We start from the raw sequence: 72,089 nt of genomic DNA, 5'->3' as shown, positions 1-72,089 counted from the left end.
TTTGAGACAGAGAGAGAGCATGAGCAGGGGGAGGAGGAGAGGGAAAAGTAGACTTCCCACAGAACAGGGAACCTGATGTAGGGATCAATCCCAGGACCCCAGGATCATGACCTGAGCCTAAGGCAGATGCTTAACCAAATGAGCCACCTAGATGCTCCAGAAAAAGAATTTCTAAAGCTTTTGTGTGCTTGCTAATGTAGATCAAATCTCATGTGATTTCTACACAAAAATACTGAGTGCTAGGGATCCTTGGGTGGCTCAGTGGTTTGGTGCCTGCCTTCGGCCCAGGACATGATCTTGGAGTCCGGGGATTGAGTCCCGCGTCAGGCTCTCTGCATGGAGCCTGCTTTTTCCTCTGCCTGTGTCTCTGCCTCTCTCTGTGTCTCATGAATAAATAAATTAAATACTTTTTAAAAAATACTGAGTGCTTACATATTCTAACAAAATGTAGAAAAGCCATGTATTATCTCACCTGTCACTGTGGAGACACATTACTTGACCTGGATATAGAATACTGTATATTGTTTCAAAGTATTAATCTCCTTTTGAGGAGAAAATTCATATAGTGTGCAGTGTTGCTTTGTCACTAAATAATGGTCAATATTGGGCATCTGACTAATACCATTTGGTGCTAATTTGTTGAGGATTTGAGTTAACATATTTTTGAAGAAACCATCTTTCATTTCCTTAAACAACCTATATCTTTATGTCAGTTTGTTGAAAGCATCCTCCCTGTCTCTCCAGAACTTTTTTAAGAGATAATTACAATCTGATTAAGAAGGCTTTAACTTAACCCATTGCACTTAAAATTCTAAATCTATATGTGGAGACTACCCAGCTCAACCTTGACACCTCTTGTCAATAAACTACTCTGTAAGAGTAGGTTGGATAACTTTGAAGATGCAGGAATTACCAAGAACTGGTGGAATTGAGTCCTAATTTAGTGGGAAGTGCCTGCTTTTATGATAGAAGATTATACGCTATTAGAAGTGATTACAAATTTGTTTAATATTTTATTTATTTGAGAGAGAGAGAGCACAAACAGAGGGAGCAGCAGAGAGAGAGGGAGAAGCAGGCTCCCTGCTGAGCAAGGAGCCCAATGAGGGGCTCAATCCCAGGACCTTGGGATCATGACCCACGCTGAAAGCAGACACTTAACTGACTGAGCCACCCAGGCTCCCTGAAGATGACAAATTCTCTCCTCATGTGTTATTAATGTTTATTGTGATGGGCAAATGGTCACAGGCTAATTCAAAGACTGAAAGGTCTGGCTGTGATTTGCTTAAGTGCAAGAGAGTCTACAGTATTGGTGGATGTGAATGCCCCCCAAATGCCCTGATGGACAAACACCAAAACCTGGGATCTAGAAAAGCACACTAAGTATTTCCCAGGTCATCAGGATCCTGTGCTGGGAAATATAAGTACTCAGGTGTTTGTCTATTTGCTTATTTAAGCTGAGATCAGTGCTGGTATAATTTGCTATTCTGGATACCAACTTGGTATATAAAGTGAGTTTATCTTCTTTTTCTATCAATTTATTTTATTTTTTCATCACGATAAGTCTACTTTGTAATTCCTATCCCCCGTTTCCCTCATCCCCCAGCCCACCTCCCTGCTGGTAACAATCAGTTTGTTCTTTATAGTTAAAAGTCTGTTTTTCTGGTTTGTCTCTTTTTTTCTTCATTCGTTTCTTAAATTCCAAATATGAATGAAATTATATGGTATTTGTCTTTCTCTGACTTTTTCTGCTAAACATTATCCTCTCTACCTCCATTCATGTCTAGATAACCTCGGAAGTCCTTTCTGGCTTTAATGTTCTTGAGCAATGCTAGCATGATTGTGCCTGTTAGTCATTTTTAATATTTCCTTCCTGTATGCCAGCCTTCAAAATTAGTCAATTATATTTGTATCAATGGAAAGGGAAGACTGCTGAAATTGTATATATAATAATATTGACAGTACATTTGATACTCTTCCATATTAGTCTTCTCAGATCAAAAATTAAGACAGATCAAACAAAAGAATTATATAGTTTAAAGGCCAAAAAAAAAAAAAAACAACAACCCATGAACGACCAATAGATAAATGCTATAAACCACCAGCAAATATCCTCCTTGGGAATGAAAAGGAATGAACTGAAATGCAATAATCAGATGCCATATTCTTTCTATGAATATATATATTGTTCATTACTTCAAGGGTATATTGAGAACTTCACATTCCTGAATAGCTAGTAAGAGTATAAATGTAAGGGTCCTTTATTGAATGTAATTTGGCAGTATGTATCTCAACTCTTAAAATGTTCCTACATTTTCAATAATCCATTTTCACTTTCATAACAGTTCATTTTTAGCAGTCTAGTCTAAGAAAGTAACCATAGATGTTAGCAAATATTTATAAAGAAAAATTTTCATCAATGCATGTGTAGTCAAATATTTAAATTATCCTAAATATTCAGTAATAAATTAACATTACCAAATATAACAATATATGATGAAATATTATGTAGACAGTTAATATTTTTATTAGACTTTTTAAAGACATGGAGAAATACCTATACTATTAAGTAAGCTTGATATAAATATATATTGATAGAAATTTTTAATCAAACTTTATTTATTGACTAATTAAACAAATATGTCCTTGTTGTATTTTCTTTCTTTTGTATTTTGTTTTTTAATTTTAGTAATTGAGGTATAATTGACATGTAGCATCATATTACTTTCAGGTGGTGTACACATAATGACCTGATATTGAAATTTATTGCAAAATGACCACCTTGATAAGTCTATTTAATATTTCAGCCCATAATAGGTACAATATTTTTTTTCTTGTGATGAGAACTTTCAAGATTTACTCTCAGCAACCTTCGCATATGCAATACAGAATTAACTATAGTCATCATACTTTACTTTGCCATGATTTGTTTCTTTTATAACTGAAAGTGTGTACCTTTTGACTTTCTTTACCCATGTCACCCACCCCGCACCCCCCACCCTGTGACAACCATTAATTTGTTCTCTGTATCTATGAATCTATTTTTTTCTTTTTTAATTCCATATGTAAGTGAGATCATACAATATTGTCTTCGTCTGACTTATTCTACTTAGCATAATGCTTTTGAGGTCCATCCAATTAAAAATCAATTAAAAACTGTAGGCTTTAAATTAGAGTTTAAATATTCAATAAGATTTTGCATAGTTATCACAGTCTAATTAATGAAAGGAAGAAACATGCTCTTTTTGATCAATATTTTTTTATTTTTATTTTTTTTAAAGATTTTATTTATTTATTCATGAGAGACATAGCGAGAGAGAGAGAGAGAGAGAGAGAGAGGCAGAGACGCAGGCAGAAGGAGAAGCAGGCTCCGTGCAGGGAGCCTGATGTGGGACTCTCCAGGATCATGCCCTGGGCTAAAGGCGGCACTAAACCGCTGAGCCACCCAGGCTGCCCTGATCAATATTTTTAAAAATATTTTTTAAATACTCACTTCCTAAGTCACTGTAGGCAATCTAGATAGTGGATAGGTGGTTTTTATTTTATTCCCATTAATCTTTGGAGTTGAATGTCATTGCCCTCCAACATACTTTGTATGTATTCTTAGACTCTCAGTTATAAACTATCTCATCAGGATACACAAATTAAATATTCCCACCATCCATTTCCAAATTCCCTGTCAAATATACCTCTTACATGTTCATTTGGGTTTCTGTTTCATGCTATATAAATCTTACAAATAATGACCATGATGAGTTGTAGCAGTTTCCTTGACCATGCCAGACACATATCATGTAGAGCCCTATATCCCAGTTTACCCAGTTCACATCTGTTACACAGTATAATTTTAGTAGTACTACTTTTCCTCCAAAAGCTATCCACATTTGGATAAGTTATATGATCACCCAAAAAGGAAGAGGATGATAAGTTATATGATCACCCACAGAGGAAGGGAATGGTAAGTTAAATGACCACCCATAAGAGAAGGGGACTATTTTAGTAAAGGGATAATCAGTAACAATAATTAAAGACTTATGAGAAGAGATACGGGAGTACGAAAAACATGCTCAGTAATATCATGTGAGCAGCTATGAATTAGCCTTCATGTAGCCTTCATGAAGCCTTCATGTTTTGTTATTGACTTAGTGTCAGAACTGAAATTTCTCAGTGCTTTATGATCATTTACTCATTCTATTTTTGCCACTGATTAAAATAACTTTTGAATTTTGATTTTCTCATCTGTAAACTAAGCCTGATATTTACTATACTGATTGCCAAAAATGGATTGTATCATTTAATAAAACTGTGAATCTTAAGTTCACTGCAAAAAGAAATATGCAACATTATTTTACAAAGATCTGCCTTTTTTTGTTACATCTATTTTGGTTACTTCTATTTTTTTAATTGATGTGTCTCATTTATTCATAGTTTCACAAGGTATCATAACTTATTCCATATCTTCATAAGAAGCCTGGTTTCCACCTACGCAAGGGGTTAAGTTTTTTTTTAAATTTCCCATGAAATTATTCATTTTATTTTAAAATATAATCGTTTAGATTTCAATGGTTAATGCTAATTGAAGAAGGTGCAGATGCTCTTTCCCCAAGCTATGCATTCAGTAAGTGGGATAATAATACAGCATTGCAAATGACCAGTTAAAATCAACAGGTGCACTCACGCCAGGATCTAGCTCCCCCAAATGTGGTGGAGGAGGACAGTGAGTAGGTAGACACAGACATGATTCTTACTCATCTCAAATATGTCATTTTTAAAATGTAGTAAAAATAATTATTCTGGAGACAAGTATTAAACATGAAGAGATGTTGAGAGGATTATAGTATACATTCTTTTTAGTTGTTTTTTTGTTAGAGATTTTTAAATTTTTTATTTATTCATGAGAGACACAGAGAGAGAGAGAGAGAGAGAGAGAGGCAGAGACACAGGCAGAGGGAGAAGAGGCTCCCTGCGGGGAGTCTGATATGGGACTCAATCCCAGGACCCTGGGATCACGACCTGAGTCAAGGGCAGACGCTCAACCACTAAGCCACCCAGGCACCCCATTTTAGTTGTTTTTTCTTAACTTATTTTTTCAACAAATTCCAGCTCTTCTCCACACCTAGATTTATATATTTGGATAAAGTGAGATTTGGATTTTTTGTGTCAGGTTAGTATTTGAAAGTGGTAATGTAATTAGGATATTGCCCTGGTGGCCTTGAAGAACTCAAGAAAGCAGTCCAACTGCTTAATACATTTCCTCCAACCCCCCTCTGCAGCTCTTCTATGTCTATAGTTCTGTGCCCTAAAATGTCTTTCCTTGGTTCAAGTACTACTCATTCCTTACGGCTAGATTTCAGTCTCAAGCTCTCCATATATAATTTTCATAATGACTAAACTTGAACAGTATTTTCTATTTTCAATCTCCTTTAAATAAGTCTTAGAATTTAGGGTAAAATACTTTCTGGAATGTTCATTTACATTTTCTCTTTTCTTTCTCCATTTTTTCTTTCCATCTCTTCACATGCTTCCATGACTTTGAGAGCAAGGCTTTTTCTGGATTATGTTTCCAAAAGTGTAGATGGTGAACCTTCAAACTCTCCAGGCTGAGAGAAAACAGAGTAGTGTTGATACTGAGAGAAAATAAAGAGGGAGACTTGCAGACAACTCCCTGGCATAACCCAAGGACCTCAGGATGGACACCAGTGCTTGAGGAGTTTCAATCTTTACCCAGTGCTCTGAGCCAAAGATCTCTGTGCCTCAAACATGTCAGAAATGTAACAATGAAGGCTTGAGGTGACCTTACCAATAATCCAGATGTGGTATACATTCACCCCTATTTGTTTCTATTATCTCGAGACTTTTTCTTTCTTGCCTGACTTATCTCTTGCCTGCTTTCTTCCTTTCTTCCATTTTTCTTTCATTCACCCTTTCCTTCCTTCCTTCCATGTGTAGCTCAGCTACACATATATAAAAAAAAAAACCTTTACTTATGCAGCATTTCTATTTGTGACAGAAATTTTTCTAGATTATATGACTGCCATATTTCCAGAATTCAAAGTATTAAAATTAGTATGTTTATGGTGATTTTGATATAAAGACCTTTTTAAATATGTATATATAGCCTAATCTGCATGTCTTTTCCTAAAGGAATCCTTTTATTTTTCCTTTAAAAGTCAATTTACATCATGAGTTAGATAATCACCTATAAATTCTACTTGTAAGACTACATTTTTTTCTAACAGATGCTTTAATCCATGTGTACTTATTAAGCAAAGCTCTTATTCCAATGTTTTTCAAAAGTAAGCCAAGTGTCATGGGACCACTTATTAAATAACACTTTCTTCTCCTACGGATTCTTAAAAACATCTTCACCAAAAGTGGAATTCTTACACCAATATTTGTATAAATGATTTTGAAATTATTAGAATTTGACAAATCGTAAATATGAAATATTAAAAACTACTTTGTTAGAAAACAATTCCACTGTAATATTCTTAGGTTCAAGTTGTCTTCTCTGTCTTATGTTTCAAAGTGTTACAAGTGACCTTTTACAGGTGCTCAGCATTGATTTGAATATGCTGATGAAATCACTTGGCTTGCCAGATGTTTGATAGAAAAATGAAACCTTAAACTACCAACTGAGTTTGAACAGATGATGTTTTTCTGCCTAATACACCAATATTCATTAAACAGAAGTATGTGTCCAAAGTTCAGGTATGAATAAAAATGAAATGGCTTTTCTGGGTGCTTACATGTTAAGCTCCATTAGGTCATTATTTCTCAATACCATTATGATTCGTACTTTGCTCTTCAATATAAAAGAAGCAATTAAAATATTACAAGGCCCCCATGAACTCCAAAGAACTTTTGTTCTCATTACTAATCATTTGTAAACTGGAATTCTGAGGTTAGCTTTACAAACTTGCGTAATTAACTAATTCTAGGAACTTGTTCTACTCCTATTTTCATCCCTATTTCCCTAAATTTTCTCTCCAGGTTGTAAGTATCTAGTACAAGCAGAGGAAATACTAAGAATAATAATTTAAAAAGGGAAAATTCCTTGTAATATTTTACATTGTGCTTACTATCTCTATCATAATGAATTGAATTATATGATGGTATAGTTTCCTTTTCTGTCACATGTGAAACATGACCAGCATTCTCTGCTATATATCTTCCATGCACCTGTTCCTACCTACCATTAAATGGGACTCTCAATGGTCTTTAAACACATGTTAAATGATTAATCCTCTTCAATCCTTCTATCTCCCTTCCCCTTGACCACTTCTAAGTTATCCTCTTCTCTTTTCCGCTCACCAATTCCAATCTATTTGATCTCTAAAACAAGTAAGAAACATCTCCATTTTACTGGGTATTAACTAGTCAATACATGTATTATTAAAGGGAAATGTATTTGGAAAAGTGATTGTCATTTTTTTAATATTTTGTGAATGTCAATATTTTAATTATTCATCATTTATGACTTCTGAATCACTGATTCGATTTTTCATTAGAAATATAATTATATTCAATTTAATATATAATGTATTTTTAAGTGATCTTATTTCATAGTATGAAGTAATTAGGTGATTCTGGTCAGATTCAATTTTATATTTCATTAGATGACATCATATTTCATTATATTTCATTAGTTTCCTTTAATAAAGGAAACTTTATTAAAACTCGCTTTTTCATTTTCACTTATCCATGGTATCTTAAAAATATCAATGCCATTGGTTTTATGACACTTATTGGTTTTATTTATTTTATATGTTCACTTTTATCATAAACATTTGCCATTCAGCCATTGTTTTACTCAGATTATCATCTTTTATAATTCAGACTTTAGGTTTTCCAGTTTTTATGTTTTTGTTTTGTTTTTTGGGGGGTTTTCTAGTTTTAAAAACTGTTTTTGAAACACTTTGTTTACACCCTACATGTTCTCTGAGAACCACAGGAACAGCAGCTTTATCCTCAGGGATAGTTTCTTTCTTCAGTGTACAACAGAGTGGTTTTCATTTGCAGAATCAATCTAGTGCAAGGCAGGTATGTCAGTGAAAGAAATTCTAATTTTATTTACCCTTTATTGAATTTTTCATTTTTTCTTAAACTTCTAGGTTCTGTCAAGAGTAATGTAATTATGGGGATCCCTGGGTGGCGCAGCGGTTTAGCGCCTGCCTTTGGCCCAGGGCGCGATCCTGGAGTCCCGGGATCGAGTCCCGCTCGGGCTCCCGGCATGGAGCCTGCTTCTCCCTCCTCCTGTGTCTCTGCCTCTCTCTCTCTCTCTCTCTCTCTCTCTCTCTCTATGTCTATCATAATAAATGAGTAAATCTTAAAAAAAACAAAGAGTAATGTAATTATGTTTTTTTTTATTTTGGAGACTTAAGACGCAGACACTTGATTTATCACAAATAAATACACACACACACATACACACAAACACATATGTACATACACAGATACATTACAGCATACCTATATGGTTAATTATTATTATCCAGGGCATGAGGAAGCATTCTCCTCAAATTGTCTTAATCTGTTCTCTCCATTTTTCCCTGCAGAGACAAACACATTCTACTTGTTTATTAAAGAACTAAACTTGAATTTTCCTCCACTTGTTCAATTACTATATTAAAAGAATTCTAGTACTTGGAGAGATTACTATTTTCAAAGTAAAGTGCAAATATTTGGATATTTCTGTGACAGTCACACTACAATAAGTATTTTCAAGTAAAGATATATTAATAACAAGTTTATGTTTAATGAATCACATATCTAACCTGTCAGGAAAATATAGGACAGCGATTAGCATAAAATCACTTGGAGATCATTAGAATTATATTCATTTAAATAACATGTTTTAATAACATACTTCAAAGCACTTAAGACAAATAAGTCACAAGTAGATGGTCAGTAAACATCAAATGTACCTGAATTCATATTAGAAGGAAATGTCTTTTTATTAAAAATATAAAGAGCGTTCTTTTCTAATAATTGAGCAATAAATAGTACTTTGTGCCTATGTGTCAAGAACAGTCCTCAGCGTTATTTTTAAATAATGTCTCCCCAACACTGGAAGTTTTCAATGCATTTAGTTATGCTGCCACTTAGTTCTCCAACATCCATCAAGCCATTCATTTTTTTCCCCATTTGAATTACTGGGAAACATTTAGCCATATCTAATTCAGAGTAGTATAGATTTATGAAAATTTAAGTTATTAGAATATTTGTTCCTCAAATGATCACATAGAAATTTACAAAGACTTCATCTGTTCATGACATTCCTGCAATGTAAGTAGGAAATATAAAAGTAGCATAAATTACATAAATTATACTTTTAAACATGGCAGTAAAAAAAGGGATAAGTGAAAGAGGATACAAATGGTATAGATAACATTTTACAATAGGTAGTGTTAAAGAGAACATAGTATGACTGTCTTCTGAAAGCCTTCTATTTCTTCATTGTGATCTGTAGTAACTCTTGCTTACCTTCACTTTAATGAATTTTTTAATGGAATATTGTGAATTACACAGAAATGACTGAATTTTTTGGTTGACATATTTTGCCCCCCCTCAAAAAGAACAAAACACTGAGGCAATCTCAAATAATCAAACATAGCCTTTGATCTCTATCAGAGGAAATGAAATACCTTTCTTTCTTCCACCTCGCACCCCTGTTTACCTTGTCTCCCTTCTACAACCCGTACATTAGATTATCTTGTATCATGAACTAAGCCATAGCCAGATGATTATAATTAAATAACCTCATTGCAGTAACTAAGGAAAGCATTCTACTTCTTTCATCTTCAGAGATGCCTAAATGAAAAAAGGAGGCAGACTCCCTCAGCACAATATCAATTAATTTGCTGTGCTCTGTATTTATTTCTTGTTACACCATATGATATGCTTGTGTCACTCAGTAAGGCTACTAAGGAGCTAATCATTTTTTTCCATTATGAGTTTAAGGAATAAAAAAATAACTTGTAATTCAGGTTCAAATAGGAAACATCTCATGTGAAAGATTTATACACTTCAAAATGTACCTCCATGCATCCTGTGTTAATGCTGTCTATTGAACTCAGCAAAGAGGTTTCCCGACTAAATTAATTCAAGTGTGGCAATGCATTGTTTAGACAAGACTTAGTCTATTTAAGTGAGTGAGACAAATGATAAATCTACCCATGCACTGTAGTACAATGGGGATATGGCCCGTGTGAGTGAGCAGCACTCCTAAGTCAATATCTCACCTTGACATTTATTTTCCATAAGTAATGAGTTTACCCTTTAGACAGCATTAAGAGAGCATTCATTTTCAGGAAGGTTGCAAGCCATTGACATTATCTCTTCCTTGGGCAATAAAGAAACTTGATTTCTGGATATGAAAGGATTTAAGTAAGAATGAACTGAATAATGCATACATTCATTGCTGTTTTCATAATCAATAAAGAGCCAAACATGGTATGCATAACTGATGTGCACTTTAAATAATGTCTATTTCCAATGTGACAGAGTTCCTTTTCAAGCCATATGGCTGTATAATTTATTCCTTAAAAAACTATTTTGAGTAAAATTTATCATCTTTTCAAAAGTTATGAGTTGTGGGAATACTGTATTTTATTGCCACTTAGACTATCTGAATAAATTAATTGAGATTCATTTTCATATCCTGATGGGAATCCCTCATCTTAATTCCTTTTCTTTCTCCTCTCTCTGTGTATACATATATATATACATATATATATACACATATATATAATTATTGATAGAAATATATTTATAGAAACATGTTTATATATAAAAATATATATTTAAAATATCCACAAATTTGGGGCACTGAGTGACTCGGGTCATGATCTCAGGGTCCTGGGACTGAGCCCTGCATCAGGCTCCCTGATCAGAGAGGAGTCTGATTCTCCCTCTGATCCTCCCCCCTCGCTTGTGATTTCTCTCTTAAAGAAATAAATAAATAGATAAATAAATAAATAATAAAATCTTTAAAATGAAATAAAATACTACAAATTTAAATTAGTTTGAAGTTCTTTGAATTGCAAGTTGGTGAAGAGAGAATTATTAACATCGATCAAACTCATTACTGGATAGGGTTAAATTATTCAGCAGTGTTAGATCTTTGCCCTACAAGAGGTAATGCCTATATTATTCATGTAATATACCTGCCTACTCATAGAGGTTTACATAGCAATCCGGACACTGAAAAGAAAGAGTGCTACATCTTGTAAGGAGGTATTTTTTCCCTATGTTTTCTCTCTGAAGCCACATGACAAAAAATCTTCATACGGAGGTAAATAGAGATATGGAATGGATTTAGATAAATCTCAATATCAACATCTCTTTTTCTTATACAATAAAGGGCAGTATTATGTAGCTTGCTCAGGCTTCAAACGGCTTGAATTCCTACCCCCGCTACACTATTTACTGTATGACTTTTGGTAAAGTTATAGTCTCTTTATGATACAGTTTCTCAGTCTGTACAATGGCACCTTCCTGTTTGGAGTCATGTGAGGATTAAATGAAATACCCAAAAAATAGTCTTTATAAGCATAAAAATTATTATAAAAAGTCACTTATTAATAATTGCTAATATTTATTGAGAGTTTATGGCATGGCTGGCATTTTTCTAAGTGAAACAAGCAATGTCTTCATTTTATAGATAAGATACACTGAGACATTAAAAGGTGAAGGTAATTGTCAATCATTACTTAGCTGCTAAAGTGTAAAGCTTGAGTTCAAGACCAAACAGTTTGGCTCCAGAATCTACCTACATGCTGAATCATTATTCTGTACTTTTCAACTCAAGTAAAAATATTTAAAAATTAGCAAACAAAGATGTGAAAAAAAAGAAAAATAAAGCTTTCTATTATCTGGAGATAAATAGATTTGAATATTATTTCTTAATAGCATGTTTTCTAGATTTGTATATTTTTCTTAAAACACATTCTATCAAACAGTATATCTAAAAAAAAATCCTTGGCTTAAGTGAAGGGGAGGTCCAATGAATGAACGAGACTAACAAATATCCTGGCCTGGCCTTCCGCTATGTTTTCCTCTATTACTTTAATCTGATTAGATTTTTCTTTTTTTTGATAGTTTTTAAATTATGCTACAATATTCATTAGTATCTAAGCAGTTATAAAGAAACTCTAGAAACATAATGAACATGGCAGCTTAAAACATCAAAAGGAATTTTTAAGGTTCGAAAATAACAAAACACCAAACGAACAAAAATTTCTGGATAAGGGGCACCTGGGTGGCTCAGTCAGTTAAGCGTCTCCCTTTGGTTCAGGTCATGATACTGGGGTCCTGGGATCAAGCCTTGCCTCTAGCCCCTGCTTAGCAGGGAGTCGGCTTCTTCTCCCTCTGTCCCTACCCCCAGCTCACGCTCTCTCTCATTCACTTTCTATCTCGAATAAATAAATAAGTAATAATCTTGAAAATAAAAAATTTTTCAAAACCAAAAATTTCTGGACAAGAGAAAGAGTAAAAACTTAAAATTATTAAGAAATGCACAAAAGAAAAGATCAATGTATTTAGCTCATACCTAAAATATTATGTATGTCAGTGTCCAATATAAATTTAAAAGACAAACAAGAAATTAGGAAAATTTTAATCATAAAATGAAAACACTAAAAGTTATTATTCTTAATATATTTTGAAATACAAACTGATAATAAAACAAAAAGATATTAAATAGGGGGGTGAAATATACTGTTTGCTAATTCACAAAATGATAAATACAAATAGGTCCTATAGGTATAAAAATAGCATATTAGGAATAAAATGCAAATTATATTAATAAGATGGCATTGTCTTAACAGACTAATGTTTAGCCTAAGTATTTACTCTTTATTACTGACATTGAGAATACAAGAAAATTGTCAGTTTCGCTCTACTGGTGCTTTTGTAAAATTGTAGAATAGCATCAGTCATATTTTAAGAATGTCTTTACAGATGACAATCTATCTCTCATTGTCTACAAATGTCTGACTGCTTCCGGTGCAAATCAATCCAGTCAAAAGTGTGTGCACCAGGAACAATAGCTGGTGAGATACATCAAGAGCCATGGCCAATTAAAATATTTCTCTCATAAATATAGACTGAGTAGCAGCAAGATAATCTTTTTGCCTGGCTAAAAGCTTAAGGCATGATCTGAAGATAGATGGAGAATCCGCCAGGCTGCTTTGCAGAGATAGACCCAAAATAGTGACAACACCAAATGTTGACAAGGATGTGGAGCAACAGAAACTCTCATTCATTTCTAGTGGGAATATGAAATGGTATAGCCACATTGGAAAACTGGTAGTTTCCTTTTTTGTTTTTAAAGATTTTATTTATTTATTCATGAGAGACACACACACACAGAGAGAGAGAGAGAGAGGCAGAGACATAGGCAGAGGGAGAAGGAGGCTCTCTATGGGGAACTTGATGTGGGACTCAATCCCAGAATCCAGGGATCACACCCTGAACCAAAGGCAGATGCTCAATTGCTGAGCCACCTAGGGATCCCAGAAAACTGGTAGTTTCTTACAAAACTAACCATACACCTATCATGCAATCTTATAGTCACAGGCCTTGGTATTTACCCAAAGGGATTGAAAACTTACATCTACACAAAAATCTGCACACAAATGTTTTTAGCATCCTTATTCATAATTGACAAGACTTGGAAGCAATAAGATGTCCTTCAGTAAGTGCATGGGTAAGTCAGATATGGTGCGTCCAGATAATGGACTATTATTCAGCACTGAAAAGAAATGAGCTATCAAGTCATGACACACCTGGAGGACTCTTAAATGCCTATTATCAAAGTGAAAGATGCCAATCTGAAAAGGCTACATATGATGAAGTTCAAACTATATGACACTCTAGAAAAGGCAAAACTATGTAGACAATGAAAAGGTAAGTGGTACCAGAAGCTCAGGTCATGATCCTAGGGTCCAGGGATCGAGTGCTCAATGGGAAGGCTGCTTGAGGATTTCTCTCCCTCTCCCTCTGTTCCTTTCCCCATTTTTGTGCTCTCTTGCTCTCTCTCAAATAAATAAATAAATCTAAAAAAGGGGGGTGCAGGTAGTACCAGGTGTTAGAATGGAGGTTATGAATAGGCGGAGCACAGAAGATTTGTAGGGCAGTGAAACTTTTCTGTACTTTTCTGTTATTACAATGGTGGAGTCAAGTCGTGATACATTTGTCAAAACCCATTGAATATATAAGACTGAACCGTAATATAAACTGACTTCAGCTGATAATTCTGTGTCAGGGTAGACTCATCAATTGTAACAAATGCAGCACTCTGGTGGGTGATTTTGATAGCGGGGAGGACCATGCATGGGGCAGGGGGTTTATGGGAACGCTCAGGACTCTCTGTCCAGTTTTGCCATGAACATAAAACTACTCTCAAAACAAAAGTTTTTTTAAAAAACAATTTGGGAATTTTTTTAGGTAAGTCAATCGGAGTAGGACAATCATTATACGGTTTCACTCATTTGGGGAATATAAGAAATAGTGAAAGGGATTATAGGGGAAAGGAGGGGAAATGAGTGGGAAAAATTAGAGAGGGAGACAAGCCATGAGAGACTTCTAACTCTGGGAAATGAACAAAGGGATAATGGAAGGGGAGGTGGACAGGGGGATGGGGTGACTGGGTGACGGGCACTAAGGGGGGCACTTGGCAGGATGAGCCCTGGGTGTCATACTATATGTTGGCAAATCGAACTCCAATAAAAAAAATATATGTATAAAAAAATAAAAAAATAAAAGTCTTATAAGACAAATTCAGTAATCCCACTTCTAAGAATCTATCCTACAGGAGGATATTTAGATTATATTGTAAAATACAGATTATATTGTGAAAAATGCATTGTGTAAAAATTTTAGAGAAAAACATTCATTGCATTGTTATTTATAAAAATAAAAAGCAAAAGGTGATATAAACACCCAACAATAGGGATCCCTGGGTGGCGCAGCACTTTGGTGCCTGCCTCTGGCCCAGGGCGTGATCCTGGAGACCCGGGATCGAGTCCCACGTCGGGCTCTTGGTGCATGGAGCCTGCTTCTCCCTCTGCCTGTGTCTCTGCCTCTCTCTCTCTCTCTCTCTCTCTCTGTGTGACTATCATAAATAAATAAAAATTAAAAAAAAAACACCCAACAATAAAGAAATGGTCAAATTGTAATAGATCCATACAACTCAATATTATGCAAAATCACAATTGTTTACAAAACTGATTTTAAAACCTGATGAATTAACAGTTGATAGTACTAAGTGAGAAGGCTGTAGTGGAAATGTCTATTTTCTGGCTTCATGCAATTTTAACTGGGGCATTCTGGTTTGCATCTCACAGCCCAAACAGTTAAAAATTTAAAAACTTTTATTAAAGAAATGATGTCAAAGATTCAACTGTAGTATTTTAGATAGTATGACAAACTGCTGGGAAAGCTTTTTGTTTTATTCAGGGAGATTTTACAGTGCCCCTCATTATCTACCACTGTGTTGATATACTTTATCAGCATATTCCAAGGACTCTATCATTTAGCTTATTTTTAGAAATATTCAATCCCCAATATGTTTATTTTTATTTAATTTTCTTAATAAATTCTCTTTATAAAGACATTAAAGCCCCCCCTTTTTTTTTGCTTACGTAGCCTGAAAATTTCATAAATTCTGTCAGAATAAAATAAATACTTTTGATTACCTGTAACCTTCTTCTCTCATTTAGAGAAAATTAATAGAGTTTAAAAGATACAGGATTTAGGGGACGCCTGGGTGGCTCAGCAGTTGTCTGCCTTTGGCTCAGGGCAAGACCCCGGGGTCCTGGGATGGAGTCCCACTTCCGGCTCCCTGCAAGAAGCCTGCTTCTCCCTCTGCCTGTGTCTCTGCCTCTCTTTCTCTGTGTCTCTTATGAATAAATAAAGAAAATGAAATCTTTAAAAAAAACATACAGAATTCAGAATGAAAAAATATGTCACTCTCACAATGAATATTTTTCAAGCAGTATCTAATGATTTGGGTAACCTTACATCTTCCTACAAAATATCAACTGGTTATTAGCAAAACACTTGAGTTGCAAGTTTTTTAAAAAAGTATTCTTATCAATATAAACATTAGGTTTAGCACAAAAAAACGAACTTCAAATTATCTTGAAACATTTCATAATACAAAATTTCAAAAAATCTAATGAAGCATGGCCTTGTTTATGTCAATAATCTCTATGCCTCTTGGTTTACTTCTGTCTGCTATATTATCCCTAGCATACATTCTGAAAATAGTATTGCATTCCCTCATTTATTTGTAGAAATCATGATCTTTGAACTTCATGCTAATATATTTATCTTTGAATGAACTGTTTGTGGTATATATGTGTGTGTGTGTGTGTGTGTGTGTGTGTGTATACATGTATTTTTTCATGCTTACATAATGTCAGGATTTTCACGTGGAAGGTTTACAAACCCCAGTGCTACTGTGGTTACTGCAGGCTCTGGAGCAGAATGGTTAAGGTCAGGGGCTCTGGAACAAGCATAGTGAGGATGGGATGGTAAATAACACACAGATGTGAGATTTGCATGACATGAACTGTAGAAAGTGCCTAGAACAGTGTCCAATAAGGGCTTCTTACTAAGCCCATAGTTAGAATGAATTAAGTGTTCATGCTTAATGAGTAAGTTGAAATCAAGGGAAAGAGACTGTCATTCATGTCTGTCTTCTCTACACAGTACTACAATTTTATTCAATATTTTTCTATTTTCTATTTAGAACATACAAATTAGTTTACATAATTTTTCAAAATTGCATTGTTGAGTCTGAATCAATAGGTGGCAATATAGTCATTGTCGTATTTAGTCTTCTATGCTCTTTCAATTTAAACTTACAGTTTTTAAAAAGTTTTTGTAGTGTTTCTGTTATTTTACAGATTTAATAAGAAGTTATCAAAAAGAATCTCCTATATAAAAATCTGTTATTGTATTAGTAACAAAAAGACACCTAGCACTTTTCAATTCATTTTGCGATTATTTCTTGGTGGGACATTTATTTCTAAAGTTCCTGACTCTTTTCTAAAGTTCTCAAAGTCTCGGATTTCTCCCTCTCCCTCCACCTGCACCCCAGAACCAGGTTCCCTCTTGGGCATGGATTATGTTTGGGCGAGAAGGAAGGCAGTTCGGATTGATAAAGCAATACCCCTGGGAAAAGACGATTAACATGTATAAAGGGATTTCCCGCAGTATAAGCGCCAGCACGCGCTCCGGGCGGCGGGCCCTCCCGAGGTGTCTGCGCAGGTAGCGCTGGACCGGCCCTTTGCAGCGGGGAGAGTCTCCCTGACCGCGCAGCAGCAGTGCTCAGCTCTCTCGTGGGAATGAGCTGCCAACCCTTCACTTCGGCCGACACCTTCCTACCCCTCAATTCTGAGGCTTCTGCGGCCCTGCCTCTGATCATGCACCCCAGCGCGGCCGAGTGCCTCCCAGGCTCCAACCACGCCACCAACGTGGTGTCCACAGGTACGGGGCCACACCTGTCTGCGCGGTCAGGGGCCTACAGATTGCAGAGCTGATGCCTGGGATCTGGCTACTGTAGGATCCCTTTGCGTCTTTTATTTTCTCCTTCATTTTAATTCGTTTTAAGTTAAACAGTAAGGATATTGAAAAAGCCAGGCAACCTAAGAAATTTTTGAAGAGTATTATTAAGCGTGGACATTTTAATTGTTGATTTTATTATAAAATCACTCTTTTCTACAAGGGTAAACCGTGAGTCTGAGTGTTTTTGATCCCAAAACCATCTTTATGTAAACATTTAGGTAGGGATAAGGAACAAAACTAAAGAAATGGACTTAGCAATTTAGTGTTTAAAAGGTGTTACTTCTTTATCTTCTTTAAAGATTTATTTGTATTACCACGCCCCAAAATAGCCATATACCTCATAGTAAACACAACTGAATGATTCCCAATATCAGCAACAAGGATTTCAAAGAATAATATAATTAAATGATTTTAACAGACATTTTTAGCATAATTCAAAAATCAAAAATCAAAGCTAGAAGCAGTATGTAGCATTTAGAACCCACAAACTGGGTTAAAATATCTTAAAACTGAGTTCTGAAGAGAGTACAATCTCTCTAGCCAAGTTTTAATATTTTCTTATGTGACTTTCTAACATATAAGTTAAGCTTGAAAATTTGATTATGTTGTCTTAGATGCAATCAAATAGGTATGTGTTGCTAATGCATCCATTACAGGGTAACAAAGTTTTTTAAAGTAGCTTTATGAATAGACAAAGCCATGAGTTGAGTAAATTTCTTTCATATGTAAGTTTGGGATTAATCTGCAGCTGAATCTTTAAAATCTAGAGTGTATATCTGGATTTTGGTGAAATTATTAATATAGAGGTTTTGTTTTGTTTTGTTTTGTTTTTCATCTATTAAGGATTCTCATAATTTAAATAAAAAGACAATAGTGGAAGTTTCCCAAACATATTTTTTTTTCCAAACATATTTTTTAGAAAATATAATATAGTATTTTAACCAAAAATATGTTATAAATAAACTTAAACAATGATCACATAACTAACTATATATTTAAATAACAGATTTCTCTATTCTGAATATGTATTTAAATAATAGGCATTTAAATACATGATAATAGCATTGCTTTTATAAATTTTCCATCAAATGATACTATACTAGGTAAGAAACTATAATCATTGTTTATAATGAGAAGAATAACATTTGGGTTTATTTGTTTAATTTTAGATTGCATAGTAAGATTTTTACGTGTAATCATTATAATATAAAATATCATTATAATGTAAAATGACTTCAGTTCTTTCTACATGTTAATTATAAAATGGAAATTGTGCAGATATTCTAAAATATTGAAGATTTATCAATAGTAAGAGAAAATATTTTGCTTCTGAAGTGACCACATGTCTTTAATTACTGGATCGTATCTCAATATTTTCAAAGGATTCTAATTCTATATTTTATAATATCTTAAATGAGAAAGTAAAATACATAGAGAAACAGTCCTTTTATTGTCAACACCTAAACTCTTATTCAACTTGGTGATTCATGTTTAAAGCCTGATAAAAATTTAGTGATGTAAATTTACTTTCATTATTATGAAATTAATTCCACAAGGCAAGTAACTATTTGTGAATGGTTATATTTATATATGAGGTACAACCTTTATAGATTTCAAGTCGCTCAGCAATCATTTATTTTTAACCAGCTTTATTATTGGAATTGTTGAACTGATTGTTTGCATGCAGAAAACCTATCACTTCTTGGTTTCAGCATCAACATTAACGCATCATACATTGTCACAGGTTTTCCATAAACCTCTGAATTTAGTGGGATTTTTACGATTGTATCCATTTATAGGCTAGTTGCTTGGCCATTTTCTCTTTGATGGAAGAAGTTTGTTAGAATAAGCAGAAGTAAAGACTGTTCAAGAGTTGATTTCTGTATTCATTCTTCCAGAGAAAGACCACATATAATATCATATTACAAAAGAATTTAAATTGATTATTCCTCTAGTCAGTTTATTGTAACGTCTATATGGGATGGAACCTACGAGAATTTTGCAACTCCCAAGTGGCCAACAGCCAAACTGGTCAGTTACCCCTTCACAGAGCACAGCATAGTTAATGAATCCTATCATCCACACTGATGATTTAGGATCTGATTACTTGAGACAAACTTTGATTTCTGCTTTTAACCTACATACATCAGAGAATTTCCCCCAAATGAAAACAAATTACTGCCATATAACTTTAAGAATCACATAAATGTGTATTTTTGCTATGAAATGAATGTGTCTTGAATCCTCATACATTTTCTTATCAGTCCCGTCTATTTTGTCTTTGATCCAAACTCCTAAATGTTTGCATGCATATTTCTTGGTGACAATGGGAAACACAGCAACAGGACTTCATTATTCTGTTCCTTCCTGTCATTATGGAAACCAGCCATCTACCTATGGAGTTATGGCAGGTAAGAAAAATTGTCTGCATATATGAGATTGAGTATGGGGACACTTAGAACCTATTTCTTGGATCTGAGGGAATCTTGATCAGAGCATATCATGAAATTCTCCTCTCCTAACCTTAGAAATCATTGGTAAATCCCTGTGTTCCCTGATACGGAGTGCCTTCAGAGACCATATGGTTAAAACTTGATTGTCCCTGTTCTATATAACCCTGAACTTCTGTGCTTAACTCTTTTGTTTGCTTTGTATGATTTTTACTTCTAATTGACCACTACCAAACTGCTGATTGTCTCTTGATGTTACTGGTGGGCTCAATCCAGTAATATTACAGTAGTGACTAACCTCATTTGGTAATTTAAATTTAAACATAAATTAGCTAAATAAGGCCAGATTTAAAATTGAGTTCTTCAGCTGCACTAGCCCCATTTCAAGTGCTTAATAGCTTCATGTGGCTATCAAAGCAAACATCACAGATTTATAAAACATCCCCTCACTGCAATATTTCTTCTGGACATTTGGTCCATAAATATAAATAAGACATTGAAAGTCAAGAGTAAGTTGTAGTGGCTTTAGTGATAGTCATTTGTAGTTTTGGCATCTCTAAGCTATTGTTAGTCTTAAATGAGATTGAAGAGTTGAAGTTACTTATGTTTCTTCTCTGGATAAATAAAGCATCACTAGATCAAGGTTAACTATTTATTGATGCTTGGATGAAAGCAGTGATAACACATTCCTTAAGGAAGAGGAAAATCTGACCTGATCTTCATAATGAAACTTACGGCTTAATTTTAGGATATGGCCAGAAAAAAGATTTTGATGGTTTAATAAAGTACACAATTTTGTTCACATATTTTTAAGCTATTTTTGATCTTTTATATTCATTTTTGTAGTAGGGAGAGAAATCTTATGAATGACAATAAACTACTGGGGATCTGTGTGAGAAAATGAGTGTGTGTGTGTGTGTGTGTTAGAGAGATAGAGAGTGACAGAGTGGGGGGAGAGAAGCTTTAATAAAGGAATCATATTCTAACTGCTGTGTCTTCTTGTCATCCATCATAAGTGATGGAAAAAAAACATGGATTTATGACTATAAATTTGAAGTAAAATTGAACAAAAAATTTAGTTCACTGCTATTTAATTTCTCCATAATTTTCAGTTTGAGACTAACACTTAAATTTTAAAATAAAATATTCCAAAAAAATAGAATAAAATAAAATATTACAGAACAAATTAGCTTCACTTAGAATCTATCAAGCAGCATTCTGAATAAACTAGAATCCTTACATTTATGGTAAAATGAAGACTGATGTGTCCTTAGTGATTACCTGTATGTTCTAGTATCTCTTTAATAATTATAAAGAGGGACAACCATATTTTGCCCTTTGAAAACTGATCATTTATGATACATATATTTAAGTTAATCAGCACTCATGGTTAATGAGAACAGTCCTTGTTGATGGTAAATGACTTTCATTATAAAAATAGTAAAAGGTACATTTAGCCACTAGAGTTCAGGCAGTATGCTTTGTATGGCCCACACCCATTTTGATTATGAAGATAGGAAATGACAAGCACATGGCCATGTGCTGCTGTCTGTTGGAGGAGAGTCCTTGCTGTTCATTCACAGCGATTCTCACAAACCCAGGTCCAACTTTAGGCACCTTCTATAACCAACAGGCGGTAATGGATTGAGGTTAGCACAAAGATAACATCAGCCACAGACCAAATACCTTTTTTTTTTTTTCTTTTAGAGAGGGAGAGACAGAGAGAGACAGAGAGAGAGAGAAAGAGAGAGAAGTAGGGTAGAGGCAGAGGGAGAGTGAGAGAGAGAATCTTGAGCAGGAACCATGCCCACGAGTGCGGAGCCTGACATGAGGCTCTATCTCAACTCTGAGATCATAACCTGAGCCAAAATCAAGAGTTGGATGCATAACTGACTGAACCACCTAGTCGCCCCCAACCCAAATACTTCAAGATGGTTTTTGCTACCACCTCCCTCTCCACCAGATCGAGACCTCTGGCTACTGGCCTAGTGGATCTGCGGCTGGCCTGACAATTCTAACGTGTTTCTCATTTCCGGGCCCAGGTTCACAATGAGAGTCCATAGGCAGCTCAGGCTGTGTTGCCTATTGCCCTCAGCTGTAGTTGAAAAGGAGTGTCCCCCAGAAAAGGCCCTTAAAATGATCCAAAGCCTGGGTTAGTCACATGAGCAAAATGATATCATGATTTGAATGTATCACCATAGTCTTAAAAGTAAATAGTAAATATATGTTGTCACTGAAAGAAAAACTCACCATAGCCAGCATAGACATTATATTTGAGTATTTTTTGAGAGTGATATGCTTTATTGTTAGAATGTCACTATTTTGACATATGTTTAGTATGAGTATTTGCATCATAGCAAATTAAACCTCAGAGAATCTGAACTCTCCTGTCTTTATCCCCAGAGAAGCTACATAAATTGAGTTATAAAACACAGGAATTCAAATATAAGAGAGCAAAGGCATAAAATACACAAGAGAAACTGGTTATGTCAGAATTTTCTGAGAAGTCTCAAGGCATTCATCAAATCAGCCACTTCCACACAATTCACAGGAGCATCTTATCATCTACAACAAAGACAGGTTCATTGTCATATATACCACATGAAAGGAAAGATGGAGAAAGACCTATATTTCAAAGCATACAAAATTGCTTTATTTTAATGTGGCAATCTTGTAGCTCATACTCTGATGCTTACATTTAGTTTGAGCATTTCATTAAACCCACTGGAAGGGAAGAGCTGTAGCTACTACTTTGTTAAGATTGGTGGAGAGGACTTGGTAATTACCAGATGAATCCATGGTGCCTTGTGGGCCAGATGTAGGCACACCAAAAAGAATGACTGACAGAGAGCAATGAATCAGCCATGCCATGAACTAATTACAAACCTTGTTCCAGTCACTTAACCCATCCTAGTTTCTGTCTCCTCGTATCTGGGTTGGGGTGAGTGCTAGCACTGTTCAATTGTGGTAGATTTGTACCAACTCGACTTGTTTTTCCTATGATCTTCTCTTGAGATACACTTGTACCTAAATGCCTTCTATCCTTCCTTCCTGAGAATTCAGATAATTCAACAGCCTACAGCAAATTAAAAATGCCCTTCAAAATCTCTTCTAGAAAAACATGACATAAAAAAAAAAAAACAATAACAACCAAAAGCCCTCAAACCTCTAATTCTTGAGTATCTGAAATTGTTCCTGCTCCCAAGCTTCTGAGGCTGTGTGAAGCCAGGAAACATGTTCCACAGGCTGCCCCCGCTGCCCACCAGGCCTGGGGACAGCACAGCAGCCACTCAGCGGCAATGAGTGTTAGACTCAACAAGGTCATATTATATGACGGCCAAACCCAGATGAGGTGTGAAAGTCCCTGTTTAAAAATTAATTTGAGGGACGCCCGGGTGCCTCAACATTTGAGCATCTGCCTTTGGGTCAAGGTGTGATCCCGGAGTCCTAGGATCAAGTCCCGCATCGGGCTCCCCAGGGGGAACCTGCCTCTCCCTCTGCCTGTGTCTCTGTCTGTTCTCTGGTAAAGTAGATGACTTCCCTTTAAAGACATCTGTAGTTAGTCATGATCTGAGGATTCTGGGATGGAGCTCATGTCAGGTGCCCAGCTCAGCAGGGAGTCTGCTTCTCTGCCTCTCTCTGGCCCTCCCCCTAGCTCGGGCATGCTCTCTCTTTCTCTCTAAAATAAATAAAAATACATCTTTAAAGACATCTGTAGTTCAAACACATTTGGCTACATTAACCAGATGCTTTTAGACAAAAATATTATAATTATTAAAATATTAGAAGAGAGCCACTTCTATTTCTGGAAAATTATAAAGGTAGCTTATATGTTATGAATACTCTGGGAAAAATCAACATTCAAAAAATAAATTTGGGGTCCACGTGGGTGGCTCAGTGGGTTAAGTGTTCAACTCTTGATTTCAGCTCAGGTCATGATTTCAGGGTTGGGAGATCAAGCCCCACATTGGGCTCCTCACTGGACATGCAGCCTGCTTAAGATTCTCTCTCTCAAAAAAAAAAAAAAAGATTCTCTCTCTCCCTCTCCCTTTGCCCCTCCTCCCCATCTCTAAAAAAAGAAAACTGAGAAGGCCATTTGTGACAACATGAATGGAGCTAGAGGGTGTTATGCTGAATGAAATAAGTCAGAGAAAGGCAAATACCATATGAGTTTGTGAATATGTAGAATCTAAAAAACAAAACCATGAATGAAGTAGAAACAGACCCATTAATACAAAGAACTGATGGTTGCCAAGGGAAAGTGGGTAGAGAAATAGGCAAAATGGGCGAAAGGGAGAGGGAGATACAGGCTCCAGTTATGGAATGGATAAGTCACAGGGATGAAAGGTACAGCACAGGGACCACAGTCATTGGTATCTTAAGAGCATCCTGTGGTGATGGATGGTGACTGTACTTAGAGCAAGCACAGCATAATGTCTAAAGGTGTCCAATCACTGTGCCGTGCACCTGAAACTAAAGTGACATTGTGTATCTATTATACTTCAGTTAAAAAATACATGGTAAGAGAAAAAAAACCCAGCAGCCTATTTTTTTTCTCACTGCTTTTACTCTTATTAGAATATTTCATCTTTAAGTGTCTTAAGGGACATTTGGTATTTTTGGATGATGAAAGATTTTTCATTTATCTAGCATCCAACTCTGAAAGCCTAAGTGAAAATAAAGTCTTGAGATAAATACTAAGTAAATGCTAAAATAAACGTGATCAGTATTCACTGCTTTTACTCTTATTAGAGTATTTCATCTTTAAGTGTCTTAAGGGACATTTGGTATTTTTGGATGATGAAAGATTTTTCATTTATCTAGCATCCAACTCTGAAAGCCTAAGTGAAAATAAAGTCTTGAGATAAATACTAAGTAAATGCTAAAATAAACGTGATCAGTATTCTTTCACTGTAGGTGAGTGTCTTTTCTTTTACTTCAACTCACAGAAATCCAAAACTAATAGAAAGCTAAAAGTAACACCCCAAACTAATAAACCTTTTTGAAAATGAACTATGTAGTAAATTAAAAATTGATACAACTGCTTTTAAACATGTTATCTGGTCTGATCAATATACAACCCACTAAAGCATAAAATGGATGATTAACTTTAAAAAGTAAAACTGGATAATTTTGGTTTATAAAAGTAGCACGGATTTTTTTTTAGACAGGAACAATTTCTTTCAAATATTTTTCAAAGCAGCTAACTTTATTTTATGCTATTTTGTTTAAACCCTCACTTGTATATTTGTTTTGCTTCAAAAAAGAATATAGTCCACTGGAGAGGGGTAGACTTTATAATTACACATTGTCATATAAGTAGTACAAGTCAACAATTTGCTGACTTAATACTATTCTTTAGTCATTACATATTGATATATTAATGTAAGATTTATATATTCTGGAAAACTATATTATTACGTCTTTGATTTGTGAATGTATTTATAGAGAAATAATAGGAAGCATAAACTTGATATATGTTTCCAGTGTTTTCAAGAATGATTATTGCAAACATTCAATAGCAATTTATTTTTAGTTTAAATATTTATTTATAATCATAAGAAAAATGATTAATCACCAAATATTTTATTTATATCAAAATGTCTTGGTTATACAAGTGTCATTTAATATAAATCGGAGTGAAATCTCTACCAATAAAAACGTGATGTACTGATGAGGAAAAGAGAAGTAATGTGTGGAAATTTGGCTTATGCTACCCTCTCACCCATGCTCCCCAACTGAGGCACAGTCCTTTCCTAGTAAAGAATGAAATCTGGTCACAGTTTTAAAAAGAAACAGATCTTTTAGTTTTTTATGTGATTTTTCATTTAACTCAATTGATCTAATGCTTTAACATTTACAGGTGAATGCCCATCATATCTGGAATTGCACCCTTCCTTGCCACTTATTTTTCTTCTTAAATAATAATCAAGAAAAAAAATAATAATCAAGAAATTATTGTATTATATCGTGTACTTTTCAAGAAATCTTGATGCTTTTTTTTTTTAATCTTCAGTGCTCCTCCTTCGCTCTTAGGTTCAAGCCTGTGCTTACCCGCAGAGCCAGCAAGGCCCACTTTGGCTTTTTTTTTTTTTCTAGATTTTATTTATTTATTCATGAAAGACAGAGAGAGAGAGAGAGAGAGAGAGAGAGAGAGAGGCAGAGGCACAGGCAGAGGGAGAAGCAGGCTCCATGCAGGGAGCCCCATGCGGGACTCCATCCTGCGACCCCGGGGTCACGGCCTGGGCCGAAGGCAGAGACTCAGCCACTGAGCCACCAGGTGTCCCTTGATGCTGACTTTTCATAGAACTTTAAAGATTATCTTTGGTCTACTCACTCCTTAAATCTATGTAATCATGTTAATGTACTTTATGATCTCATAATTTTCTTTTTACTTGCCTTTGTTAAATCAAAAGCACAAAAGACCTGATTATTTCCCCTTCGAAGCCAATCTTATCTCGCTGATGACGTAGTGGGGCTTCTTAGCACCGTAAAGTCAGTTTTCCGCCCCTCAGAAGACGGGCCGCGGAGCGCGTAACCGGCCTGGAGCCTGGCCGACGTCCTGGATCGCTCCACGGGTCGCGGAGGCGGGCGTGGAAGTGCAGGCCCTGGTTTCAGTTGGGCCGGGGGATCCACAGCAGAGTGTGGCTTTTAAGAGAGAAACGAAGTCACGGAAAACACACTTCTGGGAGAATCGCTCCTCTGTTTCGAAGTTCTTGCAACTCCCCGCTTCCCTCCGGCTTTGCTTGTGTTTCCGTTGCTGCGTGGAGGGCGGCAGAGCAGCAGCGACGGTCACCCGGGCGGCCCGCGTCGTGCGGGGGCGCGGGCGGGGGCGGGGGCGGGGCCGCGGGCGGGGGCGGGGCCGCGGGCGGGGGGGGGGCGGGGCCGCGGGCGGGGGGGGCGGGGGGGCGCGGGCGGGGGCGGGGGCGGGGCCGCGGGCGGGGGCGGGGGGGCGCGGGGCTGCGCCCGGCCCGGCGGGCGACCGACCGCGGCAGCCTCGTCCCTTGCTCTCCCGCTTGCCCGCAGGTGGCTTGACCCCGTGTCTCTACAAGTTCCCGGAGCACGGCCTGGGCCCCGGCTTCCCCGCCGTGCACCAGCCGCTGCTGGCGGAGGGCCCGGCGGTCGCGGACCTCAAGCAGGAGCCCAGGCGCAGGAGCAGGCCGGCGGAGGAGCCCGCAGACGCGGAGTCCCCAGAAATCCGGGAGCTCGAGAAGTTCGCGCACGAATTCAAAGTGCGGAGGATCAAGCTAGGTAGGCGCCTGCGCGGCCGGCGCGGCCCCGGGCTCGACGCTCCCCGGCCGGAGCCCTTCAGCGCCCGCCTCGAGAGTCGTCCCGACGCACGAGCCCCGCGCTCGCCTCGGCCTTATGAACGGGGGAGGGCGGCGGCGCGCGGCGGAGGCGCGGGGGGGAGGCGCGTTGGGGGGAGGCGGAGGCGCGGGGGGGGCGGCGGCGCGGGGGGGGCGGCGGCGCGGGGGGGGCCGAGGCGCGGGGGGCCGAGGCGCGGGGGGCCGAGGCGCGGGGGCCGAGGCGCGGGGGGGGGGAGGCGCGGGGGGCGGCGGCGGAGCGGGGGGGGGAGGCGCGAGGGGCCGAGGCGCGGGGTGGGGAGGCGCGAGGGGCCGAGGCGCGGGGTGGGGAGGCGCGGGGTGGGGAGGCGCGGGAGGCCGAGGCGCGGGGGGGGGGAGGCGCGGGGGGCGGCGGCGGCGCGGGGGGGGGGAGGCGCGAGGGGCCGAGGCGCGGGGTGGGGAGGCGCGAGGGGCCGAGGCGCGGGGTGGGGAGGCGCGAGGGGCCGAGGCGCGAGGGGGGGAGGCGCGGGGGGCCGAGGCGGCGCGGGGGGGGGAGGCGCGAGGGGCCGAGGCGCGCCGCGCGCCCCCCGCAGGCCCTGCGCCGCGTCCCGCCGGAGACGCCTTTGCGCGTCTCAGCCCACGCGTGGACCGCCCGGCCGCTCGTCCGTCCGTCTTGGGCCCTTCCGCTTTGACCTTCAGAGCGCTCTGCTTTCTCTCACTTTCCGTAGATGAGTCTGTCAAACTCCAATTTATGAAAATATTGTTTAGTCCCCTCCTGAATTCAGGTTATCACCAAACTCCGTGGGTTTCTTAAGGTTTTATGTTTTTATTTGAGAGGGAGAGTGAGCGAGAGCACAGGGAAGGCACAGGCAGAGGCACAGGCAGAGGCGGGCGCCGAGCGGGGAGCCCGATATGGGGCTCGATCCCAGGACCCGGGTCACGACCCGAGCCTCAGGCAGACGCTCAACCGATGGAGCCCCCCAGGCGCCTTCCAATCTCACATGGTTTTTACTTATTTATTTATTTATGATAGTCACACAGAGGCAGAGACACAGGCAGAGGGAGAAGCAGGCTCCATGCACCGGGAGCCCGACGTGGGATTCGATCCTGGGTCTCCAGGACCGCGCCCTGGACCGAAGGCAGGCGCCCAACCGCTGCGCCACCCAGGGATCCCCTCACATTGTTAAAAGTGATCTTAGAACGATTCACTTTTCAAAGGTCATCTCGTACCTATGTAAATACATACGTAGGACAAATGTTAAAAGCACAATTTCTCAATTAAAGTGCATGTGTATTTATAATTTTGTCAAATTGCTCTATATAGAGGTGCCAAATTTTACCACAGGTGTCTTGTCTTTTGGCAAACTCCTTAGAATATTTTCTTTAATGAAAGCAGTTTGTTCTTTATCTGTTTTTATTTTTCCTTAAAGGCATATCCTCAGCCCTTAGAACACTGGAAGCGCATAGAATAGGTAAATACTTGAAAGGAGACTATGGATTAATGCTTTGGATCTTTGCAAATCACATAGGTAAAAGTGGCCCCCGTGGAATTTTTGTTTTTAAAAGAGGGGCAGAGTAAAAGAGCGTGGTCAGGGGAGCGGCAGAGGAAGAAGAAGAGAGGGAATCCTAAGGCTTCACACTCAAGGCCAACCCCCACACAGGGCTCCATCTCATGACCCTGAGATCCTGACTTGAGCCCAAATCAAGAGTCCTTGGGGCCCCTGGGTGGCTCAGTGGTTGAGGGCCTGCCTTTGACTCAGGTCATTTCCCCTGGTCCTGGGATCGAGTCCCGCAGGGAGCTTGCTTCTCCCTCTGCCTGTGTCTCTGCCTCTCTCTCTATCTCTCTGTGACTATCATAAATTAAAAAAAAAAAAAAAAAAAAAAAAAAGATTTAAAAAAAAAAAGAAATCAAGAGTCTGAAGTTTAACTGAGCCACCCAGGTGCCTCAGTGACTTCATTTTAAATTTATGAGTGAAGACTGAAAGGTGTTACTTCGTGTGTTTTATAGTCATTGTAATTCTTTGTGAACTGTCTGCTCAAAACCTTGGCACACTTTCTATTCAGTAGTGTTTTTAACATAAAATAACTATAATAATTAACCTTGATTTAAATTCATAAAGTAGCATATCTTTTAAATGGACTGAAAATGTAGTTCTATCCTCTGCACTTGTGGAATGAACCACAGGTAATTTTGTAATGATATTTATTGATAGGCATCATATGTGACCACTTTATGCATACAGACATATATATAGCTTTAGGCCCTGAGTTAATATGAGGTTACTATTTGTAATAAACACAGCGGTAGACATCTTTATAACAACCACTTTCAGTTTGCTATTTATATTGCTATATTTCAAATTCCACGTTGACGGTCAATATCAGCTTGTACTCTAAAAATGTTTTAGGACAATCAATGAGGATCTCTGGCGTGAAGACAGAAGCATTACCAAATGATATAATGAATGTGCTCAGAAATACACATAAAATATTGGGTGATCAGTCTCGTAATAAACATGTTTTTAGGGAAAGTCAGCATGATTAGTTTTATTTTATTTGGTGCCATTTAACAATATAGTTGATTTTGTACTCTTACAGTTGAGATAAAAATATTTATATCATCATATAACATGCATCATAGTTAATGTACCATATTGTTTAGCATATATCATCAGATATTTAATAATAATAAAGAGAGCAAGAATTTGTGTCTTATAAAGTGTTTATGACACATCTATCCAATTTCACTGCATATTGTGAACGGTGGCTGTTCCAGTCTAAATTCTTTTGACTTCTAGGAGAAATTAACCAGCAGCATTTTTTGAAGTACTGGACAAGTCTACACCGAACTTACTAAATAATTCTAAATTGCCAATGAATATATGCTCAAAAGCAATATTTAATAGTTAACAAAGAAAGACACAAAGATTTTTGTGATCACAGGCCACAATGAATGCTTCTTGAATAGCTGAAGCTAACGGGTCCTTCCTGTCCTTTCACAGGATACACCCAAACCAACGTGGGGGAAGCTCTGGCAGCTGTGCATGGCTCTGAATTCAGTCAAACGACTATCTGCCGATTTGAAAACCTGCAGCTGAGCTTTAAAAATGCATGCAAACTAAAAGCAATCTTATCTAAATGGCTGGAGGAAGCTGAGCAAGTGGGAGGTACTGAAGTTGTCGCTCTGAAGTTCTGTGATGTTTTAACTTGAAAGCAATGACTTCCACTGGTAGGATTTAGGCTAAAGCAGAGAGGTTTGAGGTTTAGTTGGGTTTTTTCTCTTTCAGATGAAAAAGAAATGTGTTTCATAATACTGAAAAGAGGAAGGCTAATGCAAGTATAGAAATAAGTTTACTGAGAAGTTAAATATAGTAAGAGAAGCAGCTGGATAAGGACAGCTTTCTGGATAATGCGGCAGAGGCGTTAAGTGGTGAAATATTTTAACACATCCAAATTTTCTGGCTTTGTGCATACTGTAGTAAATGTACATGAATTTTTATAAACTGATATTACTGTAACTAGAGCATTGGTGCACACCAGTCTTCCAAGTAAGTACATAAGCAATTGCTAACGTAATAAAATCATCTACTCACACTAACATTAAGGCTGGATAAAGAACAAGGTGAAAACATGAAAACATTTAAATCAGGTGTTCCAGGAAAAGTGTGATCGGGATATCATTTATAGACAGCTTTTTGCAAAATTAATATTTCCGCATTAACATTTTTATCTTGGTCTTATACTGTAAAATAATGTAAAATGCAAAAACTTAAAACAAAAATGTATAGCGAGTTTATTTTGCATTGTTTTAGAAAGAAAATTTGAAACTCAAATCTGATAGTTTTTTTAAAACCACTTTGATTTTATAATTACTTCTCTATTCCCCATTACAGCTTTATACAATGAAAAAGTGGGAGCAAATGAAAGAAAAAGGAAGCGAAGAACAACTATAAGGTATTCTTTTGAGATATCAAAACGTACAGAGGAGAGGGAATATATACAATATATACATATATACAAATGGAAGAGCATTGGAGGGTAATAGAGGTACAACATAGCACATAAATGTATGGTGAATAGAGCCAACTGAAAAAACAAGATTGGTGAAAAAGCATAATTTAATAATTCATTAGTGAGAAACGGTGAGCTAGTAATTTTTAACATTTGATAGAAAAGTAGGTTATTTAAGTCAAGAACACTCCACAAGTTTTAGATAAAACAGAAATTAAGCAATCACTTCTACAAAGAGTGACCATTTCTGCTGTCTTTTCAGATGTGTCTTGCTCTGGCAATTTGGTATCTAGGTTATTAAAAAATAGCAAAACTAGTTATCAGTATTTCAAAGTCCAATGTGATTTCTTGCACTTCAAACCGGAAAGATTGTTGGGTGATCTTTTGGTAACTTGCGTGAAAATTATGAAGGAAATGCTAAAATACAGGTTTTGTTTCAGTCAATGCGTTCACTGTTCACTGAATATTTCTTCTATTGTCAACCACAAATGATTCCTGAGGGACCCAGAAATGCCCGCACAAGTGTTCATTTCCTTTTCAGGAAGTCAGCGCCCTCTAGTGGCACAGAGTGGGGTACACATAGAAAGCCTAGAACACCTTTCTTCCTGGGATCCACTCACCATACCCTGCATAAAACAAGCGTCTAAATATTCCACTGACTGCACATTTATCTTTGTTGAAGCTTTGGGGGTGTTTTCAGAATCTTTAAGCAATATTTTCATGTTAATACTAGTTTAATTTTGATCTGCTAAAACATCATGAAAACACCATAATCTCACCCTTCTGTACATGTACCCCTCCCCTCAGTATTGCTGCTAAGGATGCTCTGGAGAGACACTTTGGAGAACAGAATAAACCTTCCTCTCAAGAGATCATGCGAATGGCTGAAGAACTGAATCTTGAAAAAGAAGTCGTAAGAGTTTGGTTTTGCAATCGAAGGCAGAGAGAAAAACGGGTGAAAACAAGTCTGAATCAGAGTTTATTTACTATTTCTAAGGAGCATCTTGAATGCAGATAAAATTTACTGTTGTATGGCAGCGAATTTTTCTATTTTTCATCCCTTTCTCTTCTCCAACAAAAAAACAGAAATTAGTTATTTGGCTGGCTTCAAAAATCATTTTTATATCGGTAACTTTTGCAGAGGCTTTTCTACTTTAAAAAAAAAAAGAATACAATTTAAATATTGACAAATTATTTTCATTAAAGTAATTATTTTCAGAAGCCAAACGGTACATTTTTAAGCCAAAGATACCAACAGGATTAAAACAGTGATTCCCTCTCAATCTCTCTTCCTCTTGCTCTATCTACAGACACACACACACATATACACAGTGTGCACATGGGTCTTCTAGTTTAAGATTTCTTTTCCAAAAGCTGTTTATTAGCTTTTTAACATTTCATTGATAATGCCAAATAAAGAATATCACTGTAGAAGATACAATCAGAAAACTGATTTAACCGACATCCTGCTTGCCATCAGCTATAATAGTTTGTTGGAACTAAATAGTTTGCACTTAAGAGCAAGAGATGCCTTTGAATTTCATTAGTGCATTTAGGAATAAATCTTAATTAGAGGCGACATTTTTATCTTTTATTCTTCCCACAGATTTAGCTTTTTTGAGGTTTATTGACAGACAATATGCATTATGGATTCTTGAACCCTAAACAACCACAGTGCAGGAATGATTATCTGGCCTGTTTGCTGTTTGCTGTTGTTTATGCCTGGGAAAGTGTTTGCTCCTGGTGGGCATGCAGTCTTAGTTAAATGAACAAAGGACTGTGCTGTTAACAATTGCTATTTACTACTTGAAGGGTGCCTAACTTAATAAGTCTCACAACCCAGAAAATCATCCGGGATCCTATAAAAAAGGACGATCACTTTGGTTTAATTGGTTAGATTATGATTTATTGTTGATGAAAAAGTTTGACTATGAGTATTTAAACTTGGAGAATTATATCCAGGGAACATATTTATTCAACTAATAAGGCATTTCTTTGAAATTTACAAGTAGAAGCAAACTGTAACGTGGTATCAATCTAAGAGAACTTTTTTTTTTGCATTTAAAATACATAAATTTAAAAAAAAAAATACATAAATTTGCTGGCACTGTGTTTGTAACTTATTTTACATAACAGAAGTGAAAACAATTAGACCACATTTCATTACTGATTTAGAATGGTTACTAAATAAACTATACTGTCCTGTTTTAGCTTTCTGTGAGATTAATAAAGACCAAGAATTATACAGGTCATAATCTCTATAGATCATAGGTGTTTATGCATGCATAATCACCATTAATTGGATAGCTAGAAACTTTGATATATTAATATAAAGAGATGGTTTGCAGTAGCTTAATCACCTATGCTTAAGTACACATCTAGCACCCAGGAGAGGTTGAACAAAATATACATACATACATATACATAGACTTTTATTATCCAAGAGTAAATTCCAAATTATTCAGCCATGTAGATATATAAATTCCTTCTCTGTGATTAATTCACCTGCTTACTACATACACTAATTGGGAAGTGATCCTTCAGTTTGCAAAAGGGAGGGATAGGATGTGTAGATGTACAGATACACATTTATTTACATACGCAAAATGCACATATGCGTATCTGAAAGTTGCAAAGAGAAACAAAGTATAATGCACAATAAATATTTGAATAGTGACTTTTTTCCACTTTAAATATGAATCTGCTAGGAACATTTAGTCTGACTTTCTACAACAAAAATAAGCATGTACATATGCTAATATCATATCACATAGACACGATCATCATCCTATCATTCATTCCATAAGGTCATTCCAGTTTAGATACAACTAACATTAGGAAGTTATTTTTCTCCCTAAAAGGAATTATTTTGAATCCTTAATTTTGAAACAGCAAATCTTTAGTTATTTACAACTTAATTGTAAATGCACTGGTATTTACTATTAACTTATTTGTATTGAGTTTTTTTGAGACTATTTATTCTAACTACATTGAGATATTTTAATAGATATAGATTGAACTTTTTATAAAAATAGAAAATACTGTTTAGAATCCTAAACTGCAATTAAACAAGCGACGAATGTAATTTTCTGTGCAAATGTGGGACTAACTTGGGAATAAATGGTAAAGTTGACTTTAGCCACAGTCTTTCCACCTTATGTTCTTGTGAACCGTTCAGTGGTAAATCTTCTGGAATTCAGTATAGTTCATTAAAACAGAAAGACCTGTTTCTCACTTATACCAATTGATACATTCAGTTTTATCTGGTAGAGGTGGTTGACACTCATTCACGCATTTACCTTTCCATCTCTAATGGTGGAAAGATTAATCTAGTAAAAAATATTTTGCATGTTCGGGGATGGGAGCGGTGTGTCTGTGTGCAGCTGCACTCAAGCTCTGGGGAGGATGGGGAAGTGGAGTAAGAGTAACGTATGTTGTGTGGTGTTCCAACAATGAGAGGGTCTTCAATCAGACTTCACAATCCCCAGGCTTCCTCTAAGGTGAATTCAATCCAATTGACTCTTGAACTAAGTTCAGAAGAATGGTCTTAATGGGATTCAATTTCTACAGAGAGGAAATTAGAAAGTTGATCAGCTTTTCTGCAGCTTCAAAAACCTATTCCTGCAGAATAATGGCATCAAAGAAGAAAGTCATCATAGATCTCTGGACACACTCTGTTTTAACATGGGAATATCTAAAATAGCACATATTTAAATGAGGCCCACAAGGATCAGGATGGAAGTGGGGCTACTGGGCTAGTAAGGAATATACTTGTGGCTGAGGGGAGAGAGCACTTTTCTCCTAAAGGCACTCACACACAAAAGGAAATATACATCCCTGTGCAGGTAGAATAAAATGAAGCCCAAGCTTGGTTGCCAGATTCCCTCTGGTCTTACAGGGTCACAGTGTCAAGCCCCTTCCCACTAGGCCTGGTATAGCTTGGTACTCCTCTTGGAGCACCAAAGGTAGTCTATGTAACACAGTCATCTGACAGATGGTCATTTTATGTTTTCTAAGACTAGCTGTTATTATCGTCAGTCCTGACATTTTCATACCACGTTCTGCTTCTCTGATTTCCTGAAATGTCCTCCACCCAGCCTTTACATCCAGTAATAGAATGTGACATTGGGTTACATCCTTCTGGGTCACAGACATTGCTATGCTCTTCCACTCTCTATTGGCAACCTCTTGTTTAAATATAGTTACTGAATTAATCTTTTTGCCAAAAAAAGAGAAGGCAAAAAAAAAAAAAAAAAAGTTAATGCAGTTGACCACTGAATACATGGGTTTAAACTTTGCAGGTGATCCACTTATATACAGATTTTTTCAATGTACAGTACCATAAGTGTATTTCCTCTTATGATTTTCTTAACATTTTCTTTCCTTTAACTTACCTTATTGTACGACACAATATATAATACAGATAACATATGAAATATGTGTTAATTGACTTGTTATGTTTTTGGTAAGGCTTCTGGTCAACAGTAGGCTATAGATAGTTAAGTTTTTGGAAAGTCAAAAGTTGTATGTGGCTTCATAACTGCATGGGTTCCGTGCCCCTAACACCCACAGTGTTAACGGGCCAACTATATTTTCATAAACTTAATGTATAAGAATACTTATTTCCTAATCTTAGGGGTTGAAAAGTTTTATTTTTAGTAAAGGGCAGTGTAACATAAATTTATAAGGATTGTGATAATTGCCACAAGAGCATTTTACAAATATAGCCACATCAGAAGAGCTCTACTCTCTCCTTTAGGTCCCAAAGCCTTCTGTAGTATCCATTTCTAATCGAAAATAAATCACTAAGACTTAATTGTATCAGAATATTTAAAAATGTTTATCCCCTGGAAGTTCTAGAAAAGGAATCATCAGACCAAATTCATGTGAACCACCAATTCTTAGACTTACTCCATTCACAAACATCAGTCCTGTATCAACAGCTAATTCTTAGAAAAGACATTTTTTAAAATATGAGGAACAGCTACCTAATTTTCTTTCCAGAAAAATAATAAAAATCATTCTTTTGAAAAATTACCAGGTACTTTAGCAGAAGCCAAAAATAAAATATACAGAAAAAAAGCATAACAGTAATAAATCTTTATTGGAATTTTTCTAACAAAATAATTTTTAAAAACAAAAGCCCCCACATGTAAACAAGAAAGTAAATAAAGTTAATTGGCATCATCATGTACATCCAAGAATCAACACAAGTTCTGGGTTAACATTTCGTAATCCAGGAACATGTTATGACTTATCAATGATGAGGAAACTGTTTAATGCTATCGACAGTGCAACCTCATCTTTCATCGTATGGTGGCTCAGGAATCATCAACTACGTAACTGAATTTTTCACTCCTCCCACTGATCCACGTGCCATGTGTATGCTAGTCCTAACATGCATTTACGTTGTCGATATAAGAACGAATGTGTCCATCATCGGAAGCTGGTTATACCTATCTGATCTCCTGCATGGTTTTTATGTTGACATATGCTAGAACTCATGTATTATGACGTAACTTTTTAAACCCACCTAATCCTAAATTCTATCTCTGACTAATCTGCCATTTCATTTTTTCTCACTTCCTATACATACATTAAATACCGTAGCAACTCCACCTTAAGAAATACTGCTAATACATTATTAATACACATTTAGGCAGTAATTTCTGACAAAGTTGTAGTTTATTTACAAAGAAAAAAATGTTAGTTTTTATTTTAAAATTTAGGTCAAGTATTGTCATAGTAGTGTTAAACTAAGAAGGAAGGCTTCCATTTACAGGATTCAATATTTACATTACTGAAGATCAAAATTAAACACAGATTAAATTATACCTCATATGGAAATATTTTCTCAGTTCTTGGAAGACCAAAATACAGTCTTATTACTATAAAATGTTATTAATTCAGTGTCCATTTTTGCTAATTATATTTCATTCAATTCACTTTTACAAGCCTTATAAAAGAAAACCAGGATAATTTTTCTAAGAGGCCTTAATTTTGGTTTAAAATGTAATTCTTTTCTGTCAGTTAAAATAATTTAAAGATTTGTACAATAAGTTTGTGCTGTTTAAGGCAGGTGCCAAGTACATTTTTAAAGGTAATAAACTTACCAACTAGAATGTTCTCCCAAAGGAAAAAAAAAAGAAAAGAAAAGCTCATGACAGTTTTTAAGATAGATAGATGTTTAAATAGCACTCTTCTTTTGGATCATTTAAAAATAATTTGGCAGCTGAACTGCCTAAGGTCATAACACATATCACTTTTACAAAGGACAAGCAACAGATACAGAATTAATGATATATTTTTAATATTTTTACAAGTCTCTTTAGTTGGTGCTAAGTGGCACTTAATGAGATTTTTTTCAGTGTAAAAACACAGAACATAAACAGTAAGTAATGAATATAATTTCTCTATGCCATGCAGAAAAGAAGTCAACTTTTTACACATCATCACTCCTAAATAGTTCTAATTAAAATCCAAACTGTTCCCATTTTTGCATCCTTGTCATTCTTTGGTAAAAGACTCAAAATAGCCATGGGTTAGGAAACAACTGTTTGCTGATGGTCTTCATTTTTGCAAATAAATGTGTTTTGTAAAACGAATCTGCACTGTGCCTGGTTTATACTAAATAACCATAAGTAAGTAAAATATTATGGTTTTTCTCATTAGTCTACTCCTAAAGCTTTGAGTTGCCGTTCAATCTCTTCATCGGAGATTGTAGCCTTTGAAGTAGAGGCAGATGGTAAGCTTCGGGCAGCTGATGGAGCTTTGGCCATCTACATTAAAGGAAAAGGAAAAAAATGTGCATTATCAAACATTTGGAAAAGGACACAAATGGACACACCATTCCAACAGATATAAAAACATAGATCTAAGAATAAAGGCTAACATAAGTGACCAAAGTGGTAAAAATGATTTCCAACCAAAAAAAAAAAAAAAAAAAGAAGGGTCTATTCATACCTTTCCAGAGATTTCAATTCCTATCTCATCAAGAACTTGATTCACAATATCTTGGCTTTCTTCTTCGTCATCAGAGCCATCAAAGATGTCATCCAGTGTGTCATTGACTTGTGGGCAAGGGCAGAAACAAAATTACAATTATTTTCAAACAGATTTCAGGTTAGATTAACATTTTTAGAAGGTGGCCCAAATCTGTGTATACATTTAAATGTTACTCAAGGGCAAACTTACGAGAACCAACAAACTACAAGTCATTTTCAAATGTGAGTGAAGTTCACTTACACGTTTCTAAATTACGAAGTCTAGAGTGATTTTCATTGCCATGCAAATTATCCTCTAATAAAACTAGTCTACCCTGATTTTAAAAAATGTGTCTTTAATGAACAACAAAAAAGTTCACAGCAAAAGGCTTAAAGTATTTAAATATGATTCCACAAACTGTATTCAGTGACTTAGGTAGCAGCTGTTAAATCTGACGATGGAATAATATGCAAGAATCAAATATCCTGTAAGTAATAGGGAGACAGTTTATTCTTCTTAGTTAATTTTCAACTTAAATTTACATTCAACATATAGGTAGACTATTCTAACAAAGTCCGAGGTTCCATATTCTACTAAACTTGTCTAAGAAGGACATCCAATTTAACCTCACAAAGATTATTACTGCTATATCCCTCTTTTCCTCCCTTCCCTTTCCAAAATATTTATGGCAAGGCTTTTGTACAGAAGGTGGTACCACATTAGGATTATGTCTCGTTTACTTCTAAAGCAAAGTGCCTAGCATGTCGTACAAATACAATTAATGGATAGATGGAGAAAAATGAAGACTTCAGGTACTTTACATTTAAGTACAGAAGACATTAATAACCAGATTACGGTAAATAAGAAAGGTAAATGATCATACAGAGGGAAGAGATTACACCCAAGTAGGAGGAAGTACATGTGAGGTGGTCCTTGAAGGATGCATAGGTTTTGACCAAACAGATCAAGGGAAGAGAATGAGCAAAGAATTGGTAGAAGACAACAGGGATACACTAAAGGAAGATTAAGTTCTTCCATTGTGTTATTATTTAAGGCAAACAGATACACCTTTTTCATTAAATAATCATATTTAATATTTACCTTAATTTACCTTTAGTATCTATTACCTGGGTCAAAGAGCTTATATGTCTGCTAAGAGAAAAAAGATCTAGGAAATCATTTGGGATGCCCCAGCCCTCTCCCTGTTTCACATGTACATCCTTATTGCTTGTATCCTTAATATTATTAATAAACCTTGATACTGGTTAAGATCTCTGGTTGGTATGAACATGATTTGACAATTGATTTTTTGTCTTAGCTCAATAGCATAAAGTATATTTGGAAAACACTATGTTAAGTTCTGAGACAAAAATATAGAATATCATCTCTGAAAAAATAAAACAAATGTTACGCCTTCAAGTAGAGTCTCAATTCTTCCATTCAGTACATATTCAACTTTTGTTGGAGAAAGTCATTTTACCTGAGCCTTCGTATGCTCACTGGCAAAATAAAGGGGCCTGACTTGAAAACTGTTTTTGATTTACATCTAGGGACTTTATTTTGTAGTCCGCAAGAAGTAACTAAAGGAATCTCACTGGCATCCTCAGAGATAAGTTTCTGAAAAATAATTTAGCAGTTGTAATACTCTGATGCTAGTGAAGTAATAATGGGGGTGGGAAGTCTAAGTCAAAGTCTATAAGGGGGATCCCTGGGTGGCACAGCGGTTCAGTGCCTGCCTTTGGCCCAGGGCGCGATCCTGGAGACCCGGGATCGAATCCCACGTCGGGCTCCCAGTGCATGGAGCCTGCTTCTCCCTCTGCCTGTGTCTCTGCCTCTCTCTCTCTCTCTGTGTGACTATCATAAATAAATTTAAAAAATTAAAAAAAACAAAACAAAAACAAAGTCTATAAGGGACTCAATGAAGAAGCAGTGACAAAGAAAAATGAAAGAGACAGATGAGAAAGAACAGAGAGGTGTAATCAGGGACTAACAAAGAAGAATGCTTTCAGAAAAACTGTAACAAAATTAACCATATATATATATTTACATATATAAAATAATACATATATATAAATAAAACGTGTGTGTGTTTGTGTGCACACGCATGAATAATACAGATTTCTCAAAGATCCTGTTTCCAAAATTTGAACGTGAACAAGTTCTTCAACTGGAAAAATATATATCCATTCAAATCTTGAATTTACCTTTGGATGAAAATACTAATGTTAATGTACTTTACTAGGTCATAGAAGATATGAGTAATCACCAATTACTATTCTTTCAGACCCATTTGCAAAGTACTAAAATACAAATGAGAACTATGATAGATATGAGTGTATGAGTTTATTGATTCTCTTCATTATAGCTTAATGGAAAAGTTAATTCCTCTAAGATATGTTTACACCTGTGCCATCACTGGAAATCACAAAAACATGTTAGATACTGTGATCATTATATAAATGACATTTCTCACAGTCATTAAAAATTCACTAATGATGTTTTAAAAAGTTGTATTTTTCAAAGATTCACAATCAAAGCTACAGAATTTTTGAACTATCAAAGATACACAAAACATATATTCTGAAATTGAATACTTGAACAGTGTTGACTTTAGTAATCTTGGTAATATAATGAGATACTATTTTGTAGGGGCAGCTGGGTGGCTCAGTGGTTGATCATCTGCCTTTGGGTCAGGTTGTGATCCAGGGGTCCTGGGATGGAGTCCTGCATCAGGCTCCCTGTGGGGAGCCTGCTTCTCCCTCTGCCTCCCTCCTCTCTGTCTCTCATGAATGAATAAATAAAATCTTTAAACAAAACAAAACAAAAATAGATACTATTTTACACACTAAATGCCATTAAATTAAAATTCTGGCAGCTAAGCAGAGCCAAACTAGCATATCTCTCTATATAGTTGCAAAACAATTAGAAAATATCTTAGTAAAATAATGATGTCAGTTTTGAAATACCATAACATAACAATATGTTACATAACAATTCAGTGTTGACCAGGACTCTGTAAAGGGTGTCTTACTGATTAGTGGCAAAATAAAGATTGGTATAGTCTTTCTGGGAAGAATTTGGCAGTATGAACCAAAAGCCTTTAAAAAGTTTAATAAATACTCTTAAAAAGATTTAAGAAATTTAGACAAAAATAATACAGTAAAATTTTCAAAGGATTACCTAATATACTATAAATTTTAAAACAATCTTACTAACCAATGTAAGCATGGTTCAATAAATTAAGATTGAAGTTATTTACTACTGATGTTATGCAATATTACTGCTATTTAAAAAAAGACTTCAAAGAAGATTTAAGGTTCTGAGTACATGCGTATATCATACTCTTATGATTTTTAAAAGCAGGATAAGGTTCAAAATTGCACATGTAATATGATTTAACTACTAAAAGACATGGGAAAATACAGGAAAGAAGCATATAACATTAACAGTAACTATATCTGGGGGTATAATAATAGATTTTTAAAATAAACTTTGTTCCTTTGTATTCTCCTACAAATGCACTTAGTTTATAGTCAAAAAGAAGAAAACTAAATATTAAATAACTCTGGGAAGGAAAAGGAAAAAATAAGAACAAAAGCTTGACAGGATTTGAGCCTCATACTTTGCCAATATAAAAATACACTGGAGTTTATAATACAGACATCCATTCAGAAGGGTGCTGTATCATTGCTTTTTTCAACATTTGTGCTTTTATGGATTAGAGTATGAGGTTGCTAGTAAATAAACCTGGCTGATTCAAAGGTGAAAAAACCGTAAATTTCATTACAAGTTATTAAACTTACTCATTTCTTCAGTCATTTCCATTTTCATGTTTTCCTTCTGGAAATTCTGCATTGTTTGTAATGTCTTCTGTGGATCCATCTTCTTGTTAACTGCTTGCATTGTCTTTAAATAGATGAAAAGATTCATGTTGGCTACATAATTGTGACATTTTTACTATGAAATAAGTCCAAAGAGAACATATCAAATTAGATACAGGCTTTCTAAAGATATATATCCTGCCATAATCAAACATAAGACTGTTAAGTATTCTAGAAAAAAATGAAACCATCTGCTTAACATTTATGCAATAAAGAACAGGGTGAGAAAAAAACTCATATGAACAGTAGGCAAAAAAAAAAAAGTAATTAAAAAACATTGTCAACAAAAAAATCCATTGCTATTCAAGTGAGAAAACTACATTTGCCTATTATGTGGCAAGCAGGTAATGTCTAAATTGAAAAGAATTGCAATTTAAATTTTACAAAATTTTTCATTAAGCTTTTGAGGTCTAAATTAAAAAGGAGGAAAAAAAATAAATTAAAAAGGAGGATACACAGCACACATATTTAACCATTAACAAATTTTTAACCACAGTTTCAAGAAATGAACATTACATAAGTTTTACAAAAAATATGTGCCAAGAATGCTCTAACATTTTATATTCAAAAGTTATTTCATTACAAGGGATTAATGCTATCTAATATGGCCAAAACATTTTATACATATTATATGTAAAATTTTTCAGTATAGGTGCCTAGGTGGCTCAGTAGGTTAAGCATTAAAAGACACCATACAATATAAAAACACACCAGTTTCAAAGATACTAAGCAGTCTTTTCTCAATCTATACAATACTACAGCCAAAGTAACCTTGGTATAACACTGGATTTCCCCATCCCTCTCCAGCCCACACACCTCTGAAGTGGTTTTCCATTGTTTTTAGCATTAAAAGCCAAATTCCATAATTCACTATGAGACCCAACACCACTGAATTCTGCTTAACAAGCTAATCTTACTGTGCACCACTGCCCTCTAGCCACACAGATCTTTCACTTCCTTAAATGTATATTCTCTCTTGCCATAGGACCTATGCATATACTGTCTCACACTTGGAAAGCTCCTCTACATTTGTTTTTACTATCAACACTCCAGATTTCACCATTTTCCTAGGGAAGTAGTCCCTGACATCCTTGATTAGAATAGATAACCCTCTTAAATTCTATTTAACTGTAGATGAAATTCCCTATTTACTGATGTGTATTATTTTACTTCACTTGCAACCTAAAGTACTGCTGTACCTAATACTACTAACAACAATAATAATAAAGTAGTAACTGCCAATATAGTCTTAATTATGTGCCAGACTCTGTTCAAAGTACTTTGTGTATAACGTTTAAAGTTAAAAGACATTTATTTAAACCTGACAAATCTTTTTATGTACTAGTTGCCCCCATTTTCCCTGTATTAAAAATGGAGAATGAAGGCACAGAGGGCAAATAACTTGGCAAAAGACACAAAACTAAACGAATAGAAATAAGATTCAAACTCAAGTAATCTGATCCAGAATGTATGTTACTAATTGCCACACTAAACTACTTCTCAAATAGGCTGTTTTTGAAAGAGATCATAGGGAGGTGCCAGGGTGATTCAGTTGGTTGAGTGTCCACCTCTTGATTTCAAGTCAGGTCATGATTTCATCAGGACCCTGGGACTGAGCCCAGGGTTGGACTCCAAGCTCAGCACAGAATCTCCTTGTCCTTCTCCTTCTGTTCCTCTTCCCACTCACTCTCTCAAATAAATACATAAATAAAATCTGAAGTAGACTGTACAGTTCAAACCCTTGCCTAGTTTTGCTTTCCACTTTATCCCCATCATTTGTTATACTTCCTACCTATAAAGTTTAAACAAATATTTGCTGAGCTAATACATTTCTTAAAAAAAAAGTAAGTGAAAATTCTAGTTCAGATATCTCTATACGATTACTTCTATATGGCAGGACCGTATTTGGTACCTTTTCCTAGCCTAATACCTATAAAAAAAATTACAAAATAAGCAGTTTTCTCCTTACTATAATTGAAAGGTTACCCATCTCAAGTGTGTGATCAGCACATATGATCTTTTCCCAAATTAGATGTTTGGTTCTGTCCAAATGTAAAAGAACAAAGGAAAACAAAAGTTTTTGCCCTTAACTGTGTAATTTTCACTGTAGAAAATGGATCTGTAAAAGATCCACCAAGAGTTAGTTAACTGACAAAACAAAACTTGTATTGAAACTTCCTCTATTTTTTTAAAGAACATAATGTGTCACTATACTTACTGCACCAAAGATGGATAAATTCTATTTTCATGTGCTCTGTATCCTAAAACACAATTATAGTTGCTCCTCATTATTTTTGGATTCCATGTTTGTGGATCTGCCTCCTCACTAAAATTTATTTGTAACCTCAAACCAATACACACAGAACTTTTGTGTTCCTCTCTAGACACACAGAGAACAACAAAAAAAGGTGAGTTACCCAACATGCTTATTTCTAGCTGAGGTTGAACAAGGTGACACTCTGCCTTATTGTGGTCTACTTAGTGCCACATTTTTGTACCCTTTGTTGATTTTTCCATTTAAAATGGCCCCAACCATAGTACCAAACTGTTGTATAGTGTTCCTAAGTGCATGAAACTATGATGTGTTCCTGGAGAAAATACACGTTAACAGCTTTGATCAGGCATGAGTTCAATGTTAATGAATCAACAGTATTTATTAACTACAGCATCTTTCAATAGAAACACATAAAACGTTAAGTATAAGCTGGTTGACAAAAATGTTGTGACCAAAGGCTCAGAAGAACGAACCCCGTATTTCCCCTAGTAGCAATGGTTTGATATTCACTAATTCAGTACAGTGAACTTTACAGAACATTAACTACTTCAAATAATGAGAATCAACTGTACATACCATTTTTCTAATATGAACCTCCTACTTTCTCTCCTCTGTGGCTTTCTTTTCTTTTGGTCTTCATATGCCTACTTCTTTATATTTAATACCTAGTGGTATTTTTAAGACCTAGGTCTTCTGCAAAGTCTTTCAGATCATTCAATTTAAAGATTTGTGCAGTTCATTGAAACTTAATGCAAACGGATATATAGTGTAGGAAGTTTCCCTGTTAGATCAAGCTTAACCTCCCTGCTCCCTAAACTCATCCCATCCCCAAATGAACTATAAAATCTGTGAGGGCAGGGCCTTTGTCTAAAATGTCTTCTTAGTCTTTAGAGTACTTCATATATATAAAGGGGGTCCATTATTTATTAAAAATGAAAAAGCTTAGGGGCGCCTGGATGGCTCAGCCAGTTAACTGTCCAACTTGATTTTGGCTTTGTCCAACTTTGATTTTTTTTTTTTTTCAAAATTGGCTTTAAATACTCATCAGGGCGCCAGGAAAGGGGACTGGGATGAGAACTTGTTACATGTGAATTTGGGTTTGGGGTGCCCTAAGAGAGAAGGGGACCCATCCGTCAGAGCAGCTGGGGTGCCCCACCCCCTGCCCTGGGACCAGGGAACAGAGTAGAGGCCCTCTCTGGAGGGTCCCAGGGCCAACTAGGAGCCAGCCCTCCCTTCGAGGTAGATCATCGGGGAGGGAACGGAGGAGGAGCTCCCACGGTGGTGATGACAGACAGTCACATCCTTAGTGGTACTGCTGATAGCTGGGATAGCCTGGGGCTGGGGTACCCTCCTTAGGGGGCAGCTGGTTGGGGTCCTCCAAGAACGGGGGGTGCATTGCGGAACTGCTGGGCAGTATAGCGAGTAAGGAGGATGCCAACACCCCTTTTTTTTTTTTTTGTATTGTTACTACCTTTATTTATTTATTTATTTTTTTAATTTTATTTATTTATTTATGATAGTCACAGAGAGAGAGAGAGAGAGGCAGAGACATAGGCAGAGGGAGAAGCAGGCTCCATGCACCGGGAGCCCGAAGTGGGATGCGATCCCGGGTCTCCAGGATCGCGCCCTGGGCCAAAGGCAGGCGCCAAACCGCTGCGCCACCCAGGGATCCCACTACCTTTATTTTTTTAAAAAAGATTTTATTTATTCATGAGAGACACAGAGAGAGAGATGCAGAGACACAGGCAGAGGGAGAAGCAGACTCCCTGTGGGGTGCCCAATACGGGACTCGATCCCAAGACCCCGGATCACGACCCGAGCCAAAGGCAGACGCTCAATCACTGAGCCACCCAGGTGCCCTCACCTTCTAGTCCTAACAGAACACCTCAGACTGCAGCCTGCATGCCAAGCCTCAGGATGGTGACAGGAGAGGCTCAGGGGTGAAAATAAGCTGGCTGTGATCCACTTCTTCACATCCAGCCTCAGAGGCACACAGCTTGTTACGAACTTAAAAGGCAGCCACAGTGAGTCTGTAAGGCTTACTGAAATGGGTGGGCTGAGAGTAAAGTGATGAGCTGCTACAATTCAAAAGAAAAACTCTTGGTCATTAAGGTCATTCCAGGCACAGCAGAGGGACACGGGGCTGGCCTTCCCAGTCCACGGATTCTCAGGGCACTGATGTCAAGATTCCGAGCCAGCTGAAGTGGACACCAGCCCTAGCCCCAGGGATTTCCCTCCGATCTCCTGTGTGGAGGGAAGAGTTGGTTCATAATGAGCTGAGTAACAGCAAGGGGTGCTCTGGGGAGGACTCCTCCATCCTCTGCTCTTCTGGTGTCCAATAATGCCAAGAGAATCTCAGGGAGACAGATTAGCAAATTCAGATCCCAAGTCATCCCAAGGGTCACGGCTCATTATGGCCTGGGGACTTACTTCAACAGCCTCCAGATCTAAGGCTGATCTGGGTGGCTCAGTTGGTTAAGCACCCAATTCGGGTTTCAGCTCAAGTCATGATCTCACAGGTTGTGGGATCGTGCCCATGTTGGGGGCTCTGTGCTCACTGTGGAGTCTGCTTGAGAGTCTCTCTCTCTCTTCTCCATCTGCTCCTCCCAAATGCATGCGCACGCTCTCTCTCTATCTCTCTAAAAGAGAGCCCAGGAGAGCCATACTGCTGTGCTCCGTGTGAATGGAGGAGGAAGTGGGTATCCCTGCCATGAACCTCCCCTTTCTCCTAGAAACATGGCTTAAGAGACTCACCCCTGGGCAGAGAGCCCCAGAAGGGTGAACTGTCTTCCAGATCTGGGCCAAACCGTTCTGGACAGTGGCCAATGGGGCAGCTTTGCCCTGTCTACCTGTTGCATGGGCAGAGCCACCAGGAGCCCAAAAGCAGGAGGAGCAGCCTGGCCCCAAGGAACCACCTCCATCTCTGAGCCTTCCAGAGCTTCACCCTGTCTCTATCATCTTACCCCACAGAGACCACAGTCAGGGGTCAGGCCAGGCTCCCAGATTCCTGAGAACAGGAACTTCCTGCACTTACTAATAGGGGACAGCCATGGAGTGAAGGGGGCAGCCTGCTTGTCTGATACAGGATGGAGTCAAGGGATGGTGGGCAGGTCCTCACTCAGGAGTGGGGGGTGTAGGCTGGCCAGCCCCCAGGGCTTGTCCACCAAGCTCTCCCCCTGTCCCACCCCACCCCTCGGCCCTCTGAGCAGCACCTGTGGGTGGCAGTATTCCATGAGCCCAGGCCAAAGCCAGCCCCAGGCTAGGGGAGGGGATGAGACTCCAGGTCAGAGTGTGAGGTCTCGGTCTGTGACTTAAGGTGTTGCATGTGGAATCTTGAACTGTACGTGTAGTTTCTAGTGGAGAAATCAAGGCTCTGATTATTTTGTTTTTAGTATGAAAATGTGATTTCTTTTCTGTTTGTAACTCATCATAGAAACATTGTGGTGGGAGGAGAGGGGATAGTCTGACTGCTAATGAGGGAAACACCAAAGATCTACATCATTAAAATGATGACATGCCCCTCAAAAAAAAAAAAAAAAAAAAATCACAGTCATGATCTCAGGGTCATGAGGTCAAGCCCTGCGTCAGGCTCTGTGCTGAGCATGGAGCCTACTTAAGATTCTCTCTCTCCTATTCCCTCTACCCTCCACCCCACCGCACTCTCTCTCTCCAAAAAAGGCTCAGAGTCCTTTAAACTCTATAGTAAAAACATTTTTTTATATAAAGGCCAGAAGTTGGGCAGCCCCGGTGGCCCAGTGGTTTGGCGCCACCTTCGGCCTGAGGTGTGATCCTGGAGACCTGAGATCAAGTCCCACGTCAGGCTCCCTACATGGAGCCTGCTTCTCTCTCTCCCTCTCCCTCTGCCTGTGTCTGCCTCTCTCTCTCTCAGTCTGTCATGAATGAATAAACAAAATCTTTAAAAAAAATAAAAATAAAAATAAAAGGCCAGAAGTTAAACATAAGTTCCTGATAAAAACTGATAAATCCTCCTGACAGAAATCATGTATCTCTCTGACACGTGAAAATGAATCAAGAACAAATTATTACTCAAAAGTAATCAAAACTTATAGCTTAATGAACTAAGACCAAAAATCTTCTGACAATTTAAGGGAAAAAAGCAAACAATATTTTAAGTCAGTTTAAAAAATCTAGAGGCTACACATGACCTTGGGACAATCAAAATGTCCTGAAACAAGAGATTTTACAATGTAACAAATTAATAAAAAATCTATACACAACTGTAACTAATATAATAATGAAAGTTAACTATATGTAAAAAATTTAGATGTAGTTATTTGGATTATGTAGTATTATAACTCCTTTTATTAAATATTTCACAGATTCTGTATCACATATACATCAGGAGGTACTTTTAAATCTGATTTGAATACTGACATTTAAATGTCTTAGATAAAATTACAAATGTATGGATATAAAGGTCCCTACTTACTTTGGCTGTAGTAGACATTGCTCCTGCCATCTTCATCTGGGAATTCATCACTTTTGTTTGTGTTGACATAGAAGTGACTTTTGAACTTACAGCAAAAGTTCTTGTTTTCTGTTTCCGTAGATGTACAAGCTGCTTGGCTAAAACTCTGCAAGCTTCTTTATTACCAATTTTAGCCATTTTCTTAATTTCTAATTCCTAAGACAGGAAATAAAAAGAGAATAAAATCATTGATAGGTAGTCCCCAGTGATTTATTTTAGAAGAAAATCAAAGACACATCATATACCTTTTTTTCCCCTGATCATGAAGAGAGGAAGAGGCAGTCATAAAGTCACAGAGATAAAGAGTAATCTGAGAGGGTAATTCATTCCACATGTTTACACGGGAAAGACAGAACTAGTACCTTCATCCACAAATACAAAGCAAAGTTTATATAAAACAATATTTACAAAGAGCCCAAAAGAAAATGAAAAAGCTCAAATCAAAAGTCAGTAGGAAAAAGAAAAAAAGAGAGTTGGTGGAACGGAGCAAAAAGAGCACAGTGGTAGGTTTAAAGCTAAGTGAGAAGGTTCACCTACCACCTCAGTAAAAGCAGGACATAAGCTGTGCTATATTCTGTATCAAGAAAACTTTAATTACAAAAACACAGCTAAGTAAAAGAATAGAAGATATATCCCATATAATTACTAAAATCTGAAAATCAGGAGTGGGTACATGAACAGTAGATCAAACACACAAACAAGCTTGAGAACAAGGAATATTACCAGAAATAAAAGGGCATCTCATAATTATAAAGGAATCAATAAAGATGTTAAAGCAACCCTATATGAGCATGTACCTAAGAACAGTGCTTCAAACTATGTGAAGCATAACTGACAGAACTGGAAAGAGAAACAAATACACAATTAGCAGGAGAAATATCAACAACTCCCCTCTGAAGGACATTGCTATAACTGTTAGAACAAGTGGACAGAGAATCTGCAATGAGACAGAGTTGCAAAAAATACTATCATCAACTTGACCTAACCAACATTTATAAAAACTTCATCACTAAAAGCAGAATACTTGTTTTTTGTAAGTGTACACTAAAAAAGAAAATCACCAAATATATTTTCCATCAGAAAACAAGACTCAGTAAATTTAAGAGGACTGAAATCATACAAATCATGTGGTTCCCTAACCACAATGAAATTAAACTGAAAATCAGTAAGGAAAAGAAAGGAGTATCATAAATAAGCAGAAATTAAACAACATGGTTCTAAATAAGTCATCAGTTGGAAAAAAATCTCAGGAGAAAATAAGATAGTATTTTGAACTTAATAAAATGAAAATGCAACACATGAAAATGTGTGGGCTACCATTAAAATAATTCCTAGAGGGAAATTTATAGCTTAAAGCTTTTATTAGAAAAAAGGTATCTCAAAGCTTTGAAATTGAAAAGGTAGAAAAAAGAAAAGTGGCACACTTAGTAAATACAAAGAAAAAAAACAACAAACAATGAAAGAAATCTGTGTAGTAAGAAAAAAATATAGAAAATTAATGATATCAAAAGCCCTACCCCTCTGTTTTTTTTAAACAAGAGATTGATCAAATTGACAGGCCATCAGCTAGATAGAAAAGGGGAATAAATGAGACAAAGAGAACACACAAATTGCAAAGATTAGGAATGCAAAGGAGGCCATCACTTCATATCCTAAAGATGTTAAAGGATAATATGAGAATATTATGAATAATAGGTCATTACATTTTAAAATTTAGTAGACATGGACAAATCACTTGACAGATGTTCACTCTCAAAAGCTTTACTGATGAGTCCTATCAAACATTTAAAGGAAGAATACACAAACTCTTCCAGTAAAGAAAGAGTAAGAGAAATCAAATTATACTTTAAAGTCAGCCTCACTCAGATGTCAAAGCCAAATAAAGACACTGCACGAAAACATACAAATCAGTATCTTTCAACCAACACGGGTGCAAATACTCTTAACAAAATTCCAACATACTGAAAAAAAAAATTTCAAAAAAACATGTAATTACCAAAGTGGCTTATCCCAGGAGCAAAAGCTTGATTCAACTTTAGTGAACTCAATAAATGTAATTCACTACATAACAAAGGAGAAAAACTACATAATCCGCATCTCAATAGATGCAAAAGTGAACCTCTACCCTCAGCTGGTTAACACAGTAAAACTCAATTCAATATGTTCACAGTCCTAAATGTAAGAATTAAAACTGTAATTCTTCTAGAAGAAAACTTAAGAGAAAATATTAGTGACTTTTGGTTAGGGAAAGATTTCTTGGGACACTAAAAGTACTACTCATAGAAGAAAAGAATATTGCGCTTGATTAAAATAAAAATCTTCTGTTTCACAAAAAACACTATCAGGAAATTAAAAGACAAGGCCAATAACTGGAGAAAACATTTGCAAAATGTGTATTTAACAACGTACTTGTATTTGAAATATGTAAAAAAAAACAAAAGCTCTTAAAAGGCACATGAAAAGACACTGAACATCATTAGCAATTAGCAAAATACAATTTAAAATGACAACCCACTATACACCACCAGAATGACAAAAAGACTGTCAACTCCAACTATTGTCCAGGATGTGCAACAACTTTACTTTCATATATAGCTGGCAGGAAGAGAAAACATTACAGCCAGTTTGCAAAATTGTCTAGCAGTTTCTTACACAGTTAAACATACATACACTTACCCTATGATCCAGCAATCCCACTCCTAGGAGTATACCCAAGAGAAACCGAAACATATGTTCACACAAAGACTTCAATTCCATCTTTACAGCAACTTTATTCAAAATAGCCCAAACCTGGAAATAACCCAAATGTCCACTAGCTGGTTAACAGATAAATTGTGAAGTATCCATCTATGAAGTAAAATTTAAAAACTAATAGTGATTATATAACATCAATTAATCTCAAAATAACAGGGTTGAATGAAGGAAGCCATGTTAAAAAAAAAAACAGAGTTCATATTATATGATTCCATTTATATAAAGTCTAGAAAATGTGAACTAATCTACAGCAACAGATCAGTGTTTGCTGGGGAGGAGGGAATCAGGGAGGGATAGGTCTAAGACATTACATGATCTCATTCATATATGGAATTCAAGAAACAAAACAGAGGATCATTGGGGAAGAGAAGAAAAAATAAAACAACATAAAATCAGAGTGGGAGACAAACCATAAGAGACTCTTAATCACAGGAAACAAATGGGCTGCTAGAGCGGAGGGGGGTGGGGGATAGCTGGGGGATGGGCATTAAGGAAGACATGATGTAATGACCACAGGTGTTATTCGAAACTGATGAATCACTGATCTCTACCTCTGAAACCAATAATACATTATATGTTAATTGAATTTAAATAATCTTTTTTTTTCATAAATGGAAGCAAAAAAAAAAAAAAAAAAAAGAAAGAAAGACATTACAAAGGGAGTAAGGAAATTTTTCAGGCTATGTCCGTTACCCTGATGGCCCTAATGGTTTCATGAATTTATCCATATGCCAAAATGCATGAAATCATATGCTTTAAATGTTTAGTTTACTGCATGTCGACATTACCTCAATCATGCTGTTTGTTTAAAGATTTTAAGCAACATACATTTAAAAATATAAAAATTTTTAAGGTGGGCAAGATAATCTATTTTTTAAAAAGTACATTCATTATCACAGGCACAATGATCACTAAAATATCAAATAAGACACCAATGAGTTAATGTAATTATTTCTTGTAATTCAGAATTATTCTGCCTTTGTTTTTTTTTTTTTTTTTTTTTTTCTGCCTTTGTTTTTAACCAAGAATAAGGTAGCTGTGTTTTGAGCAGTATTTCCTCATAAGCATTCATGACTTCTACAAACTGAAGAATAATCTGATTTTATAATCAGCAGGATACACAGAATCCTGATAAAAATCATCAGAATGACACAATAAACAAAGGTAAGCAGAAAAGGCAGGAAGGCATTAAATGCCATTTCTTAGTAAATCACCACCTGCTATGTGTCTTTTCCTTAGCTAATTATTCTAACATTAATTTCTGAATTTTTTTGAAAAGTTAAACTGAAATTTAATGTTCTACTTACCAGCTGTTTTTCTTGTTTCTCTAAAGCTGCTCGATCTCTGATTATAGCTCTCTGCGTACCTCGTAATTCTCGATTCTGTTCTTTTATTACATCTAAGAGAACCACAAAAAAAACCTAAATGTATGAATTCTAAAATTTTCTTCAATACCAGTTGAAATATTAGACTTGGAGACCTTAATAAAAAAAGAAACCTTGATTTACTAGATGTTAAAATTTTTAATTCAATACACTAAAAAACTGTCAAATACTAATACTTGGATTATAAATATTAATTATATAAAGAATTACAAGATACTTACAGATATGCTATAGTCTTGAGATTTAACCAAAAGTGTATATAAATCACAATAAAATATTCCTTTAGAGAACTGATAGTATGCAATGCTTTATGTGGCACATATCATGTGTGTCTCTCTCACTCTCCCTCACACACACACACACACACACACACACACACAATTTCTCATCTCTTCCTCTGCCAGTATTAATTAAATTCCAGGAAGGAAGATAGATCATGTATTTATTAAATCCTTTTTCTACTCTAGAGTGAAGCAGCAGAACTTCCAATGAGGCAGACCCGGATTTGAATCCTCCCTCTGCCACTGAGTCATTATATGATGATATCTTGGCAAAATTATTTAATATTCTAAACTTCAGGGTTCTTATTCATAAAATAAGGATATTATGAAGGTGTAAGCAGCATACATAATGTCCTGATATACTTTTAAATTTCCATTCGATCTTAATGTTTTTTTAACTTATCTCAATTCATTTGGATTCATTAGTCCCATCTTTTGAAGAATTAAAGTATTAGTCTAGGCCTGATGGACCATAAATTGGGTTAATTGTTACTAAATAGTAATTTCTTCACAAATCACAGATATGGATGGTAATTCTTGCCAAAACGGATCTCTCATTATCAGGAATCTTGCTAAGTGGTGTATAGCTAGTATATAATATTCACAACAATGCTATGGAGTTGCTTTTTCTATATTCGAAGAAAATTGAGTGTTAGGAAGTTTAAATAACTTGCCCAAGGTCACAAGGTAGTAAGTAGTAATGCCAGATTTGGATCCAAGTGTTCTGTCTCCTAATCTTAGTCACTTCATTAGAGTACCTTTCCAGTCAAGAGGTAGATTTAAGAACAACTGTAACAGAGAAAATGGTCTCTTCATCAAATGGCATTGAGACAACAGAATGTCCACATGAAAAAGAATGAAACCGGACCCCTCCATCACAATGTACATAAAAATTAACTAGGGGCACCTGGGTGACTCAGTTGGTTAAGGTCCAACTCTTAATTGGCTCAAGTCATGATCATGAGATTGAGTCCACACTGGGCTCCAGGCTTGGCATGGAGTCTGCTTTAAAGTCTCCCCCTTCCTCTATCCCCTTTTGCCGCTCACATGCACATGCTCTCTCTAAATAAATATATTTTTTTAAAAAATTAACTGAATAAAGGATTAATGACCCAAAATATAAGAAATGAAATCATAGAATTCTTAGAAGAAAACATAAGAATAAATCTGCATGATCTGGGATTTGGCAATAAATTCTTAAAAGCATGAGCAACAAAAGAAAAATAGATAAGATGGAATTCATGAAACTTAAAGGCTATGTCCCAAAGGACATTATCAATTTTTGGAAAGACATTGTACAGAAAGGGAGAAAATATATACAAACTATATATGTGTTAATAGTCTAATATCCAGAATATTATATGGAACTACTAAAACTCAAAAACAAGACAATCTCATTAAAAATGGTTGAAGAATCTGAATAGAACTTATCCCAAGGAGATACAGCAATGGCCAATAAACACATAAAGATGCTCAACATCATTAGTCATAAGGGAAATGAGAAATACTTCACATCCACCAGAATGGCTATATTCAAAAACAAAAGTGGAAAACAACATGTGTTATTGAAGATGTGAGGATAGTTACCCTAATATTTTGCTGGTAGAAATGTAAATGGTTTCAGCCACTGTGGATAACAATTTGGTGGCTCCTCAGAAAGATAAATATAAAATGATCATATGACCCAGTAATTCCACTTCTAGGTATAAGAAGTTTTATAAAAAAAAAAAAAAAATGAAGTACTGATACTACATTAATAAATCTCAAAAATATTATACTAAGCAAAAGAAGACAGATATAAATGGTCACATTTTATGATTATGCTCATATGACATATGAGAAAAGATAAATCCATGAAGATAGAAAGCAGACTGGTAGTTGCCAGGGGTTAGAGAAAAAGGAGAATGCAGAGTCATTGCTTCACTTGTATAAGATTTTACTGTAAGGTGATAATGATTTGGAAGTAGAATGGTGGTACTTCAACAGTGGTATATAACCACTAAATGCCACTAAATTGCTGTTCATTTTAAAATGGTCAATGTTATGTGGATTTTACCTCAAATAAAACAAGGGCCAACACCCATTATCCTTTTACTAATGGAACATCACAATTTATGTTCTACACATTTCTTTGTATAACATATAACTTTACTGAGTCAGAATAAAAACTATATTGAGGAATAGGCACTATACTACGTGGTTCACAACAACCACAAAGGTAAGTACTATTATCTCACTTTTTTTCAGAGGAGGAAATTTATATTTGGTGAGGAAATCTGCCCAAGGAAGAAACGGTGCTAGGATTCTTGTACAGGTGGTCTGATTCCAGGGCCTCTGATTGTAACTACTATATTATGCTGTGAATGAATGAAGCCTTTTAGACAAACAAGAAATAAAGTTATCAGAAACATAATTCTTATAAATATAGACCTGTATTAATAAAATTGTACAGGATGAAAAACACTTCAGTCATTATATAAAGGATAACTAATCAACTACAATGACTTTCTGAATAAAAGGTAAATAAGATGCCAGAGCTCCTCCTTACAAGACATCTATTTCACCTCCTTTGCATACTATTTCTCAATGAAGTTATATTGGTGGACATCTCATGCTCAGGATTTTCTAGGGATGTCATTTTGTAAGTTCCTTAGATACAGGAAACCATATCATATGTATAAGGGAAATGGAGGGGGGCGCCTGTCTCTCCTACCACCTACTTTATTCTGGATGGGCAACACATTTCACTTAAAAAAGAGAAAGGAAATGTTCCATAGACAAATATATTTAGGAAGTGTTAAAGTTTTTTTTTTTTTTTTTTAAAGATTTTACCTATTTATTCATGAGAGACACAGAGAGATAGAGAGGCAGAGACACAGGCAGAGGGAGAAGCAGGCTCCCTGCGGGGAGCTGAATGTGGGACTCAATCCTGGGACTCCAGGATCATGCCCTGAGCTAAAAGCAGTCGCTCAACCGCTGAGCCACCCAGGCATCCCTGGATAAAATTGGGGGAAAAAAAATGCAGTCAATTCTTAAGGGGAGGAATATATGGTAGATTATTTCCCAAAATTATTTATTTTTTAAAAGATTTGTTTATTTATTTACTTACTTAAGAGCACATGCACAAGCAGGGGGAGGAGCAGAGGGAGAGGAAGACAGAAAGACTCCCCACTGAGTGGGGAGCCCAACATGGGGCTTGATCCCAGGACCCTGAGATCATGGCCTGAGCTAAAATCAAGTGTCAGACGCTTAACCAGACTGAGCCACCCAAATACCTTTATATCCAAAATTTATTAATCCAAGGATCTCCTTTAAGAAATTTCTATTAACATTTCCTAGATCCAGTGTTCCATGGAGCACTGGTTGGCATGCTATTTTAAAATAACATGGTTTTTAGTTTCCTAGGGCTGCTATAACAAATACCATAGACTGGGTAAACAACAAACTAATTTTCTCACAGATCTGGAAGCTGAACGTCCAAGATCAAGGTGTTGGCAGGTTTGGTTTTTCCTGAGGCTTCTCTCTTTAGCATGCAGATGGCTGCCTTCTTGCTGCATCTTCACATGGCCTTTTCTCTGGGTGTCTCTTCCTCTTCTTTAAGGTCATCCTCTATTGGATTAGGGCCATACCCTCATAACCTCATTTAACCTCAGTTACCTCTCTACACACCCTATATCCAAATACAGCCACATCAGGGGTTAAGACTTTAACATATGAATTTTGTGGGCATAATTCAGTCCACAGGATCTTTCCTCTGACAACTGTAGATAGACAATAAACAGCAGAGCTCTCATTTCCCTAGCTTTAAAAGCAGTCATCAGTCATTTTCATCCTCAATAGTCAAACACTCCCAATTTTCTTCTTTTGAACTTAGAATGCTACTTGCCAAAGCCAATGAACTGGTATAAAAACATTAAGCACTCACCCTACTATTTCAACAGAAAGTGTTCTATATACAAAACTATGAAATTACAAATAAACTCTTGGAGTATTACTTTTTTTTTTTAAGATTTTATTTATTTATTCATGAGAAAGAGAGAGAGAGAGAGGCAGACACAGGCAGAGGGAGAAGCAGGCTCCATGCAGGGAGCCCGACATGGGACTCAATCCTGGGTCTCCAGGATCACTCCCTGGGCTGAAGGCAGCGCTAAACCGCTGAGCCACCCGGGCTGCCCTGGAGTATGACATCTTTGTGTACTGACAACTCCCTAAACCCAACTAGTATAAAATGAAAAGGTAATACTGGGATAGTGATGAGGGTCTTCTAAAGCCATTAGAGTACAGGTGAAAGAGAAGCCACCATATTGACAAGTTAAATTGTGGACAGACAACTGACACAGATGCAAAGCAGTTGCTCAAAGCTTTGACTACTAAGATCTAGAATTCTATCAATACATACTTTTTCATTATGAGAGTGCTATAATATATAGTAACAAGTTAATATTTGATCTTTGTCTTGAATTCCTGGCACAGAGCTCCTAAAACCCTTGGAATTTCCTTAGCGATAGGAATATCTTTTAACTCAAGAAAGGGAACCCCTAGATAGTTTTTATAGGAAGCTGGTTACTAGAAAGAACAAATGCTTGATTAGTGGGTAGAAGTTCAGCCCCACCAACCTGACCTCAGGAGAAGGGAGTGAGGCTAAAGATTGGGCTAAAAAAACTCCTGACTAATAAGATGAGGAGAGCTTCTGGGTTGGTAAACATCCTATTAGGCATACTGGGAGGGCAGCATGCCTGAAAAGGATGAAAGCTCTGTGCTGCTTACAGCGCCTAAAACTTTCCTTCCATTGGCTACTCCTAAGTAAAACACTTTCCTGAGTTTTAAGAGTCTTTCTAGCAAATTATCAAACTGTAGATGAACTTAATGGGGTTCATCTACATGAACAATGACACAAATGTAGATGAACTAACAGCTGGTTAGTCAGAAGTACTGGTGGCAAACTGGGACCTGTGACTGCATCTAAGATGAGGACAGTCTTGTAGGACTGAGCCCTGACCCTGTGGAGTCTCTGCTAACTCTACATAGTGTTAGGACTGACTTTTTGGAGGTACCCAGTTGATGTCAGAGAACCAGAGTGCAGAAAATAGGTATAGCCATCTTTGTTGGGAAAACACATATCATGACATGAAATTTTACCAAAACATACCTTAATCAAAAGTTTTACTTCACTTTTCTTAATTTTATGTGTCACTGTATATTAAAGAAAAATAAAGAAAATTAACTACTGCATAGCCCGTAGTTAATAGACCTATCAATATTTAAACAGTTCTAAGCTATAAAATGAGGGCATCTAATGTTGCATATTAAAATACAGTCATAACACTTTAAAACATATTACGGTAAGTAAGAAAAGATAGTAAAACATTTTCTTCATATGAGATGATAGGTATATCCTATAAAACAAATTATTGTTTGTTTCAACCTTATTTTCCATTATATTCATTTTTTGGTAGGTTTGATTTCCTCCCAAGATTACAAGCTCTTTAAGAGCTAGGAGCAAGTATTTTATTTATCAATTTGTATTCCCACTACACTTCATGCCAACCATTACCCCAATATAGTATACTTAGCCATGATCTACAGGAGTACAAACATATATTGAAAATGTAAAAGAAATGCTTAATAGACATATTCAATACATTTCTTTAAAATATATAATAAACTGTATCGGTTACCAAGCAAGATGGTTGATAATTTAATAATAACAGAACCTGAGCTATGATAAATCTCTTTATACAGTGGAAAAATAGAGCACTGAAATAGCCAGATATTTCCCTTACAATTTTCTGCTTTCCCCCTTTTTTTCATTCCGAGCCAAGACAGGGACAGAAACATATACTGGGTATTGCGGACATCTAGGACATAAAGTGCTCGGCTCCTGTCCATGCAAAAGAATATGCCCAAATTTTTATATTTCAGCATTTCATCTACCTTGTAGGGCTGCTGAGAAGCACAGGTGGCAATAAAAAACGTTTGCATTGTGAAAATGGCAATGGTAGCATGGCTGTGACTGTGGTATGTTCTCTTTGGTACCACTCCCTGAAGGAAAATGGGTCTGGAGGCCACCCCAACCACTACCCTCTTTCTCATCCATACCCAGCACAACACTTAAAGAAGGCCACCCAAGCCAGCTCCACTGTAGGCATTAAAAAGCTATTCTAGCCTTTTGGGCTCTTTTTACTGAATGAAATACACATGTGTGCACTAGTGACTGAAGACTTAAATTCTGGATTTCAGAAGTTACAGACAGAAAAAGCCATTCTGCTTTCCTTGGTTCTGAATCAATAAGGTCTATCTGCCTGGGGAGGGGGGGGCGAGGGGGGGAGTAAGTAACAAAACAAAACAAAAGGGACCTCCATGTGGTCCAACCTAGCTTACTAGAATTCTCAACTGGGGTTTGAGGTGAGGCCCCAACTTGAATTATGGCTGTCCTTCCAGACCTTGCTTATTTACATACAATTTCAACATTTGAGGATTAAAGCAAAAAGTAATTATCAACTCTAAATACAGGCATTCATTAATTTGTGAATTATATTTTAAATGTATTTAAATTAAAGTGCCTTTCTTCTTGGGGAGAGGAGGTGGCCTGTCTCAAGGGTAGTTCAGGATCATTGCCCCAGGAGCCCTGAGGCACAACATGCAAATGGTACCACTCAGTGGGATTCCAGCTGGTCTACTTGACAACATCCACTCTACCATATACTGGGTTTTGTGCTTTACCATAAAGTCAGGACAGAAATTTTAATCTAATACAGCATATTTTCTGCTTTTAAATGTATTTCTTTAAAGGAAAAAACAATCATTTTGGTTCATGCAGTTTTACTGCCTATCAGTTGTCCTAAATCTGCTCACTACATGGATTGAAATAGGAGCACAGAAGAAATAAAGCACATCCTGCCTTACCATTTTTATTAACTTGCTCTGGAGAGCAAGACCTGAGAAGGCAGGGAGCTTCTACTTTAGATTTCATCTGCAATCTCCACAGCAACTGTGAGTGGAAGTAGAGAGTCTGCAGCCCTGGTTTAGCAGGAGAAAGGTATTAGATAATTAGATACATACTGACCCTTACTGAATAGAACTGGGGTTGTGGTGGAGCTTACCAAACAATAACCAGGATAGGAGTCCTGGCTATGGGAGGATGCACCACCTTCTTCGGGGGATGGGGAGAAAAAAAACTACAAAATGGTACAAACTCAAGAATTAGGGGATAAAACAGGGATGTTTATGGTCAGTTTCTAGGAAATGCTGGCTCTGGGAACCAAATTTACTGAGAGGCAGAAGGACAATGACAATGAGAGAACACCTAGTGGAGGAATTCAATTTGATATGCAAGCAAATCTCTTTTTTTTTCAGGCTTTGGAAATTCTGTATCAACAGATCAGGGAGGAATAATATTAGTTTAATTAACCAGTTTTGACACATGGTAAAGAAAAAATAAGAACAAAAAATAAAAAACAACAATGGGAAACAGAAAGGGCTGTGGAGGATTGTGCCAACACATTTCTTTTACATATGGTCCTGGATCCATTTAAAAACTAGTCTGAAGTTGAGAAACTCAGCAGGACTTTCCTGGAAGGAACAGGTGGAATACTAAAGAGAAAACAGGAGAGGCTAGTCTAGCCCTATGGTGGCATAAAAGGAATGCTTTCCTCCCCTGCCCCCACCACCAAGTAAAGTCTCAAGTCACTCAAATCCTGAGAAATTCATTCAGATTAATTTATTACTAGTAAAATATCAGTGTTTCCAAGAGCTGAAGGAAGGTCTTCACATGGACTATGTACCAATAGATCTTCAGGTCTCATTTGGTCCTCAAAGACCCAGGCTTTGTACCAACATCAGTAACAGCTTCAGTTCAGAAAACTGTGAAAGAGTATTTTCTCGCTGTAGATGAGAGGGAACAAGAGGCAAAGCTCCTATGAAAGGAAAGTTTCACAGACCTGTGGACTTGAAGGTGCAAAACAGCAGCATGAAAAGAAATACCAGTCTTTGGAGTTATGCTAGGGATGCAGAGAAAGGGGAGACATTTTCCTATGAAATATCTATACTAGAAGTAGGGAGAATTTCACTCAGAAAAATGCTCAAAGAGTACTATAGTTCTGAATCCCATGTTCAATTATTTTTCTTTGGTGTGCCAAGAATGCAGGGGGCAAACAGCAAGAAAAATTTGAGTTTTTAAATATCCACAATAACAAGCACCAAGGAAACCCACAGCATCTTAGGAAAGACCTAGGTATTACAGGTAGTACCAGAAGGTTGTATCTCAGTTGGAAGAAAGCAGAAAAGTTCTGGAGGGGATTCAGTTTAAATAGATGGTATTTTTTTTTTTAAGATTCTATTTATTTATTCATGAGAGACACAGAGAGAGAGAGAGAGGGAGAGAGAGAGAGGGACAGAGGGAGAAGCAGGCTCCATGCAGGGAGCCCAACGTGGAACTCGATCCCGGGTCTCCAGGATCACGCCCTGGGCTGAAGGTGGCTCTAAACCACTGAACCACCTGGGCTTCCCATATAGATAGTATTTTATCCTTTCTTAATATATCACAAATGTGTCAACCTACCTTTTGGCAGGAGATTTATTCCGAGTTAGTCAAAACTTCACAGATTCTGAACTCCGACTAACAGCATACATGGATACAATCCCCAGTAAGGCAAAAACCAAGAACCTTGCTCTTATGCCAGTAAGGCTCCTCAAATTATGTCTAAGCTTGCAAGTGGGTGGCAATGATATATGGATGTAGTTTATAAACAGCTCTGGATATGGAAACTACTTTTGGTTAACAAGTGCTATTATTTTGAAATTTTGTTTCTAAATTATAAATCAATGCAGAGATACTTTCAGGAATCCTAAAGAGACTGCTACCTTGCATAAACAGAATACAGGAAAAACTTAGAACAGACATAGTCCAACTTTGGAAGTATACAAGGATCTACTTTAGTCCCAGTGAATGCAAGTCAGGAAACAGAGGCTAAAAAAATTACAATATAGGAGCGAGATCCTTAACGCAATTTGAGATTGCATCAGAGAAGAAAAACACCTGACATAGTGCAGGTTAGCCAGGAGGAGGAAAAAGAGGATTCTATGCATAAAGATATCACAAGCAAAAATACGTCAGAGAGAAAAGACCGTGGTATGTACTGATGAATATAAAAACAATACTGCTGGACAGTAAAATGTTCAGAGACATGACAAGAAAGTCAAGGATCAGATCATGGAGGGCCGTATATGCCTTATTAAAGAGCTCTCACGGATTCTGTTGGTATCATGGATATACTAAAGGGGTTTAAACTGAGGACCAGCATAGTCTGATTTGGGTTTCAGGTAGATCAAATCACAAGGCAACTCTGTAGATGAACAGTTTAAGGGCTATGAAACTATAGGGGGAAAAAAGGCAGAAAGATGATGTAATAGAGTGCAAGGTAAATGGGATCTGAATTAGAGCAGGAATTGCAGGCTCACAGTCAAAAATTGTGTGTGCCAAATACGTAAGAGGCAAAAGGAGCAAAACTTGGTAATTAATTAAAGGTAGGAGACAAAATCAAGACCTGCCAACACTGGAACAGGAGACTCAGGAAAGGAACTAACTTAAGGAGATGGTGATGAATTCTGTTTGGAATCTCCATTTGGGGTACTTTGGGACTTCTAGGTAGAGATACTCAGCAAGTCAGGTCTGAAACTCAGAAGAAACTAGAAACACAAATTTGGTATCTATCAGCATTTAGGTAGTAACCACAATAATAAGGCTTTGGGTAAGATCATGCAAGGAGAGACTGTACAGTTAGAAAGGTGGTAGCCCAACATGGAACCAAGAACACTACCATTTAAGGAGCAGGGGGAAAAAAAGGGGAAGGAAGGGAGGGAGGAAAAGAGGAAGGAAAAAAGGAAAAGATGAATCTGAAGGGAGACAGTAAAAGAGTGGTCAGAGAATATATTACAGAGTTTCATGGAAGCCAAAAGAGAATTTCAATAAAGAAATTATTAGGATCAAATGCAAAACATAGGCCCAAGAAATGATCACTAAAAAATGGCCATTTTGGCAATCTAGGAGTCACTGATGATCTTAGCAAGATCTCATTACTTAAGATGTAAAGCAAACTGCTGTAGAATTGAGGGGTGGTCTGAGAATAAAGGGGGAAGGAATAGAAGACAACACTACTCCTTTAAGAAGTTTACATGAAGAGCAAAAAAACTGGCCAATACTTCCTATTCTTAGGTTTCTACCCTTGGGTCAGTGGAGAGTCAGAAAAAGGAGGGTTTTTTTTTTTTTTTTTTTTTTTTTTTCTTCCAGTTCTACCACTATGTGAAATTAAAGCTCTACCACTGATTCCAAGAGGAAAATAGCCTGGCTCACAGACAGTTACCAAGGTTGGGAATTCCATATACTAGAAGAATAGCAAAATTAAAATGTGCCATAGGATCTCTTATACAAAAATATTATCAATGATAATACTCAAGGGATGAGGTTCTGGTTTTGCTACTAAGTTGTGTCACCTTGGGCAAATTACTTAGTTCTCTGTATCTCAATTTCCTCACCTATAAAGTGAGGACAGTAATAGCACTTATCATCTAAGTTTTGTGAAAATTAAATAAGATGCTGCACACAAAATGCTACCACAGTGCTGGCTTAGAGCAGGACCTCAAATTTGCCTTTAACAAGGACAACAAAAATTATATAGTTCTTAAAATTTTTCACTTTTTAAAAGACCTATTTTAGTTGTGCATTTATGATAAATCCTCATGGCAACCTGATTTACAGGTTCATAATTAGTTTCAATAAATAGGTCACCATTAGTCCACTTGGGGTGGGGGGAGAAGCACTGTAAACGCATTACCGCATGTACATGTATATACCTTAAAAATCAGTATAAAAGGGAAACCAAATACTCCACTGTAATTTCAAATTCAAAGGAATTTTTCTCTTCTGTGGCATTGAAGTACAATTCTCATTAATTTCTCTAACAAAGTATACACTGCAGTCTTGTTCATCTTTGTGTCAAAAATGAATTAAACATAACTCTGAATAGTAATAAGTGCTGTAATGTTGTCTCCCTTTTTAATTTACAAGTGCCGTAGTCTTTAATGATATAGCATGCAACTCTTCCAGCCAATCCAAATAGACAAAAAGATTCATTTTTCCAGATCTATATGCAGTTACATATTTCCTTATATTTCAGAATTTCATTACTGCTGAAACAGATAAAAAGGCAGCATACAGCAAATGATCTTATGATCAATAATCAACGAGTCTAAGGTCTGGGAGAAATGCATAAAAATACATTACATTTCATAATATACAGCCTCATTACTGCTAAGAAGAATGCTGTCACCTTTTCAACAAAACACCCTCTTTTTAATAAAACAAAGAGTAAAAACACCAATAAAGCTCTATATCAGAAAAATGAAAGTACAAATCTATAATTAAAATGTCATTAAGTGATCTGAATTGACATGATAATGTAAAAAAAAAAAAAACATCAAGTATGCAGTTTAGTAGTTATAGTAAATGCACACAGTGGCCAAATTTATATTCAGAAATTTCACACATAGATCTTTTAAATCAGTAGTATAGTTCCTAGCCAAAGTCCTTAAGACTTTATTTTCACAAATAAACCTATTTAGCAAAAAACATTATTTCTTGGATGAATTAACCCAACTGCAAATGAGTATGCAATTAAACATCCTCACTGTTTTTTCTCTTTTCTCTTTCTCTGGTCTGTACTTCAAGTACAATACAATAGTCACTAGCCTGCCAAATTCACCAAGAAGCACACCAATGAGAATACAGAACTAACATTTATGTCTGTGAAAATATTTGACAGATATTAAGCAATTAAAGCTGTTTGGCCTTTAATGTTAAGACGTTTTTAAAAATACAATCTGTAACATCCCAGTAACAAAGGTCTAACTCTTTTCCTCTCTTTAGTAAATTCTCACTAAATAAAACTGAAACAAAAAAATAAACCTTTCTGCCCCTCCCCACCTGCCCATAAGTACAGAAAACCATGATATTGGTACTGAAACAGTGAAGAAAGTGCCACATTCAAAATTAGATGGCATTCTCAAATAATTGTACTACATCCTATACCAACTCGGAAGGTATTCCAGGTACTGTAAATGGTACTTCTTAGTTAATAAAAAGTCCATAAATCAGGAAAAAAAATTTTTTTTTGTCGCCCATTCAGGGCAGGCAAAAATGTATTATGCTGTGCACTAAATCAGGACTAAAATTACATTATGTGTTGAAGTGAAGGATAGAGTGGCAAAGTAAAAGTGATGTCTTTGTTATCCTCCCCAAAATAATGTTGCTGGCACTGGGACAGTCCATACAAAGGAATAAAGAAGTACCCCAGGTCTGGACTCAGCGCTGTTTGTACCAACCGCGGTCTAGCTACCACTGCTCCTTTTGTGGCAGGGTTAGACCCTTACAAAGAAGTGATTCTTCGGTTGAACCAACAGCAACCTAGACTCAACATGTAATAGGAAACACAAATTTTAAATAACTTGAATGAATTTGATTCCTGGTGGCAGTAACTGAAAATATCAAGAATAATTCATTAATGTTATATAATATACACTACAGTAATTGCTTTTAAACAATTTATATATTTCTGTACATTCTTTTTTTCTTCTTAAGATGGCATTGAGCTGTCTGAACCAATGCAAGTATCTGAAAGTGTAAACTTCTATGCAGAAGTACGTGTCACATCTTTTACTTAGCGAAAGATAATCATAGGGAAGGGAAAATACATTACAAAAAGCAAACCCGAGTCACTTCCCTTAGGTTTCTTTTCCATTTCTATTGGAGTCGGTAAAGAAGCACTTGTTTCACATCTCTGCCGTGGGATATTCTTAAAGCAAGACGACCCAGACCCAGGTTCACTTTGTGCCCGGAGCCTGGTGTGCCCCGTCCAGCTCCACACGGGTTTGCCGTCTGCGCTCCAGGACGCAGGGCGACCGGCCAACAGAGGCAACCGGCAAGAATTCGTCAAATACCGTCTAATGACACCCCAGAGCCAGCCGCACGCAGCCTCCCCGGAGGGCTGCAGGTCTCGCTAAGGGGGAAACAGGCGGGTGGGGGCGGGGGTGGCGGTGGCGGTGGCGGTGGCGGTGGGGGCGGGGCGGGGGCGGGCGGTAGGGCCGCGGCGGCCGTCACGGGACCGGAGCCGCGCAGGTGAGGCTGAGGCGAGGCTGAGGCGAGGCTGAGGCGCGGCGCGTCAGGAGACTCGGGGAAGCCGACAAGTGACGCACGAGGGCGGTCACCTGTGGGCCACCGGCCGCGACCCCGCCTCCGGGAGCAGAAAGAACCGTGGCGGACGCGCCCGAGACACGCCAGCGGCGCAGAGCGGGGTCCCTTCCGCGCGGCCCCGACTCACCGTCCACGGTTTTCTTCTTGAATAGCGACGCCATGGTCAGGGGCCGCGCCCGGGCCGCCGGCTCCGCCCGGTCCCGCCCGCGGCCGGAGAGGACAGGACGGAAGAGACGGGCCCGTAGAGGGTCCGCTGCGGCGGGGCGAGCGGCGAGCGGCGAGCGGCGAGGGCAGGTCTCCGGGCGGGAGCCGCGGAGGGCGGGCGTCGCGACGCCTGCCGCGGCCGCGTCGCCCGAGCTCAGGTGACCGACAACTAAACACTTTTTGGAGAAGTCACTTGTAGGCGGCGCCTGCGTCAGAGGCGCGCGCGCCTGCGCACTGCGGCGCCTGAAGCCGCTGCCGCCGCCCTCCCGCCCTCCCGCCCTCCCGCCCGCGGCGGCGTGGGAGCTTCTGCGCGGGCTCGGTCAGGCCGGCCGGCTGCCGCGGGAGCGGGTTAGCCCTCGCCTCCTCCAGCGGGGCGGCCGGAGGGGTCTCCAGCGTGTCAGCGCCAGAGGGCGTCGTCCCGGAGCCAGCCGGAGATGCCGGTCAGCGACGCCCCGTCGCCGCCTCGGGACCTTCCTCAGTCCGGGCAGCCCCGGGGGTCCTGAGGGGCGGGCACCTGCCTCGCCGGCCCGGGCGCGACCGCCCGGCGCGTGTCCGCGAGTCCTGCTCCTGGGCTTGCGGAGGGCGGGCGGGAACAGGGAGCAACGTGCTGCCGCGCTCCTTGTTGACCGTTCTTGGCTGGAAACGTGAAAGACACGAACAGAAACCCCACCTCTGCGTACGGATTTAAAGGCCTCTGTTTCTTAAAATTATTGCTCGAGAAAAATTCACGAGTATACTGTGAACCTATTACAGTGCTATGTGACTGCATCGTGATGCGTAATGTGTGTTGGGGGAGGAGCCCCTAAAGGAAAAGCGTAATAAATTATTCAGAGAAGCGTAAATACGGAAAACACAGCCTGAATCAAGACGGCGAGCTCCCGGCTTCCCCGCGCGCCTCAGCCGAATGTCTCATTTCGCTGGTCAGAGTCTTACTGACTTTGCTGCGGACTTTCCGCCTCCCATCTACTGGCGCTTGAAGCCACACAGCCTTCCACGGATAAAATACTAGTAGCCTTTGTTTCAGTCACTCCTGCCGGCGGAAACACTGCAGTCACGGCGTCTGCTATCAAAGTGCTCAGGGACACCGATGATCCTGCTGTTGTCGCTAAAACTTAGCTGAGGCTGCTCATGAAGACTTTCTCAGAACGATATGGTGATACGCAAATTACTCTAGATGTTATGGGACAATGAGTAAGGAAACAAGAAAAACTAGAAATAAGAACTCTGGGCTCTGAACCCGAGACCTGGCCTTTCTGTGTGAACTATATGGCAAAAAGGCAGTTTACCCTGGTGCCTGCTGTGATGGATGGGGTTGAGCTGTGCTTGAGCGCGTGCGAGGCAATGAGCTGTTAGCGCGGGTAATGCTACTCCTCCCCGCCGCAGTCACCCCTGCTTTATTACTCCTATACAGTCCCCCCCACTGACCCAATTGTAACAGTTGGGAAAAATGCCAAAATACTTAGCAGCAACCATATGGAAGACCCTCCAAAAGTGCACAGCAGGAGCTAAAGAGGCTTGTTCATTACAATAAAGACAAAATAAAAATATGTAGTATTTAAACTCAGCACTCTAATAGCTTGATTCTCCCGTAGTTTGAAGCAGCCAGATATTAGCTGAAATGCACCAGACTGGTTGGCATTCATTCTAATTAGTTGGCGAACAAACTGTACTTGTACATGTTTCATATCTCACTCCTTATTTAAAGGGCATGCACACTTAAATATAGCCGAGAGGCTGAGACTTAGGACACCAAGGAGCCAAAAACTAGAGTACATCAGTATTTTTCATTTGCTTAACACCATCATCATAAAACAAAGCACAAAGAAACCCACCATCATCACAAACACTGAATCAATAAGACGCCTATGTAAGCATGGTGGATAGAGAAAATATTTTGTTTTTTAAAAATATTAAGAAATGATGAACTCATATCCCATGGTCAAATAATTGTGACTCAATGCTCTTCTTCCAAATTGCTCAGATAGCATTTTTCTCTTACCTACCTTGCTATCAGGTTTTCCATCTTTTCTCATTCACTTGTTACAGTTCTGACACCAATTCCAGTATGTGTGTCTTTCTCCCCCCCCCACACACACACCAAGCAATTCTCAGACACCATCTATGTATTCCATACATGATTCAACTAGACTCGCCACTCTCTACATGGAGTGGAGTGTCAGATTCCACTGGTCAAAGGTTCAGTTTAAGAATTGTCCCCACTTCAGATGTCAATCACAAATCCAGGTTGTTACTTGTGATTCTGACGGACCAGTTGTAAATCAGAGATTTCCATACTGTACTTCTCTATCTCCCACCTTGGGTTTGATGAATTTGTTAGGTGGGCTCACAGAACTCAGAAACCCTGTTTCTTTACTAGATTGCTGGTTCATTGCAGAATATATAGAGGATACAAATTAACAGCCAGAAGGAAAAGATACTCAGGGCAAGATTCTGAATGCAGGAGTTTTTGTTCTCTTGGAGTCTGAGGCCCCAGCACCATGGCATATAGAGGCAGTCTGATTTCACCAACCTGGGAGCTCCCTCAACCCTGTCCTTTTAGGTTTTCATGGATGCTTCATTACTTTGCATGACTGATTAAATCACTAGCCAGTGGTGACTGAACTCCATCTCAGACCCCTCTCCATTCCCCAGAGGTTAAAGGGCTGGCTCTGGACGTTCCAAGCCTTGAATCACATTATTATTGGTTCCCCTAGTGACTCTCATCCTTAAGGGCTTTCTAAAAGTCACCTCATTAACATAAAGTCAAGTATGTTTGAAAAGGATGTCACAGCTATCAAGATACCTTATCACTTAGGAAATTCCAAGGGTTTTAGGAGCTCTGCCAAAAACAGGAATAAAGATCAAATATATATTTATTATAAACCACGATATCACATTTGTCCATCACATAGAAGCAGGTTTTGGCTCACTATAAGAAGGAGGGCTCTTAAAACCAGAGCTATTCTAAAATGGGATGAGTTATGTTCCTTGTCATCAAGGAATTGTTCCATGAGGAGATTAATGTAGACAGGATTCCTTTAAAGAATCAAAGGCTTGAGTAGAAAGTTTCTAAGTTTTCTTTAAAATCTGGAATTTTATTTGAATAACAGTGTCCAGGCCAAATATTTTGGTGTATGGTATTTCACACCCTACAGATAGTACCACCAAATCCTGTTGGCTTTACCTATAAAGTTATGATGAAGCCAAAAAGATGTAGTATTTCATCATTTTGAATCATCCTGATTAGGGTAAGCTTTAGGTCTCATCTGGATCATTACCACCTGTGCTATTTCCTTGCTTCTATCCTTATCTCATTCCACTTTCGTCTCAACATGGTGTTGCAGGATTTCTTTTCCTTCTTCCTTCTGTGCCCGAGGTTCTTGGTCCCACCACTTTGAAGAATGAAGAGGTAGACCAGACAGAGTGGTGGGCAGCAAAGTAAGGCTTATTGAGTGATAGTAAAACATAAAACAAAGTTTACTGAGTCATAGTAACCTTCACGGAGTAATAGACAAATCTCCCAAAGAGGGAGGAGACCCGAGAGGGTTGCCAATGGAATTTCTGTTTCTAAGGGCCTGTTGGAGGGCTGTTTTAATGTGAGTAGCCTTCCCTGTGCCTGTCATCCAATTGAGTTTTTGTCTTCTACCTATCACATGGGAAAGGGTGGAGGGCTCTTTCCAGGGTGGTGCAACATCTTTTCAAGGGTGATTTCCTCTTAGGGATGGGGGCTCCTTGTCCCTTCCTGCCTTTCCTCTAACTGTCCTTCATCAATGACAGGGTTCCTGCTAAAATATGAATGAGCTCATGCTGTTCTGTTTCTCAAAAAGAGAACAACATACTCCCAATACTTATGCCTGGAGCACACACATGGGTGCACACTCAAGGACACACACACACACACACACACACACACACACACACAAAATCTATTCTACAGACTAAATTCCATTGTTTTTTCATTAAATGTCCAAATTTTTACCATCCAGACCATCCAGGTTGCCTTCCTTATTATTTCCCCTCATTATGTGTCACACAGGTGGAACATAACTATTTAGATGTAATCTTAGAATTATACCATCCATTACCTCCCTAGTACTCTGTACTGATTTTGACAACACTCCATTTTGAGTGCATCAGTGTTTTTGGCTACGATTCTGTGAATTATATCAAACTTTTAGTCAAGTTAAACTTTAGCATTTTTTTTAAAAATGCAACTTCCTGCTTAGTCCTCCCCATCCTCTATTTGATGGATAATTTTAACCTAAAAAACTTTTAAAAACAAGACTTTTCATACATCACTAGAGACAGACATCTATTTGATGAAGGACAATGGAAGAAAGGTGGACAGGGACAGGGTTCCCCCCACCCAGAGGAAACCACCTTAAAAGGATTTTACACTACCCTGGAAGGGGCCCTCCATCCTTTTCCACACTAAAGATCAATGACAAAAAGCTGATTGGATGACAGGTGCTGGGAAGGTTAATTAGATTAAAGCAGCCCTCCAACAAAGCCCATAAAAAATCTAGACTAGGATATTTCCAATGGCAACCCTCTTGGGTCCCTTCCTTCTCTGGGAGCTTTGTACTCACTCTATCATTAAATAAACTTTATTACCCCTCAATAAACCTTGCTTTGCTGCCTAGCACTCTGTATAGTGTAGCTCTTCATTCTTCAAAGCAGTGTGACCAAGAACTTTGGGCACCAAAGAAGAAATCCTGCAACATGATTCATCTTTGTATTTATTCACTTATACAAGCACGTTTGAGGCATTGTAGTTATCTCTGAATTCATTTATACTAAATAATCAAGATTTTAACTTTCAGTTTTAAGACCATTTTGAAGATTTTCGTAATTTTTAACGAGACAGACATTTCTGCTAAAATAAAGGTATATTATGCCTATTTTTCATTCACACTTTATCAGTTATAGTAACCATTAAGGTAAGAGAGATGAGTTCATACCTGAAGAAAAAATATTCATTCCATGTGATCAATGATATCTTTTCCAAGGATTAATAAAACATAATTTTATAACCTGTTTAAAATTGTTTTGTAAAGTATTTCATAAAATAGTTTCCTCTTCTTTGAATATCAGATATTTGCCATTCATTGGCTGTTTTTATCTTAGGTTATAATTTGAATGGATGCCCTCTTCTAGTCTGTTGGCTCTTGAGGTGTATCCTGTCAAGGTGGAGAGTGCTGACACAAACTGCCTAGGTCTAATACCAGCTCTGCCACTTTCCAGCTAATTAGACCTGGGGCAAGTCACTGAA

At 37.7% G+C, this 72,089-nt stretch overlaps 2 protein-coding genes across 4 annotated transcripts; one reads left to right on the top strand and one right to left on the bottom strand.

Moving 5' to 3' along the window:
* Positions 1-17,354: 17,354 nt before the first annotated feature.
* POU1F1 (POU class 1 homeobox 1) lies at positions 17,355-35,751 on the top strand. Its single transcript, XM_041734912.1, has 8 exons — positions 17,355-17,496; positions 19,839-19,985; positions 21,542-21,660; positions 26,540-26,836; positions 26,933-27,275; positions 30,310-30,474; positions 31,201-31,261; positions 32,126-35,751. Exons 1-8 carry the CDS (start codon positions 17,355-17,357, stop codon positions 32,334-32,336), a joined length of 1,485 nt encoding a protein of 494 aa, XP_041590846.1. The 3' UTR covers positions 32,337-35,751.
* A 652-nt stretch (positions 35,752-36,403) lies between these two features.
* On the bottom strand, positions 36,404-67,130 carry CHMP2B (charged multivesicular body protein 2B). 3 transcript variants are annotated; one of them, XM_041734826.1, is made up of 7 exons: positions 66,741-67,130; positions 53,009-53,100; positions 51,624-51,737; positions 48,909-49,103; positions 42,106-42,208; positions 38,282-38,388; positions 36,404-38,097 (listed from the first exon to the last, which is right to left on the bottom strand). In XM_041734826.1, the coding sequence occupies exons 1-7, from the start codon at positions 66,772-66,774 to the stop codon at positions 37,987-37,989; spliced, it is 756 nt and encodes a 251-aa protein (XP_041590760.1). In that variant the 5' UTR covers positions 66,775-67,130; the 3' UTR covers positions 36,404-37,986. The 3 variants fall into 3 exon arrangements, with proteins under 3 accessions (XP_041590760.1, XP_041590759.1, XP_041590758.1); XM_041734825.1 differs by lacking the exon at positions 66,741-67,130 and adding an exon at positions 58,517-58,536; XM_041734824.1 differs by lacking the exon at positions 51,624-51,737 and having other exon boundaries at positions 66,741-67,018.
* Positions 67,131-72,089: the final 4,959 nt, after the last annotated feature.

This window comes from Vulpes lagopus, chromosome 20, assembly GCF_018345385.1.
Source record: "Vulpes lagopus strain Blue_001 chromosome 20, ASM1834538v1, whole genome shotgun sequence".
In the NCBI taxonomy this organism is placed as follows: Eukaryota; Metazoa; Chordata; class Mammalia; order Carnivora; family Canidae; genus Vulpes; species Vulpes lagopus.
This window is presented reverse-complemented; position numbering and strand designations above follow the sequence as displayed.

Bases quoted from the DNA above. Each gene is read 5' to 3' on its own strand.
- POU1F1 (XM_041734912.1), top strand. From the start codon at position 17,355: ATGAGCTGCCAACCCTTCACTTCGGCCGACACCTTCCTACCCCTCAAT. The intron at 21,661-26,539 runs GTAATGGATTGA...TCCGCCCCTCAG, and splicing joins CCTTCTATAACCAACAGGCG to AAGACGGGCCGCGGAGCGCG. The intron at 27,276-30,309 runs GTAGGCGCCTGC...GTCCTTTCACAG, and splicing joins AGTGCGGAGGATCAAGCTAG to GATACACCCAAACCAACGTG.
- CHMP2B (XM_041734826.1), bottom strand. From the start codon at position 66,774: ATGGCGTCGCTATTCAAGAAGAAAACCGTGGACG. The intron at 49,104-51,623 runs GTAAGTGTATGT...TTCCTGTCTTAG, and splicing joins TGGGATTGCTGGATCATAGG to GAATTAGAAATTAAGAAAAT. The intron at 42,209-48,908 runs GTAAGTAGGGAC...ATCTATTTAAAG, and splicing joins CAATGTCTACTACAGCCAAA to ACAATGCAAGCAGTTAACAA.